The sequence below is a fragment of the Peromyscus leucopus genome, chromosome 7 (assembly GCF_004664715.2).
Source record: "Peromyscus leucopus breed LL Stock chromosome 7, UCI_PerLeu_2.1, whole genome shotgun sequence".
Taxonomy (NCBI): domain Eukaryota; kingdom Metazoa; phylum Chordata; class Mammalia; order Rodentia; family Cricetidae; genus Peromyscus; species Peromyscus leucopus.
Window position 1 is genome coordinate 110,428,964 of NC_051069.1, and position 70,344 is coordinate 110,499,307.

Sequence of the window (70,344 nt, forward strand, 5' to 3'; positions counted from 1 at the left end):
AGCACAAAATAGCTGTGTCAGCTGCCTCCCACTCGCCACTTTCCAATTTTAGCTCCCCATGGCCGGTGGGGAGTGTCCCCAGTGAGGCCTCAGCAGGCAGCTGGCCCCCCAGCCTGGGGCCCCTCCTGATGGACCCCTGGACCTGTGCTGGCTGTGGACCCAGGGTGCCCCAGCCCACGCAGGTGCACCTGGAGTGAAGCCCACCTTGGGGCTCTTGGTCCAGGAGAAGGGCTCTGGGGTGGGACCCACCGGCCTCAAGGGCCCCAGAAGGGCTGCACGACCAGCTTGCACTGACCTTGAAGAAGCTGCGAGGGACCCTGGCACACTGCCCACCTCGGGGCTCCCGGGTCCTGCGTCCGACTGTGAGTCTGTCCGGCTGGCTGAGCTGTGGGGCCACAGTGGGGTGTGTCCAGCTCTGGGGTCCCCACCCCCTGGAGGCTAGAGCGGTGAGTGGTGACAGCAAGAGGGGGAAGGGGGAGGAGGAGGTGGCCTTCCTGGAGTGGAGCAGACCGTTTGTGGAGCAGAGCCGAGTGCTGCAGTACTGTTGGCCACAGGGAGCCGCAGGGAGTGGCGGGGAGGATGGGGCGGCTGATGGGAGAGGGAAGGGGTTTTTGGAGATATAGGCTCAGATAGGGGCACCTGAGCCTCACCTGACCTCCTCCTCCTCAGGCCAGGAAAGCCTGTGCATCTCTTTGTGCTCTGTGCCAGGACCTCTTCTTTCAGGAAGCTCTCCAGGCTCCCTGCAGTAGTAGTCTGCCCCGCCTCCGATACAGCCCCCGGCACCTGTACACTGTGTGTGCAATCCTGCAAACTGTGAACTCTGGATGTCACCCCTACCTGTGACCTCTAGATTGTCCAGGGCAGGCCCATCTAGTCCCCGCTGTGTGTCTTCATCCTGACAAGACCCTGGGATAGATAGGCATTGGTGCTTAGGGGGAGGGGGAGGGCTGGCTTTTCTGATAGAATTGGAACTGCAAGGACCACGGGGCTGAGAGGCTCCAGTACCCAGCCTTGTGCTCACACCAAGTTGTGTGGATGAGTGCCATCAGGGTCGCCTGGAATGGATAGTGTCCTCTTAATGGCAGGTGAGAACCCCTAATGTAACATCCCTAGGTAACTGAAGTACCTGCTGGGCAGGGCCCCTGGAGAAGCCCAGTCTTGAGTCTTCCCCTGGGATGAGATCCCCACAGCTGGGGGAGCGAGGTGTGTGGGTCCTGTCTACCCAGGCCTGCTCTTGTGCACTAGGGCTTAGGAAAGGTCCGGGAGCTTTGTGACGGTTGTCACAGGACTGTCCAGCTCCATCCTCAGCTCAGCGGAGGCTAGACAGGGAGAAAGATGTGTCTCCACCCAGCAGGGTCCTGTATAAACTCTGGGAAGTTAGGTCACGAGCTTCCTCCCAGGAATGCAGACACAGGGCCCCGAGAACACAGCTGGGGGGCTCCACACACCCTCTCCCGAGCCCAGCTCAGAAGCCAGCTGGGGGGCTCCACACACCCTCTCCCGAGCCCAGCTCAGAAGCCGTGGCCCTGGCTGCAGTGGAGGGGCTCCCTGGGGATGTGACTGCGGTCCTGATGCTAGGGGATGAGAGCACCAGAGGGAGAGGAGGGGTTGGGCCAGGCTCTGGCTGTCTGGGCAGGCGTGGGTGACACCAGGGTAGCACATTGTGGCACAATCAGTGGCTATCAGGGTAGTAAATCAGAGCCAGGATGCATGCAGAGAAGTTCTTTTTAATGTCCCCACGGTTCACAAGGACCACTGCCAGCAGGCAGAAGAGAAAACTGAGGAATAAGGTGGACAGTGGTTAGCGTCACCTCCAGAAACTTCCGGAAGAGACTGCATCATGGCGAGAACTCAGTCTATCCACCCCAGACAGGTGAGACCACCATGGGTGGGCCATGCGCTTGGTGTGTTGTATAGCAGTCTCCTCTGAGATGAAACATCCCGTCCTTCAGGGAGGCTCCTTACACCGAGGAAGCTTCAGCAAGTCCTCGAAGCTGACCAGACAGCACTAGGTCCCTCCCTCCCCGACTTATGAAAATAGCAAGGACTGCAGAGATACCCTCCAAACCACCAGGATGCCTGGGAGGGACACCCCAACCTGCCAGCGGCCTGCAGGCTGTGCGGTACCTGCTCCAGGTTTTCAGGTTCTGTGGGCTGTCGCCATGCTGGGGTGGGATTCGGCGATGCAGCTGTCTGTGAGTCATTCTGCTCCTGTAAATGACCCCTCACCCACACTACGAGGCACAACCCCAATAGAACGCATTGGTTCACCAAGCTGGACTTTGGTCCGTTCCCTATCTGGAATGAGTAGACATCTCCCCAGGAAGTGTCACACAACACAGTGCCCTCAGGAGAGCCAAGAGGGCTGGAGGTTGAAGCCACTGCTTTGGTCTCCAATTTTTATTTAAGTGTGTATGCTATGCATGCGCTCTCTGTGCTCCTGGGGATCCAGTGACTCCATCTATGTGCACAACTCATTGCCCATAGAGGTGCTAGGCAGCCAGAGGCGGAAGCAGGGCCCATCCCGCAGAGGCCCACTCCTGGTGACCCTGATACTGCAGCATGTAGGGGTGTGGCTTGTCGGAAGGCAGAGGGGAGGAGACTAGGTGAGTCCCTCCACCTGTGCCAGGGGCTGTAGGGTGGGACACTGGCCCAAGAACAAGGGACAGGAAGCTCACTGGGCTGAGACCCACAGGACTGAGAGCTACTTCCTGATGCTCAAGGGTCCCTGGGAAGTTATAGGAAGGGACCCCGATTTTACCAAACCTCAGAGGCTCTTCAACTCAGCCTTTTGTGTGCTGCTTCTTAAGGTTAAAGTGTAGGCCCAGTGTTCTGGATGTGCATGGTCATGTGTGCTGGGTGGCATCTGGGTGTGGCACGTGAGTGTGATGTGAGCCGGGTACATATGGAGGCTCAGGGATGGCAGGAAAGACTGCATGTGGCAAGGCTCACTGGCATGTGTGTGGGGGGGTGACAGGAAACTGCCCTATGCCGAGGGCCAGCTGTTGGCTCCCTGGGACTCGAGGATGTGAGACAGGGTGCTTTTGGGCACTCCGCTGGAGACCACCCTGTCCTGGACAGTGGAGGTTGTCGGGTCGGCCAGACCAAGCTTGCAGCCTTGTTCGGCCGTTATGTCCCAGAGGCCCCCATAGGGACAGTGGCCCGACCACTTCCATGATGAACTGGATGTCCCCGTCAGAGCAGGAACCTGGGCTTCAGACCCATGGCACCTCCTGGGGGTGGCCAGGGGCCCTCCCTAAGGTCACAGCTTCTTTGCTCTTTACTCTTCCAAGGCACCTGTGCCCTCCCTTCTTACCTGGCCCCCCTGCTGAGGGATGGCATGATCGTCCTCAGGGGCCACAGGGACAGGTTGTACCCAGGAAGGCACTAATGCAGACAGACCAAGATGCCCTCCTCCTCACCTGACCTAGCTGAGTGAGCCCTCAAGACCCAAGTCCCTCATCCCTTGACAGCCCCACCTTTCCTCAGTGCTTCTGTCTGCCCCCCCCCCGGCCCCTTTACCTAAAAGCTCTGCTGGGGTTGGGGAGGATGCCTGTCTACAGCCTTCTCTCTACCTGCCCCATCACCTCTTCCCCACATCCCTCTGACCGGTCCATTTCACCTCAGGCCCTTCCCGGGCCTAGCAAGACAATGACTACTTGATGTTGTGTACAGCAACCCATTGGGAGCCTGTCGCCCCATCTGGCCTGGGAATTCTTGGTACCCAGGGGGCTCATCTGCCTCACCTCAGCACCTGAGGATGCGGCTCAGGAAGTGTGTATTGACGGAACAGGGAGACTGCCCAGAGTGAGCCTTAACCGAGTGCTTGCTGTGTGCTAGTTACTGCCCTACACACACTTAAGCTCTACCTCAGTGAGTGCTGAAGGAGCACAGTGAGGGACACTGGGAATCTGGCCCACCTCAGCCAGCAGAGGTGGGGGATGGGACCTGGCACAAAGCCCCAAGCAAACTGTTCAAGGTTGCCTGGAGCTTTTATAAACTATACACACTGGCCTTTAAATCCAGCGCCTGCAGGAGCTTGCATATTTTAGGACTGCCCACGCAGTCCAAACTGTAAGATGCTAGCTCACCCCACAGGGTACAAACGGGACTCACTACAGCACCTGGTGGCAGGATTTGCCCCCTCCCACTCTTCCACAGGCATGGGGTGAGACCAGTCCACGGACACTTGTCCTTGCACGGAAGTCAGCTGGCTGTCTTATCCTATGAATGGCCCTCTCAACAAGGTTTCTAGCTACTGTTCCATTTCACAGATGAAGACATGGAGGTCGTCAGGTGGGATGCAGACCTGCCTGGCTCCCAGCTAAGGCTCAGGCTGCACAACCCAGGGCTCCTTCCTTCAGCTCAGCCCAGGCTAGGGGTCACAACAGACTGCTGCAGTAGCCGGACAGGGTCTGGCCATACCTGCTGCTTCTGAGGGAGGCTGGCTGGTCCCTGCCTGCTCACTCCCAGAAGTTCTGCTGAGGCATGGCACCCACATCCCCATGCCCAGATTCCTCTCAGAGATCTGAGTGCCTGAAGAAGGCGACCATGACTCTCCCTCTTCTTATTGACACGTCTCCTCCCAGCAAAGTTTTCCTGTCGTCTCTCTGCCCACTGCTTGTCACAAGAGCTGGGGACACACTTCCTCCCCGAGACTCTTGGGACTGTATCCAAATCGCCACTTCATCCTAATGGCCTCAGTCAGTTGCATCTTGCTGTGAGATCTCAGAGTCCTGTTATCCAGGAGGTCCAGGGTGCACTGGGCAGCATGGATTTTTCCACAGACCCCTGAGAAAGAGCTGAGCACACAGGGTCTCAGGAAACACAGGCTTTCCAGGGAGGACATTGCCACAGTGTGTCTTGTACAGCTATATACATGGTTGTGTTTCATGGGAGGGAGTGTGTCTACCTACCCCCTCTCTCAGTGCCTCTGCGTGGAGCTGCTTGTGTGCCTGTGTGTGAACATGTGCGGCTGTGGCTGGGGTGACCATGAGACAGTTACAGTCACTGAGATGAGGGTGTCCTGGGCCCCTCCTGTACCACCCCTATTCATGTACCAAGACCCACTGCCTCACCTGTCCACCCTACAATCCAGCTCTGCCTGGATCGCCTTCTGACTCTAGCACTTGTACCTCGGGAGTCACTGGGGTGGAGATGTGCAACCTTGGGGCAAGCCAGAGCTCTGGGCATTCACTCAGCTGGGGCCCCTGGCTTCAGAGTCAGGACCACCAGAATGACTGATTGGCTCAGCTTCATATTTGAAAGTCTGTGACCACAACGGTAAAGCCCTACCCACTAGAGACCAGGTTCCCCCAGCAGAGGCAGGAACATACTCAACCAGAGCTGTAGTGACTGTGAAAGTAGCCTTGTTATGCCAAGCACAAGGCTTCGCCCTGTGCATCAGTCCACAGAGAGGCTGGGTGCAGCGGAGGGGTGGCCAAGGGGATAGCAGGGCCCAAGTGAGGGATTATGGGGAGGTCTGGATGGTTCATCTGTGTGTGGAGAGTCGATAGCAACCCAGGGACAGGATGTGCTGAAAGAAACGCTCTGCTGAGGCCAGCCAGCCTCCTCCTTGGCCCAGGCAGCCTCAGCCTCAGCCTGCCTGCTGAGCAGGTCTGAGCTCAGCTGGTATCAGAGAGGAGTCTCGGGGGCGGAGCCTCTCGGGGGGCGGAGCCTGCACCAGTGGGGTCAGCCTCTAAGGCCCTGCCCTCCAGGAGTTGAGGAAGCAGCTGTGTCCTACTGCTTGCTGGCTTTCTGCTGCCGCAGCGCCTGCAAGAAGACCCCCTTCACCTGGCCCAGGGTCTGGTGGTACATGCGGAAGTCCTCCTCCTTCCCACGCAGGGCACTGCCCAGGGCATCTCTCAGGATTCCGTTCTCTTCCATCTGGATGGCCAGCCTGGACAGAGGGAAATGGCGTTGACTGCACAGAGCCAGCGGATGTTCCGGGGCCCAGGGCCTGGAGAAAAGGCTGGCGTGTAGGTTAGGATTCCCTTCCATTTGCCCCTTCGTCTCTGGACCCCCAGGAGACATACACCAAATGGATCTTTTTCTGGGCCCAGATGCTCCAAGTAGCCTCAACTACATAGATTCCTATCCACCCCTCATTATCCTGTTTTGTTTTTCCCCCTCCGTTTTTTTTTTTTTTTTAAAGATAGGCTCATATGTATCCAAGGCTGGACTCAAGCTCAGTAAGTAGCCAGGGGTAAGCTTGAACTGACAGATTCTGCCCCTACCATTGCCAGAGTGTTGGGATTACAGGTGTGTACGACCATGCCCTATGTACACAACACTTGGGACTGAACTCAGGGCTTTGTGAATGCTGTGCCAGCCCTCTACTGACTGGGATACACCCTTGCCTCCTCAGTTCCTCTTTAGAGGGCAACTGCTGGAGAAAGTGGGGGCACAGCCCAGTATTGATAGAGGCTCTCTTGGGACCCTGGGGTCACCAGAGCACTGTGGAGCCCCCCAAGCCTAGTCCTAGTAAAACCATCCTTCTGGACAAGGTCCTGGGTGCAAGGGAGAGAGACGAGGTCCCTCTGCCCACGAAGCCTCCTTATGGGTGTCTCTACCCTTTCTGGAAGGCTGGGCAGGAAGCACCTGGCGGTCAGCTCCTCTATCTGGGATTCCATGGGCATATCGGAGAGCTGAGTGGAGGACGAGTCTTTCTTGGCGCTCCCAGTTGGGTTGTGCTTGGCGCTGGTGGCAGGTGGCCCTGTGGAGAGGCAGCAGCCACCTTCTGTAGTGAGGCCAAATCATACGAGCTCTCCCTCCCTACCATGCCCACTTCCTGTTTTCCAGCTTATGGAGAGTGGAGACATCACATCTCCTACAGGGTGCAGGACAGAGCTGCCTCTCTCCAGAAGGCCTCCCTGATGGCCCTCCACACCCCCAAATCTGGCTCTGCCCTCTGCCACAGCCCTGGCTCTGCCTGCCTGTGCCAAGGTGGTACTCGCCTGGCTATCCACATTCCTGTCACTTGCTTGTACCAAGAGTAGACAGTGGGACCTTAGTGCTGGCCTCAGGTCTGAGCCCAAGCTTAGGCTGTTACAGTTCTGACACACCCCTCCCCTCCAATCCTGGTCCCTCTACTGGTTTCCATTCAGGCTAGCTGCTTTATATTAGGAAGCTATGGGTGACTAGGTTCAGTGGCCAGAGTGCTCAGAGAAAGACAACAAAGCCATTTGTGACCTTGGATGACGATGTCAGGGGATCAAAATATCCTGAGCTAAAAAGGCCTCAGGAAGTCCCCAGCCTTAGCAGAACTGGGCTTCACCCCTGCTGTGTGGCCTTGGGTAAACCATGGAAGTCTCTGAGCTGGCTTCCCTGGCAGTGGGAGGACAGAGGATTCTTTGTCTCCAGTGCCTGTGTGACTGATCACTGAGAACCCCAGTGACTCCTCCTGTGTCCCCCACTGCCGCTCACCTCCTGTCTCCTCCTGTGTCCCCCACTGCCGCTCACCTCCTGTCTCCTTGCTGTTCCTTCCAGCTGAGCGGAGTGCGTTTCCACTGCTGTCTGGTACTTGCTAGTCCCTGTGCACTTGACCTCCCCCCTCCCCTCCCTGTGCTCACCAGCCCTCCAGGGCAGGTGGGAGGGTAGGAGAGCTGTGCTCCCCAATGGGCCAGTGAGTGGCAGAAGCCACATGGGCTCTTCAGACATCTTGTACTACAAGACAGAAGCTGCCTATGCAAGGGCAAGAAAGAAACTTAGGCCTCCTAGCCATGAAAAATCCACCCGAGTCCTTACAGAAGCCTTAGTGTTACGCTCTCCCATTGTGGTTGGCCCAGCAAACCATTCTGCCTGAGATCAGCTTTGATCAGGGCTCCATTAGGCTCAGCCAAGGGCCAAGCAAAGGCTCTGGAAGGTGGCATATGGAGCAGTGGCCAAGGGCATGCTGGTGTACTGCCATTCCAAGCTAAGGCTCCTAGACGGCTCCCATTGGGCCCCGAGTCTCTGGGAGCCAGGACAGGACATGGGACAAGAAGCCCCCACAGCAGGGGCAGGCAGGGCCCCCAACACTCACTGATGAAGAGCACAGGAGCCTGCAGCTCCTAAGGCTGGGTCTCCGCCGCGCTCCTACCTGGCTTGCTCCTGGCAGCTCTCTGCGACACCGAGGTCCTGGAGGGCTCCAGGCGCATCTTCTGCAGGTGCTGCTCCAGCAGGACAGCACGCTGACGCTCCTCCTGCAGCCTCTGCTCAGCCTCCAGCAGCTTGCCGCTCCTCTCCTCCACCCTGGCCAAGAGACAAGGCTTCACACCCTGCAGGCAGGCGCTGCCCTGTGCGATTCTAGGATCCCACAGCGGTGGACACACTGTAGAGGTGGTGGCTCGCCTCCCTTGTCTTGATGCTCATGGCAGTAACACCAGAACAGGCATTTCAAACTCTCTGAGGCTTAGGGCGCAAACCTGGCAGGTGTCCCACCCCTTTGCTCCCAACTCCTGCCCTCGGAGCATCCACCTCTCTGGTGTTTTGCTGCTGCTTCTAGAATTTTCTGCCACAGCACACAGATGCTCAGGAGCAGGTCTCAGCTTCCTATCCTGCTGAATGAGGATTTCATTTAGTTTCACTATTTCCTGTCACACACAGTTACCTCTCCTCCTCTCAGATGAGTCGATACTAGGTAGTTTATATGTTTCTATTGCTACAGTAACACACCCACCACAGAACAGCAGAAGTTAATAAGTAAAATCAGCACAAAATTGCTTGAAGACAACACAAAGTTAGTGTCTCACGGCTCTGTGCATCTGAAGCCAGCAGACTCCAGGCACCACAGGTTGAAATCCAAGCATCAGCTGACCCAGGCTCCTATCCAGAATCCCTGGTGGGGAGAATCCCTCCCAAGCCCACCCAGAGCCACCTCCATGTCCCCAGCTGGCTTCACTCCATCCTCAAAGCTGGCTCTGAACTGCTCTGGCCTGATTCAGCCCCACAGCTCCCTTGAATGGCTCCAGGTAGGAAAATTTCTCTGCTTTTATGGGCTGAATGATTACCCAGAGTAATCTGGTTTTAGGGCCCATGACGCACTCACTACAAAGTATTTACAGGAAGAGACACCATATCCTGCCTTCTATGGGGCATATTTGGATGGCTCTTCAGACACACAGGCAATGACATATCCTTACTTCCCTGTTTCCCTGGACTTTTTTGAGTGTCATAGGCTTCTTACATTGCTTTCTTTATGCCTGCTGCAAACTGGAGGCCCTTGAAGACCCTGCTGTGATTATTTCACATGGAAGCTTGCTCTGTGGGCCATGCTGTGGCTCCATAAAGCACTTTGAATTTCTGTGGCAATGAAAACTCAGAAGGTCAGGAATCTCTGAGATCCAACCCGAGCAAAAGGTTACAGAAATAGTGGCAGATGAGAGCTGCGGCCGGAAGTCCACAGTGGACAGCAGGGAACTGCAAGATCTTTCTGCATCGGTGAGGAGACAACACAGGCCTGAAGGGCGACCTGACCGAACAGAACTCTAGGCTGCCATAAGCGGTAGGCAGCCACAAGGAGCACGTTTCTTGAACGTTTATCTTCAAAGGCACGATCACAGCAGCTCAGGGGCCAAAGGAGATGATGGATGGAGGGGTGGGGCTGTGCTGACGCCCCAGCATGGCTGAGCTGAGCTGAGCTGTCCTGCCCCAGACGGTGGCTGTGCCTAGTGCCCACAAGTAGCTATAAAGTCAGTGAGATTAAAACAGGCTCCCCAGTTCCTCAGGCACACCGGCAACAGAAGGGTTTTGGAAAGGTCCCTGCGGTAAGTGGGTGCTGCGTTCCCTGCTACAGACCTAAACCATCTCCATTGGCTCTGCCGGGCATCCCTACTCTCACCACCCAACCAACACGGCTACTCTGCAGGTCATGGGGTTGGTGAAACCAGGACAGTGCCATGAGAACACAGACAACACAATGACAAGAGTCAAGTCTCTAACCAGTGGCAGCAGCAGGCCGGCCTGCTCCTATCTGCACACGCTAGAACTAAGGTCCTGTCTGTTCCTATCTGCACACGCTAGAACTAAGGTCCTGTCTGTTCCTATCTGCACACACTAGAACTAAGGTCCTGTCTGTTCCTATCTGCACACACTAGAACTAAAGTCCTGTCTGTTCCTATCTGCACACGCTAGAACTAAGGTCCTGTCTGTTCCTATCTGCACACACTAGAACTAAGGTCCTGTCTGTTCCTATCTGCACAAGCTAGAACTAAAGTCCTAACTGTTCCTATCTGCACACGCTAGAACTAAGGTCCTGTCTGTTCCTATCTGCACACACTAGAACTAAGGTCCTGTCTGTTCCTATCTGCACACACTAGAACTAAGGTCCTGTCTGTTCCTATCTGCACACACTAGAACTAAGGTCCTGTCTGTTCCTATCTGCACACACTAGAACTAAGGTCCTGGACAAAGGGATGGGGTGGGTGAGGGTCAAGATCTGAAAATGATGTACAGCGTAGTCTGGATGCTGTTAGCAAGATCTCTCTGGTCCCTATCCATGTCACTAGAGGCTTGCAGTAAGACCAAAGCCCTGCCCTGTGGGGATGTCACCCAGGTGGCCTGCTGGCACCAGAAGGTGGCTGCAGCCATGCACATCTGAGTAGTGATGGTGTTTGGGGCTGATATCCCATGCTCCAAACTCAGCCTCCCTAAAAACCTACCCCTGAGGACTCACACACTTCCTCCTGAGCCTATGTGAGGAGAAGGACATGTGTGCCCTCCTGTCCACAGCACCTCTGGCCTCTACAGTCATCCAGAATGGCCTTCACAGGACTTTCTTGTGACACAAGCCCACGTAAGAATGGGGTAGATGCCATTAAGAAACTGAGGGATGTAAGGAAGGCGGTGGTGCTATGTGACAGGAAGAGCTGCTGTGTGAACAGGGACTGTCTGCGGATGCTACCAATACCCCAGTGAGGATTCCACATGTGGGCCACACTTTTCCCAGGGCTGGCAGATCCACTGGGAATAGCAAAGTACTGGGCCGTGTGTGTGTGTGTGTGTGTGTGTGTGTGTGTGTGTGTGTGTGTGTATAAGTGTGTGGTGTGTGTGTGTGAGTATGTGCAGTGTGTGTGTGTGTGTGTGTGCGGTGTGTGGTGTGTGTGGTGAGTGTGTGCGGTGTGTGTGTGTGTGTGTGTAGGATGGGAAAACTCTGAGCCTTTATTTCGGAGCCTTCTAGCAAGCTCAAATGAATTAGTTTCTTGTGATTCAATGGTAAGTCACTACAGACTCGCTGTCTTCAAACAGTACAAGAATTCCAGGGAAAGAAAGGAATGTCTGCAATTTAACAGCAACAGGATTCAAGACAAACAACCCCATTAAAAAGCAGGCAAAAAATTCTATGCCTCCAAGAAGATATATTAATTACCACTAGCACATGAAACATTCAGTATCCGTCATTACTGGGGAAACCAGAACCACACTGAGATACAACTTCAAACCCACTGGGATGGCTACAGTTGGAGCCAAAACACAACCTTCTGGCGTCGGGCGACTCAGCACCATCAGCATCAGGACTGTCTGGAAGGCTGTGAGCATGCGGTGGAGGATGAAGACACACAGGTAAAAGTCACCCCCTATTCACAATCTTGAACGTTCCTAGAGGCTGGGGTGTAGCTGGGTGGTAGGGCCCCTGCCCACCAAGTTCAAGGCCCTGGGTTCATCTCCAGCACCATAACAAAGCAAAACAAAATGCCACCTCTGGGTTTGGTGGCACACACCTTTAACCACAGCACTCGAGGCAGGAAGAAGGATCTCTATGAATCTGAGGCCAGCATGGTCTACATCTCGAACTCTAGGCTAGCCAGGACTGCATAGTGAGACCCTGTCTCAAAAACAGACAGACAAAACAAAAATGTCAAAGTAAAATGAGGACAGAAATAAACATCTTAACACAAGAAAGTATTTGCAAACTAGAAACCAGTAACTCAAATAGAGGAATGTTAAATAAATTAGGGAAGTCATGTGATTAACTCTGCAACTGTGAAAAGAATCCACCTTGAGGAGAGAAGATCCATGGGGCATTAGTGAGTGGAATAAGCAGAGATTATGCATAATGTATGGTGCAATTTAAATATTTATAACAAATTAACAATTTAAAAACAAACAAATCCAAGGCTCCTGTCACTCTGCTCATGGAGGGGAAACAGGAATGAGGCTGACTCACGTCAAGACAGAGGGGTTTTCCACTCCTATTTTTCAGGAATGTGCGTGTTCTGTTAACTGTGGGTTCCACTTACACGCACAGACTTCAATAGATAGTGGCATTGTGGAAAAATGGCAAAGCATGGTGTGAGTTTCCCAGAGCACATGTGCATTTGTGTGTAGGGTTTGCGTGTATATGTGTGTATGTGCACGACCGTGTAGGGCCCAGAGGTCAGCCTTGTCCACCCTTAGGCACCGCCACCTCTTTTTCAAGACAGGGTTTCTCACTTGTCTGAAAGTGAGCAAGTAGACTCAGCTGCCTAGCCAGCAAGCCTCAGACACCCTTACCAGCTCTGGGATTAGAAGTTAATGCAACACACCCTGTCCCCAGACAAATGACAGCCCCCTCATACACACACACACACACACACACACACACACACACACACACACTGAAAAACTATAAACAATAATGGAACAACTTTGAAAGAACTAAGTAAGCTTAATATTTTAAAAAACAACAACAACAACAAAAAGGCAAGCAAGAAGGAATGCCATTGGGGGCGGGGAGACCAGGAGCTGAAGATCGGCCTCCCCTGTATAGTGAATCTGAAGCCAGCCTGGGCCAAAAGAAAAAAAAAAAAAAAAAAAAAAAAAAAAAAAAAAAAACCCAACCAAAGAAAACCAGATTTTAAACACCACCAGCAGCAACAAAATACAGTTACTGAAATAGGTTTCATGGTCGTCCCATCTGTTTAGAATCTTATGCCTTAAATTTCTCTTACATTCTCATTCAAGAGAAAGGCACCATAAAATATTTTAAAAACAAAGACTCTGAGAGCCAACATGTGCATGTCTATACTGACCAGAGCGTACACTCCTGAGAGGCAAGAGGCCATGAACTCAGGCTCAAACACTCACTTGCAGGAGAGAAACATCAGACTGTGAGAGGCAGAGTGGAAGCCAGAGGTGACTGTCGAGGAAGGTTCGTGTTACGTCACAGTCCTGGCCCAGAGTGAAGAAAAGGATAAAACCCAGCTAATCCTGCATGAGGGGCAAGAAGTGAGGAAAAGCACAGAGACCAATCATAGCAAATAGGAAAAGTGGGGACAGAGCAAATACCCAATGGTGTGGGGCAGGAGGAATGAGGCAGAGGCAGGTGGGTCACGAGTTCAGGGTCAGCCTGGGTTATATCTGAGCTGTTATCACAAAACCAAATACAACACCAAAACCAACTACATTGTTTTAAAAAGAGGCATGTCAGACAGGCAGTGGTGGCACATGTGTTTGATCCCAGCACTTGGGAGGCAGAGGCAGGCGGATCTCTGTGAGTTTGAGGCCAGCCTGGGCTACACACGGAGTTCCAGGACAGCCAAGGCTACATAGAGAAACCTTGTCTCAGAAAACAACAACAACAACAAAGAGAGAGAGAGAGATGTGTTTAGCGACTTTTGTATGGGAGAAGCCCCTCCCCTCTCAGGTAAAGAAGGAGAGAACCAGGGCCAATGAGGTGACTCAGCAGGTAAAGGCACAGGTTGCCAAACCTTACAACCTCAGTCAGGTCCCCCAAATCCACATGGTGGGAGGAAAGCCTCCTCTAACCCGTTACACGCCTGTGCTGGCACAGGTGCTCTCACCTGCGCATGCGCGTGCTTGCACACACACACACACACACACACACACACACACACACACTCCTGCACATGTACATGCACACACAATTAAATAGATAAAAGCCAAAACTCTTTTAAAAGGAGAGAAATGGATAAAAATCTAAGAGATAACTTATTTCTCAAATGCTGGGTCCAAGCCTGAAGGGAGAAGGAATGAACAGGTAAGGCTGGCTCACCCAGCTTTCCACGGCGTCTGCCAGTCAGGACCCTTCCAGACTGTACCCTGGGGTAAGGGGGCCCCAGCTGAGCACAGGAACTTCCTCGGGACAACAGAGGTTGGGAACCAGGCGAGGACAGGGGAGCAGGGGAGACAAACTAGGCGGAAGAAGGCCAGGCCAAGTGCTAGGGAAGTACTCAGGCCCTGGGATGATGCTCGGGAAGTAAAGATAACGTATCTCGGCTGATGAGCCCCCAAATGACACAGGGCAGCAGAGTGAGCACCAGGGCTCTGGCAGAGTACACGCGACTCACAGCGACTGCCTGTCCCACTCTAGGCCCAGTCATGTGTGCGACGGCCCTGGGAAAGGCCACTTCAGGTGGAGGAAAAGGCAATGGGGAGGGGCATTGAGTCTTCCCGCTCCCCTTGTGACGGAGAGAGGCCATGGGAGTGCCCCAGCTGCCATCATGTGGAGCAGTTCCCAGTGAGGTACAGAAGACCAACCTGAAGGCCCTGAGTCAGGTTGGCTTGTTCTGCAGCTACAGGAAACCAGGTCACCCTCCAATCACAGACATGTGACATGGGGGCCAAAGCCCCAGACGGAGGACACAGCTGCCTTTCAACAGCCACTGAACGCAATCATAGAGACAGTACATGTTCTCGGTCCCTGAGAACCTGCATCCAGCTCATCATTGCTTCTGTACTGGCCACCCTGGCTCCCTTCGAAGCAAGCCCCTCCCCAAATTCTATGAGTACCTGGAGGTACCACCAATCTGGCTGCCCTCTCTTGAGAGCCGACAAGGAGCTAGACCTCCCAGAAAACATGCTATCCAGACCCCTGCACCTACGTAGGCCCTTCTGCTCTGCTCTTCTGCATTCCTGGTACTTTCCAGGTCTCCTTTCCACTGAGCTCAGGCAGAACTGGTTTCTATTATCTGTCATCAAAGAGCCCTGACTGATACATGATACTGCTATGAGGACAGGAGCTTGGTGATGTCCTTTATATTTTTTAGGAAGTCACATGGCTGGCCCATGTGTTGGTCTGGGTACCTTCAGTTATTGCCAGACAGGCCATTTGAGCAGGGGCACTGATTGACTGAGTGGAGTCTGTCAGCAACCCTCTGGAGGCAGCTGGACCTGCTGGGCACCTCAGCTGCACACTCCCTTTTTGCCTCTTAGAAACCTCGGCTTCTCACCTGCCACCCTCCTGTTCCTTGCAACTGCCAGCATCAGGCTAAGCTGTAATTTTTTTCCCATGAGACCCTCTGGCAGCTCAGATAGAATGGCCACACATCACAGAGCTTAATCACCCCCTGAATTAAGCCTGACTGTTTACTACAGAGCCAGTCCCCCAAAGGTACCATGGGACAGGTCCTCTGGGCACCACCAAAAACAGGGCTATCCCCGAGAATAAGTTCTACAGTGATGTCAGAACCCAGAGTTGTGGGCCCTGGAGGGGCATGTGGGTTGAGAGAGCCCAGTCCCGACCCTAAGAGAGCTGGCAGGGTGCCATGTGTTACCGCTTCTGCAGGACAGTGACAAACTCATTGAGGCGGTCCCGCTCCACCTCGGCAGCTTGCCACAGGGCCTTCATTTCTGCAGCTTGTGCCTGCCAGCCTTTCTGTTCTGGGGAGTCCAAGAACCTGGGGCCAGAGTGGAGGGCAGAGGGCAGAGGTCATGTTATGTTTGAAGACATAAATATCCTCATACAACGGCAGGAGGGACTGTGACATTCAGGGTTCTGGGATGGCCAGGGTGGGGGAAACCCAGCCACCATACCTGGTTCGGCCAGGTCACTTGGCCCCACTCTGCTGCTGTGGCATTGGTGCCTCTATCAATCCCCACGGAGACCCAGGGGCCTGGGCGAGGGCTTCTGGGGCCTGGCTCCCTGCCAGTGTCAAGAGGCTTGCCTTGGCTGAGGTCCCTGTGAGTCAATGTCTGGTCTGAAGTGTCACAGGTACTTCACGGGAGACAGTGGCCCAGAGACACACCAACTTGCTTTATAGCCACTTGATAAACCTCAAGTGAGAGTGGGCCCACTGGAGGCCTGGCCTGGATCCTGAGCTGACCTGCATGACAGCAGGAGTCTCCAGTGGACAGTGGGTAGGACTCAGAAGCAGGACAAACCATCCTTTGTCTACGAGCCCACAAAAAGAACAAAGGGTTCATTGAAGCCCTGAGCCTGGCTTTATCCACAAAGAGGGGGCTGGAGAGCTGAGGGGCTATCAGTGACTTAGGGTGGGGACCCACATGATGTGAGGTGCTCCCCCTAGAGAAGGCTGCGGAGGGTGGGGCCAGGCCAGGCAGGCACCTTGTGCTGACTCCCTAGCAGCAGGAGAGAGGCCCAGAAGGCTGTCAGGGCCAAGGTCTAGCTCTGAAGCTGTTTACTCCGACAGGTGGCCCCGCCTCGGCCGCTCTGGCCTTATGTAACCCTTGATGAATGCTTGGCTCTGCCTGGCCTCAATCCTCCATCCTTCAATGAGCTGAGGATGCTGAACAAGGGAAGGTGGTAGGCTCCCCGAGCCAAGGATTCTATACTCCTACCTGGGTGAGGTCCCATGGGGACTAGGCAGGGATGGCCTCGTGAGAGCAGATTCCACCAGTGTGTGGCCCAGGCTGGTCACAGAGCTGTGTGGAGGCAGAAGGGGACATCAGCAGGGAAAAAGTGGGCACTGCTGGACTCACAGTGGACAGGGATTGAGGGAGCTGGTGGAGGAAGTCGTGTGGGCCTCACGGCTTCCCTGTGGATTGGCTGCCCTTCCTTGTTGAAGATAAAACAGAGTCCCCAGGCAGTCCAACAGCAGTGAATCTGAGAGATGTAGGAGTAAGTATGCTCTGAGGCTGGTGCGGGAGGCTAGACAAGGGGCCACCAGCAAGTTCTTGAAGTGATGAAACCCAGAGCTGACGGCTCCTTCCTGAAATGAGGAACCAGTAGAATAGGAGAGGGTTTCAGATGGAAAAGCAGCAGGGCAGCCAAACATTGTCATGTGTGTGTGTGTGTGTGTGTGTGTGTGTATGTGTGTGTGTGGTGTGTATTGTGTATGCTATGTGGGGTGTGTTTGTGGTGTATGTGTGTGTGCTGTCGTGTGTGTGTGTGTGTGTGTGTGTGTGTGTGTGTGTGTGTGTGTGTAGGTATATGTATGTACTGTATGTGGTATGTGGATGTTTGTGGTGTGTGGGTGTGTGTATGTGTGGTGTGTACATGTTTGTGGTGGGTGTGTATGTGTGTGTGTGGTGTGTACATGTTTGGTGTGTGTGTGTGTATGTGTGTGGTGTGTACATGTTTGTGGGGTGTGTGTATGGGTGTGGTGTGTGCTTGTATGGTGTGTGTGTTGGAGTGGTTCAATTGCCTAAAATGCACAAGACTCTACTTTGGTCCTCAGTATTGCATAAACTGGGTGGTGTGGCACATATCTGTGATCCTAACAGTGGGGAGGCAGAGACAGGAGGATCAGGAGTTCAGAGTCATTCTTGGCTACATCTCAAGTTCAAGGCCTGCCTGGGTACTTGAGACCCTGTGTCAAAAACAAAAACTTCTGTGAGTTTAAGGCCAGCCTGATTTACATATTGAGTTCCAGGCCAGCCAGGGCTATATAATTTTGTCTCAAAATAAACAAAACAAAACAAAACTGCACTCAGGGCCTTTCCATAAGAGGAAGCATGGAGACCCCATTTCTCTGAATAATACGCAGTCGCACACAATCCCTCCATCCTGGGTTTTCCTTACCGAGAGGATCCTAGCCTGCCGACATGATCGCCTGCCGAGGCCGGAGAGTTGGTTATCGGGGTCTGGTCCTCAGGGAACCTGGCATGGGTGGGGCTTGCCCCCTCACCCCCTCCTTTACTGTGAAGATACTGCAGGGAACAGATGTGGGGTTGGATGTCAGGGCTTTGGTGCAGGGCCCGGGGAAGGCAGGAGGGTGCCTTGGCTGGTTCCCAGCTTCAGGGGTATGAAAGAAGGTTCTCTTCAGGGTGAGTGCTGGCCTGGGCAGTGAAGGCACTGCTTGCATAACAATGACCTCTCACAATGCCTCTGTTCAGATGGGGGCTCCAGAGTGAGACCAGTGCAGGCCAGGGCCACAGGGAGGGATGAGGACAGTGTGGGCCAGAGCCACAGAGGTCGGAGCTGACGTCTGTCCTGGTCAGGTGGCCCCACACACTAGTCTAGAGGTCAGGGCCATCCTCAGTCCTCACACCTGGACTTCAGATGCCTGGAGGGCCAGTGGCTGTGTGGAAGTGGGGCTTCCCAGACTCCTCCCTCTTTTGGCCTCTTCCTCTTGTGTGTACCAGAAGATCCTTAGCAGGAGGTTGGGCTACCATCAAAGGGCAGCAGTGAGTGTGGCGTCTAACAGCTTGGCATGGCAGGTCCCCAGGAATTCTGAGAAAACTGGAATGTGCAATTGCATCTGGTGAGTGGAGCTTGGCTCCCAGCTGGCTGGCGACCTTGAGATGGAATCTGTCCTTTTTTGGGTACCAGGAACAGGACCGGAGGTGATGATGCTAGCTAGAGTGCTCAATGCATTCCTCCCCAGAACACCAGGACTGAGGACTGCAAGGCAATGTCCCCGACGAGCCTCATGCCCAGAGCTCTCCCTCAGCCAAGCCTGCAGCGCCATGCTACCCTGGACACAGCAGACTAGACAACCTGGGCCAGTCTGAGCTGAGAGAGGCCAGAGCTCTGGCAGCTCTGACTGGACCTGGGGCCCTGGACATGGGCAGGACTGCTCTGTGACACACCTCCGTCATCTAGCAGGTCTGAAGGGGTTTTGCTCACACTGGGAGACCTGTGGGCCTGATCCAGACTCCTCCTTTCCCAGAAGCCACCAACTTCTCTCTCTCACCGCCAACCCAATAGGAGGGACCCCTAAGTGCTGAAGGCACCTATGAGCAGCCCTGGGCAGGCTCCCAGGTCAGACCCAGACAGTCATCTACTGGAGTTTAGCATGGTCCCACATCAGGCACCAAGGCCCAGTAGCCTGTGTCCTTTGAAGGAAGTTCAGGGGAAAACATGAGCACACAGTGTGAGGAGAGATTAGCTTGAGGAGACCTGGGGAGCTAAGAGAGGCTCAGGACCCAGCAGGGAGCCCAGGGCTTCCTGGAGGAGCTTATGGACCTTGCATCCTAAAGGGCAGCTAGCCAGGATGAGGCAATGGGAGAAGATGAAGAAAGGGAGTGTGAGGGCATTCCAGGAGCTGAGTGCCAAGATGCAGAAGGGGAGGGGTGACAGGAAGACACAGGACAAGTGGGGGTAGGAGCTGGAACATGTGCTTGAGATCTGAATGGAATGTGGTATAAGCAGGAATGGGGCACGGGATGGTGGTGATGTAACTGGAACCAAGGATGTAAGAAAAAGCCACATGGAAAATACTATTTTGCAAGCCAGTTAAACTAGACAATTAAAAAAAAAAAAGTGAAAGAGGCACCCTGCATGGGTGGACAATACTGCTACTAGAATCCACAGGTTCTAGATAAAAATTGCAATGCCAGGCAGGGGACACCTCCCTCCACGGTGTTAATCAGGGAGGCCGCACAGGCCGTCAACATTGCTCTTTGCTGTCCACCAGCATTAGTGGTTGTAGGACACAGAGAAATCAAGCTGGAGGAAAGCTGGGCGTGTCCACCCTGCTCAGGCTGGCTTTCATTGTGCCCGGAGGGCTATGGAGACTGCGGGAGAAGAGTCATCAAAGGTCACACCTAGCTGTGATACAACACCAGCCTGCCTGGCAGGATGTGCCCACTGGTGCCACAGCGGCACGGCTCTCCTGGGGTCACCTACAGATTTTTGCCTGGATTTGAAGCCTGCCCCAAGGATGGATTCATGCCTGATACTGCAGACATGGGCAGAAGCCCACGGCTGGGGAGGTCCACAGGGAGAAATCATTCACTGCTCTTTTGCTAAGTGGACACGGAATCAAACTGCCTTCTAAGTGTGTGATACTCATAGGTCAGTGCGGGCTTCAGCCGCGGTCAGGGAAGCGGCCGCTTGTGGTAAGTGATGATTACAGACTTAACAACTGGTCCAAGTGTGACAACAAGTGACGGAGGGCTCCCCTCTCCAAGGCTCAGGGAGCACTGGAGGACAGGGACAGGAGGACCATGAGGGGCGTACGGGGGATGGGAAGAGAGCTAAGAAACACCGTCCCATAGACAAGACCTGGCTGTTGCGCTCATGGACTCAGGAGCTGTGGTGACCTGTACAAGACCTGCACAAAATGGGGCCTGTCCCGTAAGACCGCACCCTTCTCAGGAACTACTGACAGCCAGTGGTTGCTGGGGGTGGGAGGGCTTATTTTCTCCAGTGGTGTAGCCTTGCTCCAGTTACTAATCCCATGTCCCCCCATTAACTCAGTGGTGTCACACACACACACACACACACACACACACACACACACACACACACACACACGAGACATGAAAGCAGGAGGACCTGTTGGGAATAAGGAGTTGGTGAGGGCCGGAGTCAGAGTGGGGGTGGGAGGGGTGGGGGAGGGCAACAGAGATCGTGAAAACAGCCCAAATTCTTTTATACATGTATGACATTGCCAAAGATTGAAAAGATTTTTAATTAAAAACAAGTGTGGCCACCGTACTGACTGCAGTGTGAGCACTGGCTGGAGCGACAGCTACCACATGGACCAAGGCGAGGGCCACAGCTGCAGGTGGGAAAGGATTAGCTGGTAGGAGTCTGGATCCTCTTGACCCTGATGAAGCTGAGGGTGACAGGAAGCCAGGGGTGGCTTCTAAGCTGAGCAAGGACACGATCAGGTTGGTGTTTTAGACAAGATTAAACATGTTCAGGGCGGTGTGGCCACAGACGGGGGCTTGTGTTTTAGGAAGGAAGAGTGTGTGCAGAATTAGACAGAAGTCTGCTAGAAGCAAGGGGTCCACGTGGACCCAGGATGGCGCAGCGTGGCCAGTGCTGACGTGAGTGTAAAGAGGCAGAAGGCACTACCTGGACACCGACGGGCCAGCCCCGGTGGCACCCTGCTCACCTGCACACTGAGTTGCCCAATCTCCAGCTCCAACTGCCGCACCTTGGCCTCGCGCTCGGCCACCATGGCCCGCAGCTGGGCCACAAGGCTGTTGCTCCGTTGGGCCTCACTGTTGACCTTCTGGTCCAGGTGGTGCTGGGATGTGCGCCTCGATTCCTCCTGCACACTCAGGCTGCCCAGAATGTCCTGCAGCTGCTTTAGCTGGTCCTGAGGGCCACGCCAGAGGGTAGGTAGAGGCAGGCTTGGGCTACTTTGGGCAGGGAAGGACAGGCAGGGACAGTAGGCTTCCCTCCCCAGAGCCATCGGACTTTCCCTAGGCCAAGACCACCCTCGTGGGAGACACTAGCTATCCCACAGAGAACCAGGAATACCCTCCCTGGGGATTCAAGGCTCAACTCTGATGCCTTCTGGCCTCAGATTCCCTCCTGGGAGACTGGGGCCAAGAAGGTCATAAGGAGAAGTGGCTTTTTAGGTACCAGAAGACCGGGCACACCTCGCGAGAAGTCTGTCAGCACTTGACTTGAGGCCTGGTCCCTAGGACATATCCCCAAACAGACTCTAAGGACAGAGGCTCCTTGCTTTGGGGCAAAGAGGAAGCACAGTCTGACACAGGACAGGAGAGGCCAGCCATTGTCACCTCAGGAGAAAATGGAGACTCAGAACACCCCAGGCATAGGACTGTCAGTGAGGGGCCACGGAGGCAGGCTCGCCCTGCAGTCCTCTGTCCCCCGAGGGGAGTGCATCCTATCTTACCCCCATTATAGAGTCCCATCTCCTCTGGGGCCCCAAGGCCAAGGGTACCAGGGTCACAGCCATCTCCCTCAGGCTCTCTGGGCTGCTGCATCCCAGGGGCGGGGCCTCCCTGTAGGAAGCCCATCTGGGGTGGCTCTACTCTCACCACCCGCTGCCTGCATACCATGAGGGCATCAATCAGCTCATCATCATGCCTGCCCTTCTCCACCAGGGTCATCATCTGGTTCCTGAGGGTCTTCACCTCACTGGACAGCACCTTGTTGCGAGACCGCATGCCCTCAAACTTCCGTTTCAGCTCCTCCAGCTCTGTCTGGAGGGTGTCCCGCTCACTGGCCAGCTTCTGTAATTAGAGAAAGAGATGAGGCTAGCCTCTGCCATAGCTCAGGGCAGCCCAGATGCCACTCACTGAGGAGACTGTGGTTGGGAGCAGCTGTTAAAGGCCACAGGATCAAGTGAAGGAGCTGCAGGCCTGACCTCAGGCAGACCCATTCCCCTTTCCTGACAGGCACGTGGCAGACAGCTGTAAGGGATGGCAGCACACCTCCTCTCCTGTTTTATAAAATGAACATTAGGACTGGCAAGATGGCTCAGAAGATAAGAACCTGAGCTGGATCTCTGGGACCTACACAGGAGTAGAAAATGACTCCTGCAATTGTCTTCTGGCCTCTCCATGTGCACACTCATACACATGCATGCACACATGCTCACACATGCACATAGCAAATAACTAGAACTAGCCACACTGCCTATCAAACACATTTCTTCTTTTTTTTTTTTAAATAAAGATTTATTTATTTATTATGTATACAGTGTCTGTCTACACATACCCCTGCAGGCCAGAAGAGGGTGTTAGATCTCATTACAAGTGGTTGTGAGCCACCATGTGGGTGCTGGGAATTGAACTCAGGACCTCTGGAGAGCAGCCAGTGCTCTTAACCCCTGAGCCACTTCTCCAGCCCCAAACCCATTTCTTAAGCAACAATGACTCACACTCACTTCACTTGTGCTGTTTACGTGACCACTGGCCCACAGCTAGCAGGGCTTCTGTGACGACGTCCCTAGTGTGAGGATGGGGATCCCCGCTGCATGCTGCTCCTGGCTCTGTCCACTATAAACTGGACGTTCACACGCTTCACGCATTTTCAGAGCCACTCATTGCCCGTTCTCACGTTTCCTGTGGGCTTACTGTGTGCGCTGTGACGGGTGTGAGGGTGTGACTGACAGGTGTGACTGACAGGTGTGATGGGTGTGACTGACGGGTGTGATGGGTGTGACTGACAGGTGTGACGGGTGTGACTGACAGGTGTGATGGGTGTGGCTGACAAGTGTGATGGGTGTGACTGACAGGTGTGATGGGTGTGACTGACAGGTGTGACTGACAGGTGTGACGGGTGTGGCTGACAGGTGTGATGGGTGTGACTGACAGGTGTGATGGGTATGGCTGACAGGTGTGACAGGTGTGACTGACAGGTGTGACTGACAGGTGTGGTTGACAGGTGTGACTGACAGGTGTGGTTGACAGGTGTGACTGACAGGTGTGACGGGGGTGACTGACAGGTGTGATGGGTGTGACTGACAGGTGTGATGGGTGTGACTGACAGGTGTGATTGACAGGTGTGACTGACAGGTGTGACTGACAGGTGTGACTGACAGGTGTGACGGGTGTGACCGGTGCTTGGGGCAAAGCAGAAGTGAAGCAGAGCGTCTGTCCCTAGGGAGTGACACCAAGCACAGGACAGACTGAGATGTGGGGAGCTGACATGAGCAGAAGGCAGTCAGAGGAGGACTCCCTAAAGAGCTGCCGCTGAGAAGTGGGAGCTGCTGGGAGAATAAGAGTCCTGTGTGCTCACAGAGGGGCAGAGTCAGGTTAGCTATGTCCTTCACAGCGAGTCGCTGGGGTGGGTGGGGCACTAAATGGCTTCTTCTTGGATTCATTATCGCTGGAAAGACGTCAGCCTAGCTAAAGATCATAGACAAGAAAATGGTAGGACGTGGTGGCCTTACCCAGCTCTGGGCAGGCACGGGACACTGTTCGCCTGTTGCTCCACAGGCTCTTGGGACTACCTCGATAGAGGAGGTCATGGGCCTAGACCTGTCTCCTCCCACGGCCGCTGTGACTCAGGTGTTCTTCCTAAACATCTTCCTATGGAGAGCGTGGAACACAGCTAGGAGCAGGTCGCGCCAGCATCCCTAATCTCAGCCCCTCTTCCTCACACACAGGCCGCAAGTCCTTTAAATTCTTCCCACATCTCCCTTTTCTGTCCACCAGTCTCTGGACCCAAGAGTCACCCTCCACATCCCATGTGTCCAGCCTGTCACTGTTAGTTTCCTACCTTGGTGTTAGTCCTTGTCACATCTCAGGAGGATTGTCACTCTGCCTCGGTGTTGGTTTGAATAGATATGGCCCCACAGACCCATGTGTTTGAGTGCTTGGCCATAGGGAGTGGCACTGTTAGGAGGTGTGGCCCTGTGGGAGTGGGTGTGGCCCTGTGGGAGTGGGTGTGGCCCTGTGGGAGTGGGTGTGGCCCTGTGGGAGTGGGTGTGGCCCTGTGGGAGTGGGTGTGGCCCTGTGGGAGTGGGTGTGGCCTTGTTGGAGGTGTGTCCCTCGGGGGTGGGCCTGGCCAGTGTATCACAGTCACTTCCTGCTGTCTGTGGATCAGATGTGTAACTCTGAGCTCCTTCTCCAGCACCGTGTCTGCCTGCATGCCGCCATGCTTCCTACTGTGCTGATAACGGACTGAACCTCTGAACTATAAGCCAGCCCTAAATAAATGTTTTCCTTTATAAGAGTTGCCATGGCCATGGAATCTCTTCACAGCGATAGAGATCCTAACTAAGACAGGTTATCACACCCTCTGTCCCACCTCCTTCCCCCAGACCATGTTACCTGTCTGAAGGTCAGGGGACCATGTCTCTTCACAAATTCAAAGTGCCTTGGTGATTATGCTGGGGACCCAGCTGTGCCCAACCCTACAGATGGCCTGTTTCCCTCTTCATGCCCGACAGTGCAGGAGGCTGGAGGAGCCTGTGTGGCCCTGACATCCCCGGCACAGGCAGATGAAGTTTCCCAGCGAGAGGGGATGGAAGGCCTCACTGTTGGAAGCCTCTGTCTGCCAGTCAGCGGTGAAGCATTGGCCCACCCACCCTGTTCAGAGCTTGGCAGGGTTTCCTTCAGGCCCCACCATATTCCACAATTGGGGGTGTGATCCAATGTGAGGGCTCATCATCACTGTCAAGGTGTCTGGATTTCACCTTGAAGACACGCTCTGGGCATGCCTGTGAGGATGTCTGCAGAGGAGAAAAGACCCACCCTGAATGTGGGTAGTACATTCCACAGGTGAGGTCCCAGATTGAATAAAAAGGGGAAAGGAGGAAGCCAGCCACACAGTAGCAACTCATCTCCCCTGCTTCCTGTTCTGGCCACCATGCCCTTCCTGCCCTGACAGGAAGGACTCACCTCAAGCAGCAGGCTGAAGCCAGCCCTTCTTGCCTCACACCACTTTTGTCAGGCATTTTACCCCAACAGGGACAATGATTATGACACTCTGCACCCCTGCATAACACAGTTCCTTCACAGGAAGTTTTACGTATAGTTCCCCTCAAACTGCCATGGCCCCACCACCTACCATTCACTGAATGGGCCCAGAGTGAGGCCATTTACAGAGCTGGCCCAGAGTCCAGCGTCTGTGCCTGTAGGGATGGATGGCCACATCCCGGTAGGTGCTATGATCTCCCCCCGCTGTGTGCTGGAGCCCGTGGCTGGGCCGCCTCACCTCCCAGCTTTCCTGCTTGTCCTTCTCCAGGCTGCGGATCCTCAGGAGGTTTTTCTCCTGTGCGGTCAGCTTCCGTGGGTCTGGATTGACAGGCAGCTCTGAGCTGGAGGAGGCCGCTGTCTTGTTCTGCCGCTGTCCCAGCTGCTTCTCAAGCTCTCGGACCTGAGGACAGTAAAGCTGGCTGTCCCACCGGTCCACGACCATGGGTCCTGCCACTTGGGTGCCTTGAGAGATTCTGCCAGACTGAAAACGGAGCCACTCTTCCGGGGTGGGGCCCAGGCTGGGAAGATCTGCAAATGGAGAAGCTGTCCAAGAGGGTTAGTTTAGAAAAAGAGAGGATTCGGGGTCAACGAGAAAGGTTCTCCTTGTTACTGTGCCCAGGCTACTGGACCCTCTGCCACAAGCACATTCTGCATAGTGCACCCCAGCACCCACCTGAGCCTAGCAAGCCCCCCAAGTTCTCCTGGAATGACAAGTCTTGGAGTTCACTCCAGACCGAAATGCAGGGCTCCGGGAGCAGGAAAGGCCTGGAGCCATATTTTAACAAAAGCCACAGGTGATTTTGTTTCTTAAATCAAATATTCATTTTTATTATAAATCTCAAAACTCATAGTAATTGTACGAAACAGTGGGTTTCTCTGTGACACTTCCTTACATTTGTGACCTTGTCTGAATCATACCCACTCTCTTCCCCTCCCCTGGCTTTCTTCTCTTTATTGTCCATCTTTCAGGTCATTTTTAAAAAATCCTCTATGAGAGAAAACATGAAACATTTGTTTCTCTGAGTGTGGCTTGTTTTACTTAACATAATGGTCTCAAATCCTATTCATTTTCCTGCAGATATCACACTTTTGTTTTTTCTCTGGCTAAGATGCCAGTTTATACACGCTGCATCCTCCTTTCATGCACTGAGCCTGTACTTTATGTACTGATGGGCACCCAGACTGAGACCACACAGTAAGCAGGTGTCTCTGGGACCTCTGAGTATGTATCCAGGAGTGGAAGAGCCAGGTCACCACGTGCAGGCCCAGCAGTGTCTAATGTCCCTTTCCCACGCCCTCACCAGCATATGTTGTCTTCTTCATGACTGTGCTCCTAACTAGACGAGATGGAATCTTAATGCAGTTTTGACTTGTATTTCCCTAAGGCTCAGGATGTCAACTATTTAAAACATGTATTTGTGGGGTCCGGGGAGATGGCTCAGTGGATATAGTGCCTGCCTGTAATCCCAGCCCTGAGACACAGGGACAGGGGAGCCTGGGACAGGCCAGCTAGCTAGACTAGCTGAGTCCTTCAGCTCTGGGTCTAGCAGGAGACACTCCCCAGTACAGTGGAGAGAAACACCTCATGTCCACTCTGGCTTCTGTACATGTGTGCACACACACAAACATACATTTGCTAACCACTTGCATTTCTTCAGAGTGTATGTGGAAATCATGTTACATTTTAGAAACTGAGTTACTTGTTCTTTTGTTAAAGTTTTTGAGTTGTTTATATACTCTGAATATTAATCTTCAGAGCGTCAACTGGCAGAGACGCCTTCACTCTGAGGGTTCTTTCATTTGCTGACCCCATCAGTTCCTGCCTCTGTGTCTCCAGCTTTTGGATCCCACTCAGGCCTGGGCTTCGTCTGTTCTTCGTAGAGCATTTTCAGAGTTTTAGGTCTTACCCTGAGGCCTCTGATACATTTTACAGGGTAAGAATCTAAGCTTTCCCAGCACCAGGCTACAGGCAGTCTTCTCTCTAGTGTGTGTTTCTTACCCCAAGAATCAGATGAGGTCATGCATGTTCAAGGTGGTATGGAGGCAGATAAGGACATTAAAATGTATTTGACAGTGAAAACATTCAACATTCAGCTTAATAATAGTGGTAGTGGATTTTTTGAGCTGACATGTGCTGGGCACTTAAAGGTGAGGAAACTCAAACTCATGCCTCTATGACCCCAAAGTTTTGGTGGCTGTTCCCCTTCATGCTGGCTTCATGGACTTCATAAAAGATACTAAGGAAAAAGCCAGGAGGGTGTGGGCCCGGTGCCCGGGAATGCAGGCGGCATGCTCGAGGAACGGAGGGAATCACACACCTTCCATGAGCTTCTCAGTCTAAAGGCAAAATGAGGCGGTGGGGTGTGTGTGTGTGTAGTAAGCCTTAGCTAACCACTGCCCAGCGCTCCCTCCAAGATGGCCCTGTGCTGAGGACCTCCGCCTGCCCCCCCCCACGTGCTGACAGTCATTTCTGCCAATAGCCCAAGGATTGGGGAGCAGATGCTGCTGTTATCCCCACTATACAGATGTGGAAACTGAGGCAGAGGCAGTCATTTGTGTGCCGGTCCACAGGTGGTGAGGGAGTGCTGGCATCTGAACTCAAGACAGTCAGCTCTGGAGCTGCTGCTTTGAACTTCCTTTGGTGTGTGCCAAAATACTTAGAAAACAAAAAGGGAGACCAGGCTGTTTTATTGGTTACCAAAAACTTTCAAAGGACTGTGAGCCTCTGGGATGAAACTGGAAAAAGCCTACCATTACAGCAGTCACGCAAATTTACACGAACTTGGGAAAAACATGCCTGCAGAGAAGGAAATCAAACTCAAGACTGCTGATTAAGTGCCAGGGCCAGGCATGTGAAAAGGATTATGTAAGTGATGCGCATGCACTAACAAATGAAAATCAGGCTGTGTGTGTGTGGGGGGGGGGGGGGGATGCAAAGCCCTCGGCTCTGCAAGGGCACGCTCTGGGACCCACAGGCCTGGGGTGGTGGTGTGTGCTCCAGATTGAGGGTCATGGCGGTGTTTTGGGGGGTATTTTAGGCCTTCTGTTCAGGGCCAGGAGACATCTGGTGACTCACTCACCTTACTCTGTAAAACTAGAATTTGTTGAGCCCTCCCCCTCCAGGTCCCTGGTGAGGCCAGGAGCTGCTGGATATTTACATCTTCCCCAACTTCATTGGCCAGAACCTGAAATAAAGCAAGGTGCTCAGTGTGGACAGGAGAGGGGCTGCCCAGGACCTTCTTGCCACTCACTGCATGGGACTCAGGGGTGGGGCGGGCTTCCTGAGGGCCTGCTTCATCTCCGTGGCCTTCTAAACACCTCAAAGCTCTGATGTCAAAGGCCCAGGTCGGCTCTGCCTTTCTCTGCGACTCTCCAGCACTGCCCTGTCCAGAGCCACCATTGCCTGCTTCCTTGCACCTCTCGCCTGTTATCACAGAATTCTGGTTGGCTCAGGAAGCGCACTGCCACAGGGCCTGGCCCTTTGTGGCAGCCACTGTCAAGTGTCTCTTGGGAACACAGAAGAATCAAATGAGGCTGATGTGCTTAAGGAACACCCGGCATCATGGCCACCAAAGTTGTGTGAAGCTAGGCCTACCTCAAGGCTTTGAGGTAGAACTAATACCCTCCGTATGAAACCAAGCTGATCCCCACCCAGCAGGCTGCGTCTCTGGCCCTTGTCTCCACAACAGAACACTGTTTTGGAACTCTTGGCCAGTCTGAGTGGTTCCAGCAAGGAGGACACATGCCAGAGAATTTACTATGTCAATACTAACAGATCAGACCAGCCGGCCCTGGGGCCCACATGCTACACCTGAGCATTTTCCTTCGAAAAGAGCTTTTAGGGCACAAATTCCCTGTTCATTTTCTATACTGCAGGTCACAGAGAGCAGCAGGAGGGCCAGGCAGCCTTTTGAGGCACAGGCAAGGCAGCATACTGAGTGGACATCTAGGGTCTACCAGGGCACAGGGCAGGGTTGGGGGAGGTTCAGGGAAGGCTCCCAGGCCTCTCCCCCATGGGCAGAGCTAATCTCAGTCCTGGGGTATCCCCCAGGGTAGTGGGAAGCCCCCAAATAGCCAGCCACTCTGTCCCCAGACAGGGCACGAGCAGGAGTGAGCACCCTGGCTTTGGAAGAAGGGGCCATCAGGATTTTCCTGGGACCAACCCTGGCCACATAAGAAGTCCCACACCCTGACTCTGAAGACCTTCTGGGCCATACGGAGTTCCTGCTTTGCAGACTGGATCTGGTTGCGTAGGTCACTCATCTTCAGGTTGGTGGCTGCAAGCCTGTCCTGTAGAGCTTTCACCTCTGGGGTCTCCGGCTGGTTGGAAAGGACAGAGAGAAAGCAGTTACTTGTCACCTACATACTAATGACAATCAGGGCTACTGTTCGTGTATGTTCCAGGCACTGGGCAAGTCGTCAGGAAATCCCCAGCCCCTTGAGATGCAAAGCTGAGGTAGAAGGTAAGCGTTAGGGGCCTCAATTACCTGGCTAGTACAGGCAGGAGCATGGACTGAATCCTGGGGCTCAGCTTCAGGGCTGAGCGCCTTACACACACGCACACACACAAACACGCACACACACGTGTACACACACACACACACACACACACACACACACACGCACACACACACATGCATGGACAAGGCTGGAGCATCTAGAGAAGGCAGCAGGTTCCACACCTTCCAGACACTCCTTGGGTATGGCCACTCTCTGCTATCCCCAGAGACCGGCTCATGCTAAGAGCATCTCCTTCCATCTTCAGGAAGCCACACCAGCTCGGCAGGCACGATATGACTCCCCAACTCAAGGCCTCTTCTTCTGGAGTGAGAGCTGTCAGTGCGGGCCATGACTCTGCCAGCAGAGCGGGGTGCTGTGTGCTTGTGCTAATGCAAATACGGTGTGAGACAACCACCCTGAAAGGCACGTGCTGGAACTCAGGGGCGTCTGCTTCCATCTTTCCTCTTCAAAAAATAATGTCTGACCTGGGTGTGGTGGCGCACACCTTTCATTTCCAGCACTAGAGAGGCAGAGTCAGGTGGATCTCTGTGAGTTCAAGGCCAGCCTGGTCTACATAAAAAGTTCTAGGACAGCCAGGGCTACATAGTGAGACCTTGTCTCCAAGATGATGGCGATGATGATGATGATATGATGTTGAGGCAAATGTTGGAAACAAATGATTAAAATACTCCCTGTCAGCACTGGAGAGATGGCTCAGCAGTTAAGAACACTGACTGCTCTTCCAAAGGACCAGGGTTCAATTCCCAGCACCTACATGGCAGCTCACAACTGTCTGTAACTCAAGTTCCAGGGGATCCTACACCCTTACACAGATACAAATGCAGGGTAAACACCAACACACGCAAAAATAAATAAATTAATAAATATAATTTAAAAATATATATGCTGCCTATCTCTGTCTCAGTAATTATTCATGGGACCTCCATGATCAAACTATTCAAATTCCTTCTGTCAGTGATGAAAATCCAGTCTAGAGAGAAGCAAAGCTGTCCTGGTATACTCAGGGATGGGGATCGGGATTAGAACCCTGGTCCTCCTGCTGTCCTGGCCATGTCTCCCAATCTGAGCTCCTGCTGTCAATGTTGCTATGCTGTTGTCATGGCAACAGTGAGGCTGGATAGCAAACTAAGTACCCATCAGGCCATGCTGAAACCCCTGCTCCTGCCCTGTGGACCAGGGGCCTGGGTTTGGGGAAAGAATGATGGCTACAATGGTTGGCCTCTTTCTTTAGCAGGCACCAACGGAAACTCCTGTAAATGTTAGCATGAAAGAGAGGCCAAGCAGACCAAGTCTACGGACTTCCGTGGAACTTGGGACAGTCTACTGAAAATCAGTGGCCATGGGGTCCAGTAGTCCTGACTGCATTCAACGCCACTACCAGGATAAAAGTGAAAAACCAATGTGAACAATATTTGCAGAGTGGAGAATCCCACAACATGCAAACAGGTCCTTGAAAAAAAATATACATTTTCTCCCCTTGTGGCTGCCTGCCGCTCCCCTTTTCTTCTCTCTGTTAATCCTTATCTTTAAATCCGTCCTGGCTGAGAAGCAACACCCCCTCCTGGTACTCAGGGCTTCATGCCATGAACCTTAGGGCCTTGACAGTCCTGTTTTGGGCACTGCAGGAATGCATGAGCGTCCCTGTACCTCTGGGATCTGGTAGCATCTGGGAAGGCTGTCAGAGCGTGAGCAGAACACACAGGAAACATCTGGAGCTAGAGCCAGGCTGTGAAGCCCACTCCAGGCCTCAGCTCCTCACCACACACAAGTGCTTCATGCTAGCCTCAGGTGCGTGGGAGGCACGTGGGAAGTGTGCCAAGGCCTCTTGGCTTAGGTGGGCAGCTGACAAGGGGACTAGAACCACATGGCATCCAGGGAGCTGGGCCCATTCTCCCTTCCAGTCACCTTGGGCTTTGGCCTGGCCCCCATCACAGACTGTCTCTTTGGAAGGAACAGGCGCAGTGCTCTGGGAACAGGCATTGCTGACTGCTCACAGCACAATCTTCTGACACTTCTTGCAGAGTAGAAGGCACTCTGGAATGTATTTCAGAGGGGACTAGGGCCAGAATGTGCAGTGAGATGCAGGCCTCTATAGTGCAGCTGTCCCTTGGGGTCCAATGATCCAGACATGGTTTTGTTCTGTCTCTGAGCAGAAGACGGCAGGGAAAGTTCCTAGCCTGGAGATGATGAGATCTGTAGCCTAGCATACTCTTCTATCAGAGACTCAGGCTCCTGAGGTTGGCTACAGAGTCCATCTGCGACCCCTGCTCCAGTGGCCACTCAAGAGCCCCAAAGGGGTCCCCAACACATTTTATGTTGGTGAGTGTCCTTTCCTGTGTGTGGGCGCTGGGCTCAAACCAAAGGCAATGTAACTGGTATCCAGGTGAGCTGGCATCCAGGTGAACCAGCTGTGCAGAATGTTCTGGTGCCTTCACCATCCGCTTCACCAGAGCATGGCACCTTCACCACCCGCTAGCCCACAGATGGAGGGTAACCTCCTGTTGCCAACCCAGGCCGGGCCTGTTTCTGAAGACCCGTCACACCTCTCTGCATGGCTGCTCCTTTTCCTCTTAGACCCTCTGTGGACAGAAGCCAGGTCTGAATCACTGTATGACAAGGCAGATGATCCTCTCAGGCTAACAAGGGACACAACAATGTTACCCAGGGTAACTCAAGTCAAGGGACCTCGATGACCTGAATGAGTCAAGGACAGCTTGGCCTTTTCCTTGGCAGGAAGGGTTGTGAAGAACACTGTCCACCTCCACAAAAAGCACTGTGGTGTCTCCCCAGCAACGACACTGGTTTACACATTCATCCCTACACCCCTTCGGGCGCTGCACACCCAGGACTGAATTTCTCTCAAGATCAGCTAGTGGTGGCCTGATCCTGAGGCATGGACAAGAGGGTACGTGAGGCAGGAAAAGGAGCACTGAGCCAGGAGTCCTGGGGCTTGACCCCCTCTGCCACGGCTGGTCTGGCTTCCTGAGAAGCCCCTGGCAGTTTAGTCTGACTTGGGCTCTACATCCCTGTCAAGCTTACCTTTTCATGGAGCTACATTCACATGGCCTATTTTTTTTTTTTTTTTTTTTTGAGACAGGGTTACTCTGTGTAGCTCTGGCTATCCTGGAACTCACTCTGTAGATCAGGTTAGCCTTGAACTCACCGAGATCCGCCTGCCTCTGTCTCCCCAGTGCTGGGATTAAAGTCTTGCTCCACCACCACCTGGCACATGGGTGGGCTAAATTTTCTGGCATGTTCACTAGCTAAAAAATGGGTCTGGGGAGTAAATCTGCAGAGCCGCACAGGCCCCCAAGGCTGCAGTGTGCACAGACCCCCAAGGCTGCAGTGTGCACAGGCCCCCAAGGCTGCAGTGTGCACAGGCCCCCAAGGCTGCGGCGCCTTACAAAGGACGGGGCTCACAGGACAGGGAGACGGCTCAACTGGTAAACCCCAGTTGAGGACCTGAAGTCAGTCCCGAGCCCCACGTGGGCAGCTGGCATTGTAATCCCAGTGCTGGGGAGACAGGAGGACCCCCGGTTCAGCTGGACAGTTCAACCAGCCAGCGCGTACTAATCGGTGAGAGACCCCATCTCACGGGAGTGAATGCTATTTCTGAGGTCGTCCTCTGGCCTCCACATGTATAAATGCACATGTACACACGCCCATGCATTCCCACACACATAAACACATATACATGCATACAAATTAGAGGGGAAAAAGAACAGGATTCTCTGAGGAGCTGGGAGCAAGCCTGTCTGCTGGGTAAGGCTTTGTGGGTCTCTCCCTGTGAGGAAGTGACAGAGGAGATGTCGACCTGGGAGCAGGCAGTAGGTAGATCATCCTTCTCCCCCGGTCTTGTGTCCCCAGGCCTTGGAGGCCCCGGCTCTACCAGTTCTCCCAACCTCAAGGAAACTAGCTCAGGATGGGCCTTCTCTTGCCTCTGCCAGGCATCCTGGCCACAGGGCATAGACAGAGCTGTTTCCTTGGGCCGCTCTGAGGTGGCCACAGTGGCAGAGAAGAGCCCTTGGCTCTGAGGTGGCCACAGTGGCAGAGAAGAGCCCTTGGCTGAGCAATGGGTAGGGGACCATGGCAGGGTACCCGAGAACCCCCTTGGGAGGGGAGGCCCAGGTGACGGCTACCTACAGACCCAGCACAGAGGAGAACTCGTACCAAGGCTCTGTCTCCCGTCTGGGTCCTCAGTGGCTTGTCCTCTGTGTCAGTGGTCCCCTTGGCCGGTGGCCTGGCTGGTGCCATCTGCAGCTGAAAAGCAGACCTGGTATTAATAGTTGGTTGTGAGCACCTGCTGCTGCGGGTGTGGCCACCGCCCTGGTGTCGGGGCCCTTGGCTCACTGGCGGATCACTAATGGAAGGAATGTGAATGGGAGCAGTCGACTGGTGGTCAGCCCTGCTCCCTGGAGCAGCCCAAGGACCTGCTAAGACCTTAATAATAACCGCAGCACAGCCACACTCTCTGTGGTGGTTTGAATGAAAATGGCCCCCCTACACTATTAGGAAGTGGCACAATTGGCAGGTATGGCCTCGAGTGTCACTGGGGGGTGGGCTTTGGGGTTTCAGAAGCTCAAGCCAGGTCCAGTGCTGCTCTCTCTTCCTGCTGCCTCAGATGCAGATGCAGAACTCTCAGCTCCGCTTTAGCACCATTCTCTGAGCCAATTCTCTAGAAATACATCCCAAGATGAAGAAAATCTTGTTCAGTGCCAAGTGTGAGGGCCAGGGTGGGTCATGCAGGGCCTGGAACTAGACTTCAGACTCAGGAAAGGCTGCAAAGGCTCGCTCGGCCCACGGAACCCTCCCCAACTCCTGAGGACCCAGAACAACTGGCTGGCCCGGGGGAGGGACAGCAGAAAGGGGAGACAAGAGCAGGGTCCTTACTCCTGGCTGTAGCTACAGATGAGCAGGGGTTTCTGGGAGCTGACTGAGCACATGTTTATCTAGCGCTTTCTATGTGCCAGGCTCCGTTCTAAGCAGTTTAGAAATACCACATCATTCAATTCTCAGGAAACCTGGCAGCAGGACCACCACTGTGGCCACTTGGTGGACGGGAGACAGGCACAGTTAGGGGCATGGTAGCAACTTCAGGCTTCACAGGGAAGCTCTGTGTCCATCTCCCTAGCCAGACCATGCCAGGCTTCTTCTCAGCCGCCAGCGTCCCCTGGCTGCCTGTCATACCCCCTCTCTCTGGATGTGGCAGGAACTGGGGACCTCACTGCAAACCCTGTGCCCTGTGACCTCCAAGTGTGGCCTCTCTCTAGAGCGCCCTCCCGAAGAAGAGCAGCCTAGGCCCTCACTTCATGCTCCAGCTCCTGGATGCGATTAGTCAGCTGCTTTACTCTGGCCTTCGCGCTCTCGGCCTCTGCCATCAGCCCCCGGTTCTTCTTGGACAGTTCAACGATTTTGGTAGCAACTAGATCTCCAGCCATCCCAGTTGCCCCTAAAATGAAAGAAATGGCAAGTTCATTAAAAATACAACCTGCACCTCAAATCTACACAGCTGTTCAGAGAGTCAAGCATGGTGTCTAGAAAGTCATAGCCTCCAGCAGGTAAAGAAACTCCATTTCAGCTGAGTTTGGGGTAAGATACAGTGTAAACACCCACGTTTCTCATGGAATAGAGTCCGTGGAGGAGGCTTCCAGAGAGAAACAACTGACAGCTTCCAGAGAAGAAACGGGAATGATCCAGGGATGGTCTCCCTGGGAGCTAATTTCCTCATGGGACTCAACAACAACAACAACAAAAAAAAATCTGCTTTTAGCCACCAGAAGACTGTCCAAGGAAGCCGGAGGAGCAGGGAGAGAGCCCGTGAGAACGGCAAACATCCTTTCCATGCGTTCCTAAGTCCTTCCTCCAGGACAGCCTCACCTCTGAAGCTGCAACCCTGGGGACAGACATGGCAGCAGAGGGGTGAGTGAAGACAGTCTTGAAAATATGTGATCACTACAAGCAGAAGTCTCAGCACTGACCACGGGCTCTTCCATACAGGTGGTATAGCATACATCGGAGTGGTGTGGCAGCTCGTGTCTGCAATGCCTGTACTTGGAAGATGAAACAGAAGGATCAAGAGTTCAAGGCCTGCGTTAGCTACACAAAGAAACAGAGTATAGCCTGTGCTACATGAGATCTTGTCTGGAAAAACAAAACACAAAGCTGTAATACGCAAGCAGGACACAAAGGGACCTAGATGGTGCTAGTTTCCATAGTCTTTGGCAAGTGGATGAAGGAATTCTAACTGGAGTGTATGCTGTGCTTGGTGTAATTCTAAGGCAAACAGGAAATGGAGCTGTGCCTGGTGGTGCACTAGTAATTCAAGCATTTAGGAGGCTGAGGAAGGCCAAGTTCCAGGACAGCCTGAACTACACAGAGATGTGATGGGAAGAAAAGAGGGGAGAGGAGATGAGGGGAGGGAGACAGGAGAAAAAAAAAAAAGGAAGGGAGGGAGGGAGGGAGGGAAGGGGAAAAAAAACAGACAAACAAGGACCAGCCAGATTTCTCTCTTCAAAGCAAGGGCTGAATGATGATTTCAGCATGGAGAGTGGAGCTGAGCAGTCTCAGGAAGAGTCAGTCGAAGCTGCCAAGTCTGCACTGGCAGATGGTGGAGATGGAACCACAGGACAGGCTGGGGAGGAGGGACCACCCCAGGCCCTGTTGGTGGACATGGATCTCCTGCTCTTCTTGGAGCTCACTGGTTTAACCACAGCCCCCCACCTCCCAGCCCCTGAGCAACAGGAAGCAAAGTTGAGTGTCTGTCCTCACAAACCAGAGCCTTGACTCCTGTATTTTCTGTTCCGAACAGGAAAAGCCAAAGAATGGAGGGAGTGGGTGCATCCAGCTACCCATGGCCTTTAGGATGCTGTGGTCCTCCTGATGGGAGTCAGAACTGTTCAGGGAGACAGGGAGGGCCTCTGGAAAGAGCAGGGTCAGCCCTGCTGCTCCCTATGGTAGATGGCACTAGCTTTCTGTTAACAGCTATCTGGGAAGTATGATGTGGTCTACAGGAGCACTGTGTCATCAGGACCAGAGTCCTCAACAATTCACATGGCTAAAGTCAGAGGCATCATTGCAGAGCCTGTGCCTAGCACACACTCACAGGGCCAAGGTTACCCCAAGACCTGCAGGACCAGTCTCTCACAGCTCTGGTGCCAAAATCTTCACCAGCAGAAACAAAGTGTAGCCCAGACCTACAGGGCTGGGGTCAGCATGCCAGCTGCTGAGGGTGTTTGGGTCCCAGACTTCTGCAGCATATAGCAGTGCGGGTAACGTCCAAGCCAGGCACCAAGGAGAAACAGACCTGCCAGCAACTCCATAGACCACTGTGACCACCTGACCCTTGCCTGCTCTCTGGAGCCTGCAAGACAGCCAGGCCCACCCTCCTGGACTGCACAGCTGTGGAGGAGTTACAGGACAGCCAGGCCCACCCTCCTGGACTGCACAGCTGTGGAGGAGTTACAGGACAGCCAGGCCCACCCTCCTGGACTGAACAGCTGTGGAGGAGTTACAGGACAGCCAGGCCCACCCTCCTGGACTGCACAGCCGTGGAGGAGTTACCTGTGAAGGCAAACCTGTCCTCTTCTATTTTCTTCTTGAGGTGTTTGATCTCAAAGTCCCTCTCCTTCAGCAGTTTGTACAGTCGCCCGTTCTCATCGACTGTCTCCCTGAGTTCACTACGAAGCTGCTGGATTTCGTCTTCCAGCACCCTGTATGGGAAAGGTGTAGGCACTAACCAGGGCCCAGTGTCCTGCTTCTTGCTAGGCTTGTAGTACCATGGTTGGGCACCTGGGGGCACTAAAAAGTTGTCTGCACAAAATAAGACTGAAAAGTAATTGATTAAGTGTGGATGCACCATGTAGGAAGGCTTGGACAGCGTTGCTTATTTCTTCATATGGGTTCTATAAAAACCCTCATTGTGTGTGTTTGTGAGCGTGTGTGTCCACGTGTACTGGTGCATCTGTGTGTGTACAGTTTGAAGCCAGCAAAAATAGATTCTGAGCAAAACTAGAAGAGAGACAACTCATCAGTGGCTTTGGTCTTTGGTACAAAGCCAGCCGGAGGTGCCACATCAGCCTGCGGATCTGTGTGTGCCCACGGCACTGTCAAGTCCAGAGCACCGGGAAGATTCTGGACATCTTCTAACCTTCCTACCAGTGATTAAAAAAAAAAAAAAAAAAAAAAAAAAGTAAGGAATCTGCACAGCCTCACAACGTGGTGTTTACATGCTGCTATCTCTCAGGGTGTATGTGGGATGCTGGCAGAGGTGGAAGCCAGGCAGAACCAGGATGACTACAAACTATCAATTCCATCCCTTTCCTTAAGAAACATGGATTTTAAAGGTGACTCCGAAAGAAACTCCCGACCAATAAACCACAGCTTGAGGAGTCTACAGTCCTCCATCTGGCACACACACACACACACACACACACACACACACACACACGCACGCACGCACGCACACGGCCCAGCGGCTCGCATCCAGAAAGCAGAGCCCTGTCGGCTACAAGAGGCCTCAGCTATCTGTGCCAAACCACTATGAGCTGACAAATGCTTGTCCAGTTGAGCCAGCTGTCCATATCAGCAGCCACTTCACCCCTCCCTCCCCACCGTCCCCCCTCCACCATCCCCTCCCTCCCCACAGCCCCTCCCACCTCCCCTCCCTTCCCACTGTCCCCTCCCTCCCTCCCCACCTCCCCTCCCTCCCTCCCCACCTCCCTCCCTCTCCACTGTCCCTCCCTTCCCACCGTCCCCTCCCTTCCACCGTCCCCTCCCTCCCCACCGTCCTGCATGCTGCTGAGGAGGTCCTTACCTCTTCTCAAAGATGTTTTTCAGGTTCTGCTCCTCTGTGTCGAGGAGGCTGAGGCTGTCTGGGATCTCCACAAGCTCCTCCTGGTCAACTTTGCTTTTACAGCTCAGCTCTTTCTCCTTCTTTTTCTCCATCTGTTTCTGTAACCTCCTGTGCTGCAGCTCCTGCATGGCCTTGAACTGGAGTCGCAGAGTGTCTGCTGAGCTTTCCTCAGCTGCCATCCTGCCCTGAAGACAGAGGAACCAGAAGGTGACTGCACAGCTGGCCTGTGGCGACGTGTGCCATCTGAGGCCCAGGTTCTCATAGAGCCATCAGTGAGTCCAAGGAGACACCCAGAATCCTTCACCTCAATCACCAAGAGCCAGGGCTGGGCAGAGACTGCCTGGCCCTTCTGTCAGCACCTCCCAGCTCCGGATGCACATCAGCTTCTCACAGGGGCTGCCAAAACGGACGGTGTCTGGGCCCATCCTCAGACCAGCTAGATCCCCATCTCTGGAAAATCGGTCCCAGCTATCATTTCTTCTTTCAAAGTTGAGGGATAGATCTGGGTGGATGACACATGTCTACAATCCCAGACTTTGGATCTCAGTAGGAGAATTAGTTTAAGGCCAGCCTGGGCTATATGGTCCTGCGTGTCAAAAGCCAAAAATAAATAAACACACAAACAACTTGTCTGAGGTGTAATTCACATCCATCAAAGCACATACATCAAGTCTTTCTACCCGTGCTGCTGAGGTGACCCTCTGCTGGTGCTCAGAAGACAAGCCCTTAGAGTCGGTCGGTCTGGCCTGCATCCTCGCTCCATGTCTGTTCTTCCCTTTCCACAGGCAAGGGGAGGGCTCAAACCAACACAAAAACCGTATCTACCTTAGGGCCTAACGCACCAACAAATCCACCCTTGTTTTCTGTTCTCTCTGAAATTTCACTATCAATATCAAAGTCGGAGTTTGTCCCAAGATGTTGTCTGTCTCAGTCTCCTCCCAACTCCAAACAGAATCTAGGAGATAATTCCTATCTCCTGGGGCCATCCATCTCTCCCGAAACGTCTATATTCCCTGGCTCCCTCTGCCCTGGATGCTCATCTACTACTCAGAGCCAGCAGCATGTGCCGCATGCGGGCATGTCAAATAACTCACCTGGCCTTTTCTCCTGCTTGACTGTCTACTGCCAGTTAATTACTGCAGGGGCCCAGGGCATCCTTAGTTTTCCACTTATCCCTACGCCACAATCGTATCCCGGCCCACACATCAATCCCCCACACCATAGCTGCTATTCTGCTTTCCGACAGATACGACCCTCAGCTAGGCCACGCTACCACGAAAGGCATCTCCATCACACCCAAAGCTCCCGAGGGTCCCTTGCTCTCACACACCCTTGCAGTCCCCACCCCAGCTGCTCTGCTGATTTGTTCTGCCTTCTGCAGAATTTCACAGGGCCAGAGTCACACAGTGGGTAGGTTTTCTTTTTGCCCAGTGCCACCTTTCAGATATCCCCTCCCACTGCTTCATGTTTCAGGCCATTCCTTTTCGCCCCTGTGTAGCATTTTAATGTCTAGACGCCACACTGACCTATAGTTCTACCTGCCACTTGGAAGTCTGAATAGTTTCCAGTTTATCCCAGAATCAAACTGCTATGAACATCCACACTGAGACAATCATTTCTCTTGGTAAATACCTGAAGTGAAAATGCTGGTTCTGTAATACAATTTTGTTTGCCTTTCTAAGAAACTGCTATCCATGCACAAACATATACACAGACTCACACACACATATTCACACATGCATGCGTGTATGCAAACATACTCTCTGTCTTTCACCATGCCATGTCTTCAATCACTTTAGACTCTGGCAACAAGGCCATCATGTGGCCCCTCAACCCTGTACTTCAGCTTTGTGAGCCAAAAATGGATCTTAACTAATCGTGATCTCAACCACAGTGGGCTTCACTGGGGCTACTCGCCTCCTTCCTGCTGATCCTCTGAGCCCCCCTCCCTCCCCCAACAGTCCCTTCTGTGCCCTGTGTCTCCTGTCACCCTCTTTCCTCTGTACCTTTAGATCCCTTCCCAGGCTCATGATCATTTCTACTTTCACGGCAGCAGCCCAGACACAGATACTACAGTCTGGAATCATATGACAGGAAATGCGATATTCATCTTCCTAAGCTTGGCTTATTTTGTTTAACACAATAATTTCCAGTTCTATCCATTTTCCTGCAAATGCCACGGTTTCATTTTTCTAAAGTTGCCTTATGTACATCTTCTTCATCCATTTTCTGCTGATGGACATTGATGCTGCTTCCATTTCTCAGCTGGTGGTGATGGTGCCACTAGCCTGCGTGGACAGACATCTCCGTGGCGGGACATCCGGAGTCTCCTCTGGTAAACCTCTTTCTACTTTCTCTACCTCAACCCCCAGAGTCTAGGGCCTAGACCAACAACCATCAGCTAATGGGCTACTACCACAGTTTCATAACTCAGGCCTTATCCGCTCTTATCTCACCCTCTACCACGGTCTGTTCTTGACACATTAGCCAGGGTGGCCTTGTACTGTCTAGTGGAACGTGTCCATTCCACACGAAGCCAGGCCCAGTGTGCTCTCTCCCTCCACTCCCACGAGGTCACTAGGGGTGTCTCAGCTCAAACCCTTGCACACTTGCTGTTCCCTCTATATTTTGTCCACGTGTTCCCTGGCTCCTTTCTGGGCATCTCTGGATCCAGTGGGCCTCTCCTCTGGGGTGGCCTCCCTAATGACCTGCACCCCTTTCCCAACTGTGTATTAATCACCTTCTCATTGCTGTGTCTAATCTGTGACAAAAGCCACTTGGAGGGGGGAATGATTTAGTTTGGCTCACAGTCTTGGGGACACAGGCAACCATGGCGGGGAAGGACAGAGATCAGGACAGAGAGAGGAATGTGGTTACTGCACTCCCCCTTTCAATCTCCTACCTTTGATTCAGTCTGGGACTCCATGGGATGGTGGGTCTTCCCTCACAGACACACTCGGGCGTATTTCCTAGATGGTTCTGAATTTCGTCAGGCTGTTAGTGAGTATGAACTACCATCCCTGCTTCTAAGTTAGGTCTCACTTCCCAGGTCACCTGACATGTAGCACACTTTACACACCACTTGTCTGTTTTCTCCCACAAGTATATACACTACAGAGGACGCACATTTGTTTTTAATTGAGACGGGGCCCTGCAGTGGCTGGTGCTGGCTCTTGCTGTGTAGACCAGGCTTGCCTCAAACTCACGGCACTCATGGCACCCACCTGCGTTAACCTCTCAGATGCTAGAGTTACAGGCATGTGCCACCATGGCTGGCAGGACACGGGATTTATTTATTATGTTCAGTGTTCTGCCTGCATGTATGGCTGCACACCAGGAGAGGGCACCAGATCTCATTATAGATGGCTCAGGACCTCTTGAAGAACACCCAGGGTTCTTAACCTCTGAGCCATCTCTCCAGCCCCAGGACATGCCATATTCATCCACCTTGTTCATGGCCACGTGGTACAGGACCTAACAGTGTTTGGAACTTGGTAGGTGCTTAACTAATATTTCCAGAAAAAGTGAAAGAATTTGGCCTTTTATAGATAATAATACTCTGTAATTGTAACAAATACTTAGATAACCACAGACAACCATAATTCCTTACAATCTTTGTTCTGTTTTCCTTTTTAAGACAAGATCTTCGTATTTAGTCCAGTCTGGCTTCACACGTGAGTATGGTTGTCAATTTGGGGCTAACATGGGGTTTCTAGTAAGTTTTGGACCAGTCGGGGCTACTCAAAAGACCAAAGGGAGAAGGAAAAGACGTTCTGTTAAGTGCCTGGGCAGGGTCCAGAAACTGCAGACCTGAGTAGCACTTCCCACCATGCCGACACTTTCCATCTTGTGTTCAACCCTACCCCCTACTCACCCGCCCCCATAGTAATAAATCCCCAGTAATAGCCTGAGGCCTCTGGAGCCCAGGCAGGGCAGCAGCGCCTATGCAGGGGTGGGGTGGGGTGAGGCCTGAGGCCGCGTGCTGAGTGGTAGCTGCAGAAGACCTGCGCCCTGGTCTTACCCACACAGGACGAGGGTCTGTCCTCTGCCTCACTAGCCCTTCCCACACGGAGTCCGCAACTCGCTGCGGCCGCGGCCCCGGCCCGGATCTTACTTAGGTTCGGTCCCCACTCTCGTCCCCCGGTTCGGTTCCCTACTCTCAGCTCCAGGTTCGGTTCTCCACTCTCGGGTCCTGGTTCGGTTTCCACTCGGCCCCCGACTCTCGTCCCCTAATTCGGTCCCCCACTCTCGGCTCCCGGTTCGGTTCCCACTCTCCGCCACCGGTTCGGTCCCCGCCAAGCTCCCGGCCTCTGCAGCCCCCACAACACTTACCGCGGCCCTGCTTCAAGATCTGTCCTCAGGGCCGCCGGCTGGCGCTTCCTCCGCCCTTCCCGACGCCGGCACGCGCTGCCCCGGCAACCGTCACCAGGGAAACCAATCAGGTCGCCTGCGTCTACGGGGGCCGGGAGAGCCCCTAAAGGACTGAGTGGACGGTGCTGCCAAACTGCACCCACCAACTGGACGGAAGAGGGCACCGCGCCCCTGAAGCTTTCACTCTTCCAGAGTGTATTTTATTTAAGGATTTATTTTATTTTATTATTTATTTTATTTTATTATTTTATTTTATTATATTATATTTTATTTTTAAAGGCAAGGTCTCATGCATTCCAGGCTGGCCTCAAACTCTGTAACCTAGGATGACGTTGAACTTTGGATCCTCCTGCCCCCACTGAGTGCTGGATGACGAGCTGCACCACCACGGGTGTGCAGTGTCTCTTAAAAAGTTCTGCACAAGGATGCATATCCTACTGGCTTGCAAGGGTTTTGGAAAGCGTAGTTACCCATAGTATCCTTGGAAAATATGAAACAAGGTGGGAAGGTTGTGTTATGATGATGATTGCAGCAGGCCAAACATTAATAATCTAAAAAAATCTTTTTTTTTTTCAAATGGTGCACAGAACAGAACTACAGGAATATTAGAAGTGATTATGGGATACATCACGGATGACAACATGTTCCTAGCAAGTCTAGCCAAATCTCTAAGCTTCAAGTTCACTGGAAATCCTATCTTAACGAAAGGCAGAGAGCAGTTGAGGATAAACACTGAGGACAAACTCTGTCTTTCCCATGCACATTTGCACCCACGCAAACGTGCACACATCACTAAGAAAACTCATACCTGAAACAACACATGAGGGATTATATCTGCATGGAAGAATTTTAGTGCGTTTTATTTTATTTTATGTTGCATCTTTAGAAGTTTTAAAAATAATGAAATTTGGTTTTGTTTTTAAAAGAAAACACTTTTTAAAAATTATTTTTGACAGCCGGGAAGTGGTAGCGCATACCTTAATCCCAGCACTCGGGAGGCAGAGGATCTCTGTGAGTTCGAGGCCAGCCTGGGCTACAGAGTGAGTTCCAGGAAAGGTGCAAAGCTACACAGAGAAACCCTGTCTCGAAAAAATAAATAAATAAATAAATAAATAAATAAATAAATAAATAAATAAATAAATAAAATATTTTTGATGGTGCACTTTCTAGTTTGACATTGCTGTATTTCAGAGCCATGAAGGGAAGCAAAGCACAGGGAAGATGATCCAAGGGAGGCCTCCAGATATGCTCACAAGCCTTCATAACATGAAAGCCCTCAGCTGTATCGAAGCTGTTTTTCTTTTGTTTCCCAACCACGTAAAGTGAGTCCACGTCATTACCCGTGAAGGTGCAGGACTGGCCCTCACAGCACTGCACCTCCCTGCCCACCCCTTGGAAGTGCAGCAGTGTGCACAGGTGTGCAGCATCTCATTCATAAAGCTGCGTTGTCAGTGTGTGTGTGTGTGTGTGTGTGTGTGTGTGTGTGTGTGTGTGTATTTGCAACCTGTGTGCATGTGCCCATGGAGGCCAGAAGACATTGGGCCCCCTGGAAGAGCAGGAATTCTTCTTAGCTGCTGAATCATATCTCCAGCCTTCCACAAAACTTCTTTAGCATACATTTTGGTAAATTTAAACTTCCAAGGGAACCACACCCACTACACACTGCCTTTTCCTGGCTGTGGTGCCTCTGTCATTTTCCTAGTGCAGATGTGCTGAGGTGACCAGAAAGCACACACTAAGAGGACTTTTGTTTGCTCTTCAGTTGCCTGTGTGTTGAGCTGAGGTTGAGACCTGGAAACCTGCAGGACAGAGGCAGAATGGGTTCAGTAGACAGCGCCTCAAAGCAGCAGGGTCACGAAGCATGCATGAATCACTCATTCACTTCATAATCACGAGGGAAACTGTGGCATGGGGATATAGGAGCCACATGCACTCAAGGGTTCTGAATAGCAATGTCCCCAGAAGCAAGTCAGGTTTCCATGAAGATGAGAATACGTTGCATCAGAAGATACAGAATTTTAAGCTGGCCTCCTAGGGTATGTATTAGAAAGTTTCAAGCTGGGCATGGATGCACTTGTCTGCAAACCCAGCACTTTGGAGGAACAGGCAGGAGGATCACAAATTCAAGTCCAGTCTGGGCTCTGTAATGAGTTCCAAGCTTGAGCTATATACACAGGGAAACCTGTCCTGAGAGAGAAAGGGCTGGAGATGTAGATGTACTAGATGTTTACCTATCATGTATGAGGCCCTGGTTCCATCCCCAGCACCACAGTGTGTGTGTGTGTGTGTGTGTAAAATATTTTGTGCTGAAGGATTGCTTTTTACCGAATCATTTTATGTGTATGCGTGTTTTCTTGCGTGTGTGTCTGTGACCCGTGTGCATGCCTGCGCCTAGAGGCCAGAGAGAGCATTAGGTCCTCAGGAACCTAAGCCACAGACAGTTGTGAGCTGCCACATGGGTGCTAGAAGTCAAATGCAGGTCCTCTGTGGGAGCAGCCAGCGCTCTTAACCAGTCATCCCTGCAGCTCCTAAGGATTGCTTTCAATAAGGACGCTCTACTAACCCATTCTCACAAGACCGGGAACATTTATTTTCTTTAGTCTGAAAATGTCCTGTAGTTTATAAACTCGATGCTCTATCATTCAAGAAGCCAAGAGAATGTGAATCCATCTTCACTTTGTTATCCCAGCCCCGGCACCCCGTTTTGCTAACCAGTATTTGTAGAATACTGCTTGACTGTTTTAACTTTTAAAGTTACATTTTATTTATTTGCTGGGGGCACCTATGCCATGCATATGCGTGGAGGACGATTTGTAGTTGGTGGAACTCAGGTCATCAGGGTTGGCAGCGGGTTCTTCTGCCTGCTGAGCCATCTCACTGGCCCTTGATTATGTAGCATGCTTTCATCTCAACTATTTGTAACATATTTTCAGAAACATAAAATACTCAGATTAAACACAAGAAAGAAAACAGGGGCTGGAGAGATGGTTCAGAGGTTAAGAGCACTGGCTGTTCTTTCAGAGGTCCTGAGTTCAATTCCCAGCAACCTCATGGTAGCTCACAACCATCTACAATGAGATCTGGTGCCCTCTTCTGGCCTGCAGGCATACATGCAGGCAGAACACTATACATAATAAAAAAAAAAACTTTAATTAAAAAAAAAACCTTAAAAAAACAGAAAAAGAAAACAGAACATCTTAAACATTTGATATTCCCATTGACTCTTCATATTCTGCAACTGGGACATGACTTAACATTTCTCTTTTTAAAATTTTTTTGAGATTATAATTACATCTTTTCCCTCCTCCAAACCTTTCCACATATCCTTCTCTGCTTCCTTTCAAATTTATGGCCTCTTTTTAATTTAATAATGCCACTTGTATGTATGTTTTCAGGACTGACCACTTGATAGTGGACAAACTATGTGTGCTCTTCTCTGAGGAGACTTCTTCTCCTGGCCTCAGCATTCCGTAGTTGCCTGTAGTTCTTTGTCCAGGGTTGAGGCCTTGTGAACTTCTCCCTCTCCATGTTAGCATGTTTGTTGAAATCATTTTGATCAGTTTATGCTTAGGCAGCCATGTTGGTGAAACTTCATGGGTGTAGCTTCTGACATTTCTGGGAGAAACAATCTCATAGCAAACTTATTTGTGTGCATGCCTGTGGAGGCCAGACACTAACCTTGGGGTTGATCCTCAGAAGCCGTTCATCCGGTTTGAGACAGGATGTGATAGTTTTGTCAATTGTTACAGTCTAGTCTTACTTGGGAAGAGAGTTTCAGTGGGATTGTCTAATTTACGGTGGCCTGTGGGCTACTGTCTTGTTTAATTGTGGGTGACACCTGGGTTAGGGGTTTGAATTGTAGAAGGATAGAAACAGTAAGCTGGTCAGTAGGGAAGAATGCGTTCATCTCGTTGCTCTTGAGTGCTCTGCAGTGATGGACTGAACCTGGAACTGTGAGCTAAGATCAACTCTTCCTCCTGACTGGCTTGTCAGAGCATTTTCCACAGCAACAGAAAGGCCTCTCGATGGCCCCAGGTTCACCAATCTGGCTGTCTGCCTGCCTGCCTCCCCATCACTGGGATCACAAGCATAAGCACCACACTTGACTTTTTCTACAAGGGTTCATGGCATTGAACTGAGGTCCTCAGGTTTGCAAGGCAAGCGCTTTACCAACTGAGCCAACATCCCAGCTCACATGATTTATCTTTTTGAATATAACAAGGTCATCGAATAGGCTTCCCTCACTGAAATTATATTCCTCCTACAAATAATAAGCATAAAGTCATTCTGCTTAATGAGAAACTAAAATGAACAGAAAAGTGACTCTGATATGAGTCAAGTCACAAACTTCATTTCATTTTTTAAATTAAGTTATTTTATGTGACTAAGTGTTTGTCTGGTGCCGGAGGAGACAAGAAGAGGTCATTGGATCCCTTGGAATTGGAATTATAGATGGTTGTGAGCTGCCATCTAGGTGCTTAGAATTGAACCTGGGTCCTCTGGAAGAGCAGCCATTGCTCTTAACCACTGAGCCATGTCTCTAGTTTCCTCCATTTTCTTAAACAGCAGTATTACCATTGCTATGAGAATCAAACAGCTGTGGAAGAGCTTTGTAGTGTGGGAAGCACCCACGGTCTACACTACTGCATCCCTAGCTGTCCTACTTCACATGGGAGTTCTACTGAAGCTTGAAGGCCAAGGCACCCACCCATCCAGCTCCACCTCAGCTTCGGAGGTCCAAAATCCAATCTACCCTGGCCTGAGTATCTCTTGGGTCCCAGCCACAGCATGTAAACTGAGCCAAAAGCTTACATTTGGGCATTGAAGCCCCTGTCCAGAGCTCTTTCCCCAGGAGCAGACCCTTATTGGGCCCAAAGAGCCACCACAGAGGTGCTGTGAGCAGATTCGGAGCAGAGACAACAGCCTTGAGGCATTTTTTTTTTTTTTTTGCCTCAGCTTCTTACTCAGGAGCCCCAGAGGATTAAAAAGTTCGATTTCTTCAGACTCCAGCCTTTTGATGGAAGGTCTGCCTCTTCAGCCTGTGATGGACCCGAGTTTCGCTGGCCCCCAGCTTTCTCTAGACCCTAGGACATTTTGTTCTAGTGGTGCATCATTTTGGTTACAGGAAGATCTGATTCCACCAATGGAGCGATGTCTAAAATGTGTTTGTGTATATGGAGAGCTCAGTCATCACGTGTTGACTTGCTCAGTGTTCTGACAAGACCCAGTGACCTCCCAGCTGGATGAGGTCTACCCTGGCCCTTCACCTAGCCATTAGCACAATGGACTGGACTGGACTGGACTGGACTGGGAATACACTGCGATTTTCCTCCCAAACTTCTCTATTTTATTCTCAGCTCATGTCATGGGTTTTTGTTGTTGTTTAATGTTTTTATGTAGCTTTTTTCTTTCTTTTTGGTGCTGGACATTGAACCCAGGGCCTCAAATACAGTGTACAAATGCTTCACCACTGGCCACATTCCCAGCCACACATGGAGACAACCTGATCTCGGTAATTGTTCTGCTGCCTGGGCCCCCAGTGCCTTACACACTTACTGGCATTCGACTTGCATTTCCAGTCAGACACAGTTTGTGCGTGGATCTCTTCAGCCTCCCCCTTAAAGAGCTGAGACAAACAAATCTTTGTGGTTGATATATTGTGCACCCCAATAAACTTATCTGGGAGTCAGAGAACAGCCACTATATTAAACATAGGTTTAGGCAGTGGTAGCATGTGACTTTAATCCTAGCATTCAGGAGGTAGAGATCCGTCTGGATCTCTGTGAGTTCAAGGCCACACTGGAAACAGCCAGGCATGGTGACTCATGCCTTTAATCCCAGGAAGTGATGGCAGGAAGCAGAAAGGTATATAAGGCGTGAAGACCAGGAACTAGAGCTGGTTAAGCTTTCAGGCTTGGAGCAACAGTTCAGCTGAGATCCATTTGGATGAGGACTCAGAGGCTTCTAGTTTGAGGAAACAGGATCAGCTGAAGAATTGGCGAGGTGAGGTGGCTGTGACTGGTTCTGTTTCTCTGATCTTTCAGCGTTCACCCTAGTACCTGGCTCCGGGTTTGTTTTTATTAATAAGACTTTTGAGATTCGTGCTACAAATCTTCACTAGCACAAGGGGACAGTAACAGATTCCCGGCCTACGTTAAAAGTGGAGGCACAGGGAGTGGAGGGGACAGATGTGAGACAAGCTGGCAGGGCCTGGTGACTGGTCCTCTGAAGAACTGGAGGAAGGACACGGCTAAGTTTCAGAGCATGGGGAGATGGTGGAAGCTGGAGGAGTTGCTGACAGAAACGTAAACCTGAAGCGGGCACCAGCAAGGTAGACAGTAGCTTCTGCTGAAGATGAACTTTTAGTCATCCAGTTACACCGGAAACAGCCCAGAATACTGGAGAGAGAGGATGGCCTCAGCTTGACCCACTTACGGTAACTTTCCTCTTTTGTCCCTGCCCCACGCAGGTGGCTGAGGGGAAAGCAGAGTCCTGGAACCCGGGACTCAGGCATACGCACAGTGCTGGTTCTTCCTGAACTTGGCTAGGTTCACAGGCCTCATGGCATTTTATCATGGCCGGGGCTCTTCCTTTTCTCCTAAATCCAGGATGGAGAACATGGTTCCTAGGCTCTGCTGCTTGATATGCAGCACCTTCTACTCCACGACCCTTTGGCTTTGTTTTGGCCTTGCAGCTATGAGGGAGAGGGCTGCAGATCTACATAGGAACAGAACCTGAACTGTGAATCCCGGGACTCTGGGCTTCAGGCCCTCATCTACACACAGGGGCGTGGTTTCCAGGACCACTGCGGTCAGTGAGCAGCTGGGCCTCTCCATGTCTGATGTGCTCCATTAGGGAGTTTGTAAATGTGCTCAGAACCAACTCCAGCCACCAGATGTCACTGTTGCTCAGACACGGCATCCCGGCAGTGGCAGATGGGTTCCGGAACACCCAGTGGGCACCCAAACCTTCAGACAGGTGCTCAGGTCTCTTAAACAAAACAGTGAGGGGTTTGCTCATGAGCTGCGCATCCTCCACATTCTCCAAGTTTCCCCACGTTCCTCACACTGTCTAATGCAACAAAGTGCTGCGTAACAGTTGTTACACTACACCCTTAGGAGCCCCACAGGAAAAGGAAATCCACACGTGCTCAGTACTGACACAAGAATAAAATATTTCACATCTGTGGTTGGATGAATCCATGGACATGGAAAACCATGGACAGAAGACCAACGGGAACCTGATAAGACTTACTCTAATGAATTCAACAAGCATTAACTGAGCCAGAAACTAACCCCAGGTGCTTTGGATGAAAAAGACCCTTGTGCCCTGATAGGTAACTGGGAAGAAAGGCCTGAAACAATCACACCACACTCATTAATACCCAACATGGGGATGAGAATTTTCTCCCTGAAGAGCCAAAGCAGAATGCTGTTTCTCTGGGGAGACTTCCAATGCCTGCTCTGGGCTCTGCACCAGCCAGATGCTCCAGCTGCTTCCTCCACTGGCAGCCATGTTTGCTGTGATCTTTAAACATATACTCAGTACAATCATAGTAACAGCAGCCATGTACTGAGTTACTAAAGCATACCATGCGAGGCTAAGCCCTTGAACTTCCTATTTTCTCTAATCCTAGATAGTGTCCCCACTTTAGAGGAAGAAGACACACCTATCTGGCTCAGAGGGGCAGAATCATGAGCCTAGGTGTTCAATAACAAATTCTCAAAATGCAGAACACCACTAAAGCAGGAAGCCAAAAAATGGAGAACTTTCTCAAACTTGTTGCAGCAGCAGCTAGACAGGACCACAGAAACGTGGCTAGTCCAGGCTCTCACGTCATGCGCTGGCTGGGTCCAGATCATACAGTCCCTGATTAGGACATGCAAGCTGCAGCCTAATCTTATTAAATACAGCCACTACTTCCACTCCAACCTCAAGAGGCCACCACAGCAAGTCCTTACCTTTGCCAGCCCCTATTTGTTTATTTTTTAAATTACACTCATGATATTCATTACTTACACTCATATTAATCATATTTGTGGTATTCATAGATTACATTCGCAGTATTCATTCAATTATATATATATAAATTTTAAATGTCGAATGTCATTTCTTGAAGGGGGTAGGAGGTCTTAAATACAGGCTTACAGCACAATGGGAGAACCCCAGAGGGCAGAAGTTCGCTACTGATGTTTTACAATCTTGCATCTAAGCTGTTAATGCCCATTATTCAGGATACACAGACAAGGAACTTCCTTTAAGCATTTAGGAAGGTGGAACCTGGCAGGGAATTAGCATTGGGAGGATATCAAGGTCAAGGGCCGCAAGCAAGGCAACAGTTACCCAAAACGGGGGCCAGGGCCCTGTAGGTCCCCCTTTTATTAAAAAATGAGCTTGACTTGGGTTGCGTGGGATGTCAACAGGTCACCCTACCCGTCATGGAGACACCTGCCCAGGCCACACAGGCGCTCTGTCTTAGGTTGGTGAGTGCCCCCCAGGTATTACCCATCTCTGAATACTCATTATCATACCTGCTCAATCGTGTGTGAGCTGCATGGTTAATTGCTGCCAAAGATCTCAAAGTGGCACTGGGCTTGCAATCTGTGTGTTCGACACAGAAAAGACCCACAGAGGTCCTATCTCACCCATAGCCAGTAGGCTAAAGGCAACTGAGCCATTCCCTTCCTTATCGAGCCATACTGTACGTTGGAGTCCTTGTAAGATAGTATCCCAAAAGCAACTGGAACTTGAGTTTATAAGTTTATAATTTTCAAAGCCAATTGAGCGCGTTGTGCACACGCCTTAATCCCAGCACTGGGAGCAGAGCAGGCGGATCTCTGTGAGTTCGAGGCAGCTGGTACCAATAGCTCCAGGAAAGCCAAAGCTACGCAGAGAAACCTGTCTCGAAAAAAAAAAAAAAAAAAAAAAAAAAAAAAAAAAAAAAAAAGCAATCGAGATGTATATAACTACTGAATTAAATTTATCATGCCAATAGAATGAAAGATTAACTAACTTTGGTAGCTACTTTTGTTGCCACGGTCTCCACTGTGCTAGCTGTAGCTGTCAGCCCCTATTATGCTAATAACCTTTCCTGGACTCTTCTAAGAGGCAATCCCATCTGTTCTAAACTGGAACAATAAAAAGCACAGTCCCGTGGTCAGTCCTACAGCAGCAGAGCACAAGGAATGCAGACTGCTGAGTTACTGCCTGCCTCCCAGGCCCAAGCTCCAGCCATGTGACCCAGGCCTGTCTGTGGAAAGGGTCCTTCCTCCTAGACCATTAATTTAACATTACATGTTTAGTTCTTAAGGGGCCCAAGATGGCTCAGCAGGTAAAGGTGCTTGCTACCAAGACTGTAAACCTGTCCATACCCAGGAGAGAACTGACTCCTCAAATTGTCTTGTGACTGCTGCACGCGCGCGCATGTAAACACACACACACACACACACACACACACACACACACACACACACACACAAATGTGGTAAAAGGGAGAGAGTTGGAGAGATGGCTCAATGGTTTAGCGCAAGAACTGCTTTTGCAGAGAACCCAAATTTAGTTTCCAGCACAGCCGCCTGTAATTCTAGCTCCAGGGATACTCAATGTCTCCAGCCTCCCAGGGCACCTGCAGTCATATGCACATACCCACATACACACCCACATCTATGCATAATTAAAATAAAAACTTCTCAGAGCAGTGGGGCACACAGTAGGTGCCCACCAAATGCTAACCGTTGCTCCTAGTGTATCCTTTAACTGTTTCCCACCACAGATACAAACATTCTGTTTTCTAATCTTTATACTGCTCTGAGGGAAGATTTACTTTTTTCTGTGCTGAAATAAACACAAGACATCTGATGTGTTCACTTATTTTAATAACAATACATATGCCATGTTGTCACTATGGAATGTAAGTTCAGGCTGGACAGGGGGATTTTACAGTGCACTAAGCATTCTGTATATCCAAGTCTGTGTGTAATGTCTCAAAAACTAGCCCGCCCACCATATCACTCATTTTTGGTACTTTAGTATCTATGATTCTGACAGGGAAGTAAGACACACTGTGCACATTAAGCTGTGCATTTCCTTTATCACTGACTAAGTATTACCACTCACAGTACCTATTTCTGCTGGGATGTAGCTCAGTGGCACTGGCAATTAAAAACGCCTGGCCTATGTGAGGCACCGCATTTAATGCCCAGCAGCAACACAAAAAAGAAACAAAATACCTATTTCAAGATGATGTCTAAGAACTATCCTATTACAAAGCAGCAAAAATATAACTTTGCAATTATAACAGAGCTAAACTGGAACCCACAATTACTCTGTTTATGAGTCTAATAAACTGAGTCTCTGCAGCGCTCATCAGCTCTACCAGCTGTTGTGTACACACACACACACACACACACACACACACCACTCCCTCCCCTCCCCCTCAGTCGGTTGTAGGGGGCTTTATAAGTTAGTTATTTTTCATGCTCTCTTTGGAATGTGTTTTCAGAAGCCAACAAACCTTAAAACCCCGAGTTCTAAATCCAGCCTGCAGGTTAAATGAACTGAGGCAAACATGATTCCTCCCTGACACACTCCAAAGCACGGCCTGCTCTGCAGCACAGTGTGTGCCTGCACTGTCCACTGTCCTCAAAGTTTTCATCACAAGGGTGCAGGGAGAACACCGTTACCAACTATACATTCAGGTGGCAGGTTTCTTTTGTGTTAACTTGACTCGCCCCCAGTGACTAGTTAGTGAACTAGTCGTTAACAATATGGTCAAAAGGTAAATCAAGCTGGCAAGAAAGTAAGCCAATGTTCAATACTGAGTTATTGTCTAAACCCATGTTATTTATTGTAGACACAAACTTGTAACCTCAATATGAGACGTCTAAATAAAGCAAGCAGTTCCCAGACCAAGGCAGCAGCTCGTCTTCTAAGGCTTTGGCTTGGCCCAGAATTCCTTATACATGGAGTAGCCCATACCTGAAGAAAAAGAAGAGAAACATTAAAACATCTCTCTCAGCATTTAGAAAACACACAACAGTCTGCCAGGAGAGCTGGACACCAGGGGCACACACTGCAGCCTCCTCGCATTCAATCCTAAAACTCATTAAAAGCATGTACATTTTAGAATCTTTTCTGCTTTCCCAAACTCAATACAAAAGTCATGTTCTTACCAACCTACACTCAGATGGCACTGGAGCTCTAACAAGGTGTCTTCTGTAGTAGGGAAGTTGCGTCACTGTTTAATGAACTGATTACTCTTTCACAAGAAAGTCAGTCAAGGGGAAGCACACACACATCTGACCAGGTCCTGCTGGAACCTACCAAGCGTCATGGCTCCAACAACGAAGCCCTGGGCTGCCACACGCATGTGGATCAAGTGAATGGACATCTTCGTGTTTCCCCTGTTCTTCAGTTTGTATAAGCCATATGCAACAATTGCTGCAAACCCGGCCATTCCTGCAAAACACAGTCACAATCCTGTCAGATGCACGGGAGAGGGGCAATTTCACCACTAGTCAGTGTACTTTCTGCTATTTCTGTAAGGATACTTTTATTAGCTCATTAATTGTGTGAAAACACACAAAGTTTTCAATCTTTTTTGCTTCACAAGTCCAAATTCAGTATTCATAGCAAACAGCAGCAAATTTAGATAGGATCCTTTCCTTGGGTTTTTGAAAGGCGTCTCACTGTGTAGCCCTGGCTGGCCTTCAATTTCACCTATCTCTGCCTATCAAGCATGGGGCTTTTTTTGTGTGGATGTGCAGGGTTGTATGTAGCAACCTGAGGGCTGGCCTCAAATTTGCTATGAACAGAAGATGACCTTGAACCGGATCCTCCTGCCCCTACATTCCAAGTGCTGGGTTCTGAGCCACAATGCCTGGCTAAGGATTCCTTCTGAAAAACTGGGTTTGTGGAATAAGAAGACAGATTTAAGAATTGTCAAGAGTAATGAGATGTCTCAGCACTTGCTGCCAAGCCTGATGCCAACAGCAATCCCTGTAATTACAGTAGCATTCCTACGGACAAATGGGAGGTGGAGCAGGAGATCACAGAGGAGGTTATGGGCCAGCTAGCCTGGAGTATGTTGTACGGAGAAAATACGAGCCAGCTGCCTTGATGGGGTGGAAAGAGAACAGACTCCTGGAAGTTGTTCTCTGACTACACTTGAGCACTGTGGCTCATGCACATATACACACAGATACAATAATAAATGAAATTTTAACTTAAAATAAATCACACATTCTCTCAAAAGTCTAGGAAGTTCTGACAAAATATAATCACGCATTAGGCCACAAAGAAAACCGAATTTCAAAAAGGCTAATTCCTGGACTGCATAACCTAAAACTGAAACTCAGCAATCAATATAAAGTGGCAGCACACACACACTGAAGCAGTTAAGCTGGTAACTGGGCTCGGATATTAAAACAGAAAGAAGTTAGGAAATAACTGTATTAGCACTGAAAAGGAAAAAACAAACAAGAGTAAATAACTTGTCAGAACCAAACCAGAAATAATTACAGGAGGACCAAGAGTAGAAATTTAGGGTGACACCCATCAATCTGCAGGTGTATAACTGGTGTTCTTACAGATAATTCTTTGTTTTACTTCTGGGTCTTAAGACATTCCGAGACTTTCCCCTAAAAGTCTTCTCATGTACCAACGAAGTAACTGTCCTACTTGGCTTTGGCACCAGTTTCTCAACCTTCCTAAGGTTGTGACACTTTAATACAGCCCCTCATGTTATGGCGACCCCAACCATACAGTTATTTCTGTGGCTATTTCCTAACTGTAACTTTGCTACTGTTACGAACTGTAATGGAAATGTCTGTTTTCTGTTGGCCTTGGGCGACCCCTGTGAAAGGGCTGCTTGACCCCCAAAGTGGTCGCGATCCACAAGGTGAGAACCTCTACTCTAGAGGCAAGTGAAGGAGTCTGAACTGAGGTACTGCCCAGATCAGACTGACCTGTGGTCACGCCTGTGACGCTGTTTTGATTGACAGAGGAAGGGCCCCGCCTGCTGTGGGTGTATCACTCCTTCCTGGGCAGGTGGTCCTGGGCTAGATAAGCGGCTGGTTGAACATAGCCTGAGTGAGCCAGCAAGCAGTATCCCTCCATAGTTTCTGCTTCAGGTTCCTGCCCTGACTTCCTTCAATGATGGACTGCCATCTGGAAGTTTAAGACAAACACTCTTTCCTAACTAGGACAGTGACCTTTTCTCTTGTTGGTCTAGCCGTTTCTCATTTGATTTTCTTGTACTCCTGTGCAGGTAATTATATCACCCACAGAACAACAGGGTTTCTTCCCCAAGTATGTACACAGCTCCTTCCCTGCCCTATGCAAAGGGTCAGGATCTCCAGGCAACGACATCAGAGTTCACATGGATCCCTGACCCATTCCATTTAAGGGGAATGTTTCTAGTGTTTTAATTTTAATATAATTTGTATCTGCTTTAAATGAATAAATTATTCCAATTGACTGATTTTGGAATCTCCACTGGTGACCATATTGGTGTTTCATGGGCTGCAAGGCCTTTATGGACACTGCATGCCCGTGACTGACCTCAACACAACCTAAACACCAGAGTTTGGCAGCTTCTCTTTGCCCATGCTGCCACAGTGTCCTCTCGGAGAGGCCTGTAAGCTTAGGCTTGGCTGTCCTGGTTCTTCACAGACGTCTCGGTTGACTTCCACTTCCATCCTTTCAGGGCTATAAACCTTAACGTGACTACAGTGTTTTTGTTTTGAGCTCTGACAAACCTCAGAGTCGGAGGTGGTCCTGGGATCCCACACAACACGAGTCACTGAGATGACAGCCAGTCAAACAAATCTGAACTCAGAGCTTTCGGGATGAGATTTTATGATGCTGACCTTACCATACTTCAACAAAATAAGGAAAAAGGTATTTCAGGACCTACTCGATAGACAAATTACCATACTTCCATTGCTTTAAGCTCGCAGCAGACTGATCAGAACATCAGCCACTTACCAATGGGGACAAACGGTGTCTCCTTAGCTTTCCGAACAAACTTAGATCCCTGACCTTCATCATATGAAGAAAGAGAAAGGTCTGTGTTGGTTGACATTGTGATTTCCTGAAGAGTCTTCCTGAAAGAGATTTTCGAGGTTCTGTAATTAAAAGCATCTAGAGTATTATTATCTAGAACTATTATGCCTAGTTTCCATGGTATCTGCTGTGAACTTGAACAAAAAATTTTAGATAAACTTCCACAATTAAAGAGAATTGTATATATTTATTATCCCATCATTTCGCCTTTTCTCCCATGTAACAATATTTTCTTTAACGTATTCTAGAAAACAGCAATACTCTTAAAAATTATGTGTAGGTGTGTGTCTGTGTGAGTACGTGCATCTGCTTGCAGGTACCAGAGGCAGCCAGAAGGTGCTGGGTCTCTGGAGCCAGACTGACTGCGGGCTGTGAGCCACTCAACACGGTACCGGGAACTGAACTCTGGTCCTCACCACAGAGCCCCTGCCCCTACTAACACTTTTAGTATGGTTTTTTAATGCTCTGAACTGCTGACTTGCCAGCTCCAACATGCTACCTGGCTTTAGTTTTCACCTTTGAATAGTTTCCAGTCTGTTACACTAATCAATGGATATTGCCTTTTGGGAAAAGACTGCAGTAAGTCAAAATTTCTAACTAGTTCATTATTTACTCCCTTGAGACAGAAAGTAACTTTAACAAATGCTGCTACAATCGCTCCCTGTAGATAATGCTTTCACGTTCAACTGCACAGCTTTGGGGTTGGTTTGTTTGTTTGTTTTGTTTTGAGACAGGGTCTCTCTACAAAGCCCTGGCTATCCTGGAACTCACTATATAGATCAGGCTATCCTCAAACTCAGAGATCTGTCTGCCTCTGCCTCCTAGTGCTGTGATTAAAGGCGTGCCACCATGCTCACTGCTCGCTCTCTCTCTCTCTCTCTCTCTCTCTCTCTCTCTCTCTCTCTCCCTCCCTCCCTCCCTCCCTCCCTCCCTCTCATCTCTGAGGTTATTTTTGCTAACATCATTACAACACAAAACAACTCTTTCAGGCCTTCTTCACAGACATCTCCCAGGCTTCTGATCTGCCTTTTTTACATACCTTCCCAATGCTCCCAAGGCTTCCTCTTTAACACTACGTCTTTGTATAACATTCCTTTCAGTGGCACTCACGCAGCCAATATGCACTTCACAGTTGTGTGAATAAAGGGGCAGGACAAGAACAATCCATCCTACCACCACCACCACCACCACCACAGGGAGCACAGCCCCCCTACAATCACCTCACACAGGAAGTGCAGACGGACAAACAAATCTATTCCATCCTTACTGTGTATTTCTTTAATGAACAATTCTGAACTGCCTGTAATCCTGACCACAGATTGAATAAAGGAGGCAAACAGGGCGGAGAATACACAGACCGCCCACTGGTTCCCACTGCTGCCCGTGACTACACACGGACCCTTCATGTGCAGTGTGTTCCCGTCAGTGAGAAAGGGCCGCAGATTGCTTTTCCTGGGGTTAAGTGGCAGCAAAGGCCTCGAAGAAAATCCAACTCTGATGCGGGAATGTCTGTTCTGAAAAGTGAGCTCATCTCTCCAAGCCCTACATCCCCTAGAGTCAATGCTATCCTCCAATAGAGAAGAACACTGGCTAGCTAGAACGTTCGGAATAGAGCTAAATCTTTTCTTTTCTTTTTTGTCCTCCATTACTTCCTAATGCAATAAATCTTACTAAGCTTTTGTATATACAAGGCTCAGTAAGCTCAAGGTTCAGGACGCTAGTTACATTTGCAAAATAAAACAAATACTGACTAGGTGTGGTGGCACACAGATGACCAACAGAGTCTAAAGGAGAAGGAGCTTGAGTTCCAGGCCAGCCTGGGCTACAAAGAGATGACACCCCACCACCACCTCAAAGAAAGCAAAACAAATAAACAAAAATCTCCAAATAGGCCGTAGAGGGTATCCTGCCTGACTCAAAGAAAAAATAATACACAGAAATAAAAAAACAAACACTGAAATAACTGATGGTTCAAAAAAAGCAGATTATTTTTTTTTAAAAGCAGAATGCACAGAATGTACTTAATTGCCAGTAACATAATCTTCACTGAACTACAGAAAAATATCTTAGCTAGAAGAGATTTGAGAGATTTCATAAACACCAAAGACCTCAAGAACTGCATGAATGGGCTCTGTGGAGGGTGACACACTGCATCCAGGCCTGTATATCAGCTCCCTGCAGACCCATCTGTTAGCTGAGTGCTCTGTCACTTCCCCCTGTGCCTTGTCCGTCTACGTCCCAACGGTCCCCAGTGAACCCTGGTTCTGCAGGGCTGCATCTGAACTGGCCCTCTGGAAAGTCCTCTTTGGTTTGTTTATGAACACTTTGGTTGTGACCCCTATAGAATCCTGCACTCTGTAGAACACTTACAACCACGTGTTTGATTCCTTGAAGCCAGGGTGCATCCCTGCCCTGCTTCATATATCCCCATGGCCTGGTACAAAGCCCTGTACATAGTAAATAAAGTACAAAATAAATGTACAAAAAGTACAAAATAAATTCAGTTATGTTCAACAATTATAATAAGTCTCAGGTAATTTATTCGTAAATGGTAAAAATAACAACTATATACTTTTAAAGAGTTTAATCCTGCAGTATGAAAACATCAAGCTGCATATACCTAAGTATTGATTTCCCTTTAATGTTCTTACATCACATCTATGGAAAAAAAAAAAAAAAGATGTCCTGATTAGGTCTTGATTCCTTGAAACTCCAAGTGACAAAGTTACCAGATTACAAACCTACTTTAAAAAACTCCCTTGGTGGCTGGGTGTGGTGGCACACGCCTTTAATCCCAACACTCAAGAGGCAGAGGCAGGTGGATCTCTTTGTGTTCCAGGACAGCCAGAGCTACATAGTAGGGAGACCCTATCTCAAAAATACAAAACAAAACAAACCTCCCTTTGCCTTTACACCTCCTGAACTCATCATGCTAGTTATCTCTAGAAGCAGTTTGTGCTGGGGATACAGCCCGTGATGGAGCACTCGCTTAGCGTGAATGAAATCAAGGGTTAGATCCCCAGCACTGTCAACCAAATAACCAACCATAAACAAGGAAACAAATCACAGTGGGTATCTTCTCTCCACTTCCTATGTGGATGAGTGTAATTGTCCAGTGGGTTCTTCATGGAGCAAAAGGCTCTTCCCCTTTCACAAGGGAAAGAGACAAGTGTCTCTTTACTGTATATAAAAAACAGAGGCTCAGTCTGGGAGGAGGGGACTGGACCTGCCTGGACTGAGTCTACCAGGTTGATCGCAGTCCTCGGGGAGGATTTGCCCTGGAGGAGGTGGGAATGGGGGGTGGGCTGGGGGTAAGGGGAAGGTGTGGGAGGGGGGAGAATAGGGGAACCCGTGGCTGATATGTAGAACTGAATGGTAATGTAAAAAAAAAAAACAAAAACAAAAAACAAACAAACAAACAAAAAAAAAATAAAAAAATAAAAAAACCAGAAGACACAGGCCCTTTCCCTTCATGACCTGTGATACAGATTCCCAAGCTAGTATGGGCAGGGCACTTGACTCGCTTTCAGAACATTGCCTCTGCAGTTAGAACTGGGGCACACCAAGTGGCCATTATTTGTTTTAGGGAACGTGATAGCCAGAGTGGTGATGCATGCCTATAATCTTGGCACTCAGAGGGAAGAGAATCATGAATTAAAGCTAGCTTAGGCTACATAGCAACACCCTGTCTCAAGACAACAACAAAAATAATGAAATCAGATTTACAAAAGACATCTAGCAGGCATGATTGGACAGCTCCTGGCAGGAAGCTGAAGATAAGTCCAGAGCTCAAAGAAAGCCATGTTGATGGAACTATAATTACATGACTTAGCTGACAGAGACATCTGACCCAGTGCATTATCACACATTTGCACTAACGAAACTTGTGTCTCGCTACCAGGAGGGGCTATAAAGAGAAGATGAAGTACTGGAGTTGGGTGTGGTGGCACTTGCTGTAATCTCAGACTACGGGAGGTAGGATATCTCAAGTTTGAAGCTAGCCTGGGCTACACAGCAAGCCCTTAACTAGGAAAAAAAAAAAAAAAAGAAGAAGAAGAAGAAAAGAAAGAAGAAGAAACAACTAACGACAATCTGTTTTTGATTCGGGAATACTCAAGTGCACATTTCAGGAACAATCAGATGAGACAGGGGAACTTAAGTCCAACACATGCCAGACTGTAAATCAAACTAGACCTTTGTATCATCTTAAAAAACGATGTAACGCTAACGTAGTCAGTATAAATAGAGAATGCCGTCTGAATATGTAATTTTGATAATCACCTTTGTCACCTAGTATTCATGAAACACCCCCATTTAAATGAAAGTAAAGAATATGCTTCTAGAGTTCCAAGGTCAGTAAGTTCAAATCATACCCTGGGTAAGAAATGAATCAGATGACAATCAATATCCTTATTTTACAGGTGGAAAAAAAGGGTCTGAAGGGTCATGTGGATTATTCTACACTAGGAATACATCTCTGGAAAGAATCTGGCTCTCCACACACACAGTCCACAGTTCCTTTAGGTTGACAATATATTTTTTACTAAACCAACACTTTCATGTTACAGGTGCGAATTTGAACTGAAAATATAAAAATCCATTCTTAACAGAATCCTCCAATACTGTCTCTGAACTGCAAAAACTGTGTGGGTCATACTAAAGTTAAATGGACTCTTTCTTCAGTGACTTAAATAATCTAACAATTCCAATTTCGATTTGAAAAGATTTTTTCCTACTAGATTTTCTTTGATTATCTCACCCAGGGACTGACCGATATCTGTCAGGAAGTAAAACATACTTTTATTTTTAAGTCAGTCACCAATAACCAGATATTCAAATTTAGTTTGCTGAACACATATTATTCTGTAAGGTCAGGTATGACTACTGACAGCCTTTTCCAAATGCACAGCAGCCTAGAAGAGGTAAAATGAGAAAATAGCTGAGCATCAGGTGATGTAACATCCAAAGACTCTTCCCAGCCTGTCCCTTTGATCCCAAGAAATATTATCAAAAACAATGGCTTCAAATTCTGATTTTTGAACTCACAAAGATCCGCCTGGCTCTGCCTCCCGAGTGCTGGGATTAAAGGCGTGCGCCACCACCTTTGTGAGTTCAAGGCCAGCCTGGTCTAGAGAGCGAGATCCAGGAAAGGCGCAAAGCTACACAGAGAAACCCTGTCTTGAAAAACGAAAAACTAACAAACAAATTCTGACTTTTGCATCAGTTACCCGTCAGCTTGTGCAAAATGGCTGCCAGGGCGCCTGCCTGGAGATTGATTCAAATGACCAGGGGCAGGATTTATGTTTTAAGAAGCCCTTTCAAGCAACACTGGTGTACAGAAGAAAAAAGAGGATCCCCAGCACACTCCATGAGCACCAAGAACCACTTGAACCTGTCAGAATCTGTACCCAAAACTGTCTAGCTGCAGAGTGCCTCGGTACTTCCGGAAGCAGATTCCTTGGGTGGGGATCACAGCCTCAAAGAGAGGGCTGCTCTCTACCCAAGAACACACGAGGAAATAGGTGAGCAGCGCCGAGCCTCCCGGGCTGCTGGCAAATCTGAACTCTAGCCGTGCTTCTGTGATCGCATTCCGCCACAGCCTTCCTCCTCCATCGAGTAACACAGGGTCGTCTAAGGTCGGCGCCACCCCCGGGAGGTGCAGGGGGCAGGCCGGGCAGAGGTGCCGGCCGCTGGGCCCTCCCCTCATCTCCCACCCTGCTTGTGACCTTGACCTGCCGGTTCGACCGCGCTCCTCCCTCCGTGCCCGCTGCTCCCTGGATCCCCGAAGTTGTCAACAGCCCGGTCCCCGTCTCTCATCCTGGCCTTCTCAAGAGTTCCCGTTCCTCGGCCACGATCCGCTCCGGAAGCGTCGGACCTGTTCCCCGGGCCCCACCTTCCCTGGCCGAGAGGGACCCTCCCCGCGTCCCACGGCTGGCAGCCCCCGGCCTCCGATCCTCCCGAGGCCCCTCCGCTCTTCGCCCTCCCGCCCCGGCCCGGCTCACACCGGCTCACTCACAGAGACACTGCGCCACTTCCAGTCCTGCCGGCTCCTGGCCGCTACCCCGAGTGCGAGCGACAACACCGGCTTCCTCGGGTCCGGCCACTGCTCGCCCCAGCCAATCAGAAGCCAGCCGCCGGCGCGCCGGGCCCCGCGGACTCCTCTTTACGTGCGAGGGCGCGGTGGGCGTGGCCACCCGGAGCCGGGCGTCGATTGGCTGGGCGCCGGGGCTCCTCGGCCCGCGGTGTCGCAAGCTCTCCGTGTCAGACGTGAGGCCTGGGCGGCCGGGTTGGCTCCGGGCCGCCGGGCGGCCGCTGGCTCCGCTCCCCAGTTGCCTCCCATTGCTCACAACTTGCTCGCCGAGCCCCGAGCACGCCGCGCACGCGTAGGCCCGCCCGGCCAAGGTGAGCCGAGCGGCTCCCGAGCTGGAGCATGCGCTGTCGGGTCTCCTTTGCAGCCCTCCCTGGCGTTGGTGGAGGTCCCGGGTGTGACCTCACCCCGGGGCGGGCGCCCAGCGTGGGTTCGCAGTGTCTGTGGCTAACACAGCCGGCCAGACTGGGACCATGTGTGTCCACGTTAGCACCACAGCACATGGCGCCTGCCGAGAGACGTAGGCTACTGGTAGGTGCTCAGCGTTTAGTGACTTCTGGGAGAGGAACAAACGTTGCCCACCCCGATAGGGCACCAGCCCCAGACCGTCCCATCGTGGCTCCGGACAGCTGCCTCCCTGGAGCTGCCTCCTGGCTTGAGGCGGCTCAGCTGCGCCGGCCCCACTCCCCTTCAATTTTGCTGATGGTTTAAACCGGGGGAGAAACCTGGTGAATCCTGTAACTTCCTAAGTTTCCCATACCTCAGTGTTTCATTTATTTTTGAACTAATTTTATTATATTTATTAATTTGAGCATTTGCTGAGGTCAGTGGACAACCTTTGCCCGTCATCTCTCTACTGTATGGATCCTGGGCATAACTCCGATGGTCGGATTTGGTGGCCCTTACCAACGAACCATCTTGTTGGGCCTCAATAAGTTTCTTGAGTTTCCTGAAGGTTGACTTTTCGATAGCTTCCTTAATCTTAGGAGCCACCCTCCAATAACTACGCAACAAACTTGGCTGAATATTTACAATTTTTATTACATCTTATTTCGGGGAAGGGCACTTATGCTATGACAGATGTGTGGGGGTCAGCGGGCAACTTGAAGGAGTCTGTTCTCTCCATTGACCATGGGTCCCGGGAATCTAACTCAGGTTAAAAATTATTTGAGTTAAGTCATATGTAGGAAACATTTCATGCTATGTATGTTAAAAACTCCATTCCTTGGGGGTGGAGAGTTGGCTCAGTGGTTAAGAACACTTGTTATGCCTGGCCATGGTGGCACATGTCTTTAATCCCAGCACTGGGGAGGCAGAGGCAGGTAGATCTCTGTGAGTTCGAGGCCAGCCTGGTCTACAGAGTGAGATCCAGGACAGCCAGGGCTACACAGAGAAATCCTGTCTTGAAAAAACCAAACCAAACAAACGGAACACTTGTTACTCTTGCAGAGGCCCAGGTTCAGTTCCCAGCACCCACCTGGTGGCTCACGACTATCCATAAATACAGTTCCAGTGGATCCAACACCCTCTTTTGACCTCTATGGGCATCGGGCATGTACATAAGATGCACGTACATACATGCAGGCAAAACACTCAAATACATAAAGTGAATCTTAAAAATAAAATCCCCCATACCTTGACTATGTGGCAGCTTTCTGTCCTTGAAGGCACGCTTTTTGTATGTGTGTCCTAAACACAGTTTTGCTGAGTAGGAATCAAGGATGGTAAACGACCCTGCTGTAGAGAAAGCTTGCCCTGCTCTGTGTTCCTGCGCTTTAGTAAAGAAGCGTAGCCTTGAGGCTATGCCTTGCCTGGAGCGCTTCCATTTTACACATTAACACTGTTCCATCTTTAAGAGCACTTGTTAAGCAGGGTAACTTACCTGGGTGAGCGGACAACCAACAGATACTGAACACACAGAGCTTATCACAAAGAACATCCCCCATCTGTGCAGCACAAACCACAAGGCATGGACTTATTTACACAAAGAAAGAAGAGCACCATCTATGAACTCATCAAATTAAATCAGAACACATGGGCATATCAAAACCATATCAGAGAAAGCAGGCCCACGGGCTTAGCAAACACACCAGACCAAAGGGTGATGTAACTTCCTCACCTGAGTCATAGAACAGGAGACATTGCTGGGTGTGGTGACACCTAATCCCCGCACTTGGGAGTGTGACGGGGAATGGCAGGTTTGAAGCCGGCAAGGCCCCATGGTAAAACCCTAGCTCAAAAGCAGGAGGACCTTGGCCTGGCGTTTATGGCCCTGTCATTAGGTCACTGTGTTCGTCACTGGATGGACTCCTGACCCTGTTTCTGGGCTCCAGATCGGCACATCGCCCCCCTGACTTGCCCACCAGAACTATGCGTTGTCTAGATCAGTGCACCTAGGCAGCCTAGTGCCCTGAGTCGCCCTTTGAGGATTTCTTGATACCTAGCCATCAGTAGTGACACTAGATCTGTGTCAGCTCTCTGCTTTTGCCTGTAGCAGGGCCTCTCTGAAACCTGTGATGGTCATAGCTACTTCTTCTTCTTAGTTCTAGAATCTGTATCATCTTGTGTGGCATGAAATGTGTAATCTGAGAGTTAGTAATATTAGTAACTAAGATTGGGATAGGATAAAAGAAAACGATTGCTCAGTGGTCATGTTCCGAATGAAATCAAGACTACTTGGTTCCTTGAAGCTAATAAAAGGGACATAGCTTATGGATTTATTGTTACTCAATAAATTCTAAAATTGTGGAAAGATACAAACATGTTTATGTTTATGACATAGCTTGCTCACAATATTGAAATTAATCCCGTTGACCAATATGAAGATAAACCTGAAGTCATTAAGTCATTTGGTCCTGAACACACCAAGGCTAACACCAGCAATGGCCAAAGCATATTCATTTTTGACAGGGATTTGTACACTTCAAAATAATTTAGCTAATTTGTCAGTTTCCAGAAAATGAAACACAGGATCATTCAGACTTGGGTGGAAGTCCCAAGTTAACAACATACTAAGAATGGTCCTGAGCTTACCTTCTCAAAGATGTCACTTAAAAAAAAAAGATCTCACTGTGTAGCCTAGGCTAGCCCCAAACTTATAATGCTCCTGTCTCAGCCTTGTTCTTATTGGGATTCAGATGTGTGCCACCAGGCTTGACTTGTCACTCAATTTTTCCTTGTAGGAGACATGGGTACCCATTGTGGTGGATGAGGAACCCTGTTAAGTATTAGTCTTATGCCTGGCATGAAAAGTGTAGATTTTGTGTCATGAGGCAGACCTTGTCCTCCTTGGAGCTTACGTGGTAAGTACATGTACCAACCAATTACTAATACACATGATGGCTGGTGTAAGTTATAATCTAGGAAGTAGGGGCCAATGAGAGACTCCACTTGCTGGACAACTCCGCTTGAGTTGATTCTCAGGGCCCCCATGGTGGACCAACTCCTGGGAGTTGTTCTTGACTTCCACACACATGTTGAGGCATGTAATATCCCCTCTCCACACAAAATGAATAAATGTTACACAGACAAACCCTGGGAGGCTGGAGAGGTGGCTCAGCAGTTAAGAATACTTGTCGTTCTTGTTGAGGACCTGGCTCCACTTCGTTCCCGTGCACACATGGTCCACAACCATCTGTAACTCCAGCTCCAGGAGCCCTGACACCCCCTTTGGGCACTACATACGTGGTGCACAGACATACATGCAGGCAAAACACCCATAACATAAAAATAAATAAACAGAAATGTAAAAACTTGGAGACAGCAGAGATCAAGATTGTAAGTAGACTTTTTCCCTATAATTAGGAAACTTTCTGTAACAGCAGGTGAGTTTTAAGACATTGTATTTTTGTACATTTTGAACTCATTCTCCTAAGAGATCACAGGCGATTAAGGAAAAGTGTAGCTGAGGGGAAGATGCTCACTTTCCCTCTTTGGGCTGCTATCAGAGTCTGCTTGGCAGGACTGTCTTTCTTCCAATCTGCTTTGAAGTGATTTGAATTTTGTGGGAAAAAAAGCTTGATTTTTATTTAATTTTTGCCCTTTGGTGCTGGGGATGGAACCCAGGGCCTTGGCCAGGGTGGGTCCTCTCTGAGCTACACCCATCCTTGGTTATGGTGCTGGGGATGGAACCCAGAACACACATGCAGATAACACCCAAACAAAATCATCTTAAATATTGTTGGTTACAAAATAAATGCAGCTTTTAGAAAAGTTTATTGGTACTTGATTAAAGTACTGAATTAAGAATCAAATTGAGGGATGGTGAGTGGCTCAGAACATGAAAGTACTTGTCTCCAGGTTCATGACCTGAGTCCAGTCCTCAGGACTCCCAAAAATGGTCTTCTGACTTCCACACTTATACTAAGGCCTGTGTACCCACACACACATGGAGGGAGGCCTGTGTACCCACACACATGGAGAGAGGCCTGTGTACACACACACACATGGAAAGAGGCCTGTGTACCCACACATACATGGGGGGAGGCCTGTGTACCCACACACATGGAGAGAGGCCTGTGTACACACACACACATGGAAAGAGGCCTGTGTACCCACACATACATGGGGGGAGGCCTGTGTACACACAACACACACACATGGAGAGAGGCCTGTGTACACACACACACATGGAGAGAGGCCTGTGTACCCACACACATGGAGAGAGGCCTGTGTACCCACACACATGGAGAGAGGCCTGTGTACCCACACACATGGAGGGAGGCCTGTGTACCCACACACATGGAGGGAGGCCTGTGTACCCACACACATGGAGGGAGGCCTGTGTACCCACACACATGGAGGGAGGCCTGTGTACCCACACACATGGAGGGAGGCCTGTGTACCCACACACATGGAGAGAGGCCTGTGTACCCCGACACATGGAGAGAGGCCTGTGTACCCACACACATGGAGAGAGAGGTCTGTGTACCCACACACATGGAGAGAGGCCTGTGTACCCACACACATGGAGGGAGGCCTGTGTACCCACACACATGGAGGGAGGCCTGTGTACCCACACACATGGAGGGAGGCCTGTATACCCACACACATGGAGGGAGGCCTGTGTACCCACACACATGGAGGGAGGCCTGTGTACCCACATACACATAGAGAAGAAGGAAGGAAGGAAGGAAGGAAGAAAAGAGAAAATCACTTTGAAACAAACTTTGCTGTTATTAAAAAGACCTAGTTGGTAAACCGGCTTCATATCCTCCCTCTTGAAGGAAGGCCCAGGCATGTCACTGCCCTGTCCTCTCCTTGAGGGTGGTGCAGCGCAGTGAGCCACAGCCCAGGCCTTGTTGGGGCACTCTCATGAGGCTGTGTTTTATGGGGCTGGAGAGATAGCTCAGTGGTTAAGAGCTGCTCCTCCAGAGGACCTGGGTTTGATTCTCAGCATCCACATGGTAGCTCTCACTGTCTCCGACTCCAGTTCCAGGGCTCTAAAGCCCTTTTCCTGCCTCCTTGGGCACTAGGCACACATGAGGTTCACAGAAATACATGCAGACGAAATGTCCATATACATAAAGACTGCATTTTAGTATGGCAGTCACTTAAAAAATCATGAACTAGATACAGTCAACACTTTATAAGGATTGTACAGCGAGACAAAATATAAACATTAAGAAGGTTTCAAAGAATGCATTCTACATTTTTTATAAAGAGCTAGATTGTGTTAGTTATTTTTAAAGGCCTTAAAACTACCTAGTCCCATTTCCTTTCTTTTTATGGGAATACCATTTTTGAGAATTTAAATGTTCTATTTAGATGATACACGGGAAGACTCTTAAATAATTAAATGAGCCCTCTTTAGAACCAGCTCAAGGTCATGTGCTCAGATCTATGTGGTATAAACCTTTGGTAGAAAGGACTGGTAGTTTCCAGGATTCTTTTGGTTCAAATTCTAGTTTGCAGTAAATGTTAGATTTAATCAAAATAAAACTTTGTAATTCCCGTTACTTAAGCACCAGGATTAGTGGAACAAGATATGAACAATGAAAGCAAAACCAACCAAGGCTGCCCAAGTGCAGCAGCCCCGACAGTGCCTTGCTTTTTGTTTGTTTTCTCTTCTTCCTTTTTTTTTTTTTTCTTTGAGACTGCTCTGTATCCCAAGCCAGCTTATATCGCCCACCCCATCCTTGAATTTTGGGCAGTCCCCTAGCCTCAACCTCCCAAGCTTTGAGACTGCAAACATGCACCACCAAGCCCAGTTCTGGTCTGTCTAAACAGGGCTGTTAGAGTGGCAGCATTGAGTGTCTAGTTCTCCTGTGGGGTCCGTGGGGTCCACGTGCAGGAACTTGTCACTCCAGTCTGGTATGCCTTTACTCTTTCCCGCAGCATTTAGACCTCACTGTTTTAAGCTGACTGGAGCAGAATGTGGAATTTGTTTCACAGTGAGGGGGTGATATTCGCATGGTATCATGGTAACCCCACCCTTGTTTCCGGCCCCTGAGGCCTGCTGAGATGACCGGGACAGCTTCTGTCTGTGCCAGTCTATGTGAGGCCCTGTTACACACTGGGGTAGTAATGACACTCCTGTTAGCCTGTGAATGCTGGTGGCGAGCATCTGAGAAGTAGCCTGGTTCAGAAGGTTTGGGCGTCCCCTGCAGTGTCAGAGATGGAACCCAGGCCTGGCCCATGCCCAGCAAGCTCCCAGCACCCAGGCGACTCTGTAGGGTTGTTCTGCTGGACTTGACTCCATACATGTTACAACAGTGACAGACACCTGTCATAAGACAGATGTTATGGAGAAGAAATACAGAAGGTACATCATCCCACTCGCCTTTCTGTAAGAAATTACATTTTAGGCTGGAGAGATGGCTCAGAGGATCGGAGCACTGGCTATTCTTCTAGAGGTCCTGAGTTCAATGCCCAGCAACCACATGGTGGCTCACAACCATCTGTAGTGAGATCTGGTGCCCTCTTCTGGCCTGCAGGAATACATGCAGGCAAAACACTGTATATGTAATAAATAAATAAATGTCAACAAAAAAGAAATTACATTTTAAAAACTTATATTCATGTATTTGTGTGTGTGTGTGTGTGTGTGTGTGTGTGTGTGTGTGTGTGTGTGTAGGTCAGGGACAACCTGTGACTTCCACCATGTGGGTTCTGGGGATGAAACTTGGGTGATCAGGCATGGTTATAAACACCTTTACCCCCGACCCATTTCCAGGCTCCTGTGAGTTATTTCAGCTCACCTACATGTAGCACAGAA

General features: G+C 50.5%; 3 protein-coding genes across 8 annotated transcripts in view; all 3 read right to left on the bottom strand.

The window, feature by feature from the left end:
- The window catches only part of Hhatl (hedgehog acyltransferase like), an 8,536-nt gene extending 7,982 nt beyond the window's left edge, over window positions 1-554 (bottom strand). For 2 of the 4 annotated variants that reach the window (XM_037208061.1, XM_028890449.2), the window contains exon 1: window positions 296-552. The gene's annotated coding sequence lies outside the window, so the exon portion shown is untranslated. Of the gene's footprint in view, window positions 1-295 lie in introns of all 4 variants that reach the window. The other 2 variants (XM_028890451.2, XM_028890450.2) reach the window with 2 other exon arrangements.
- A 4,795-nt stretch (window positions 555-5,349) lies between these two features.
- Window positions 5,350-43,025, bottom strand: Ccdc13 (coiled-coil domain containing 13). Of its 3 annotated transcripts, none has more exons than XM_028890452.2 (16): window positions 42,938-43,025; window positions 38,567-38,790; window positions 37,315-37,463; window positions 35,061-35,203; window positions 33,925-34,014; window positions 29,437-29,553; window positions 28,314-28,418; window positions 25,472-25,633; window positions 21,862-22,038; window positions 20,946-21,152; window positions 17,681-17,808; window positions 16,498-16,581; window positions 15,474-15,596; window positions 8,081-8,232; window positions 6,601-6,715; window positions 5,350-5,899 (listed from the first exon to the last, which is right to left on the bottom strand). In XM_028890452.2, exons 2-16 carry the CDS (start codon window positions 38,782-38,784, stop codon window positions 5,740-5,742), a joined length of 2,130 nt encoding a protein of 709 aa, XP_028746285.1. In that variant the 5' UTR covers window positions 38,785-38,790; window positions 42,938-43,025; the 3' UTR covers window positions 5,350-5,739. The 3 variants fall into 3 exon arrangements, with proteins under 3 accessions (XP_028746285.1, XP_037063953.1, XP_037063954.1); XM_037208058.1 differs by having other exon boundaries at window positions 6,573-6,715; XM_037208059.1 differs by lacking the exons at window positions 5,350-5,899; window positions 6,601-6,715 and adding an exon at window positions 15,733-15,841 and having other exon boundaries at window positions 8,145-8,232.
- A 10,760-nt stretch (window positions 43,026-53,785) lies between these two features.
- On the bottom strand, window positions 53,786-63,184 carry Higd1a (HIG1 hypoxia inducible domain family member 1A). Its single transcript, XM_028890426.2, has 4 exons — window positions 63,057-63,184; window positions 56,963-57,081; window positions 54,299-54,433; window positions 53,786-53,953 (listed from the first exon to the last, which is right to left on the bottom strand). Exons 2-4 carry the CDS (start codon window positions 57,057-57,059, stop codon window positions 53,904-53,906), a joined length of 282 nt encoding a protein of 93 aa, XP_028746259.1. The 5' UTR covers window positions 57,060-57,081; window positions 63,057-63,184; the 3' UTR covers window positions 53,786-53,903.
- Window positions 63,185-70,344: the final 7,160 nt, after the last annotated feature.

What these genes read in the sequence shown, in the direction of transcription:
- Ccdc13 (XM_037208058.1), bottom strand. Translation starts at nt 38,784, where the DNA reads ATGGCAGCTGAGGAAAGCTCAGCAGACACTCTGCGACTCCAGTTCAAG. An exon ending in AGCTGATTGATGCCCTCATG is followed by an intron (nt 21,153 to 21,861) that starts GTATGCAGGCAG and finishes CGTGGCCCTCAG; the next exon opens with GACCAGCTAAAGCAGCTGCA. An exon ending in TGCCCAGCCTTCCAGAAAGG is followed by an intron (nt 5,900 to 6,572) that starts GTAGAGACACCC and finishes CCCTCTGTCCAG; the next exon opens with GCTGGCCATCCAGATGGAAG.
- Higd1a (XM_028890426.2), bottom strand. Translation starts at nt 57,059, where the DNA reads ATGTCAACCAACACAGACCTTTCTCTTTCTTCATATGATGAAGGTCAG. An exon ending in GACACCGTTTGTCCCCATTG is followed by an intron (nt 54,434 to 56,962) that starts GTAAGTGGCTGA and finishes TGTGTTTTGCAG; the next exon opens with GAATGGCCGGGTTTGCAGCA. An exon ending in TGTTGGAGCCATGACGCTTG is followed by an intron (nt 53,954 to 54,298) that starts GTAGGTTCCAGC and finishes CTTTTTCTTCAG; the next exon opens with GTATGGGCTACTCCATGTAT.